General features: G+C 34.2%; 1 non-coding gene across 1 annotated transcript; it reads right to left on the bottom strand.

The window, feature by feature from the left end:
* Window positions 1–46,361: 46,361 nt before the first annotated feature.
* Window positions 46,362–46,468, bottom strand: LOC141670219 (small nucleolar RNA R71). The gene has a single exon (XR_012554460.1). It is a non-coding gene; the product is annotated as a small nucleolar RNA R71 (small nucleolar RNA).
* Window positions 46,469–71,426: the final 24,958 nt, after the last annotated feature.

Here is a 71,426-nt window from a genome sequence, read left to right as displayed (position 1 = left end):
GAAACATGGCTATTATCTTCAGAGAGGGAAAGAGCATATGTGTGATGCAAGGACATCCCAAATTCTCAATAGCCAAGAGGGAAGAAACCAAAAGGTTGAAAGAAGAAGCCAAACAGCTAAAGGCTGACAAAAGAGCACAAGCAAAGCTTGAAAAACAGCTAAAGTCAAGTCAGGCTGAAGAATAGAAAGAAATTAAAGAAAAGGTGAAGATGAAGCTATGAGGGACATGGTTGGTACTGAGATGGAGGAAAGAAGTAAGGAAGAATGGCAGAAAGGGAAAAGAAAGAAGGTCAATGCAAAGAGAAAGAAGGTAGATAAGACTGAAGAAACCCAATCAATATCCAAACCACTACCCTCTATTCCTGAACCTATTGTACCTGACCCCTTCATGAACATTCATGGTGAAACAATCATTCCCAAGGAGGAACCAATTGATTGGGACACCATCAAATTTCCCACCTTCCTAACCTCTTCTCCACCATCAAAGAAGCAGAAAAGAAGAATCAAATCAACACCCTCTAAAGCCTCAATCAAATTCACACAGAAGCCTAAGCCTAAACCTCAAACCTCTAAAGATGATTATGTTCACATCTGTGACATAAAGGAATTTTCAGACATTGAACTCTATCTGGATGAGCTGGAGGATGTAAGGGGAATAGCTGCCTACAGACAGCTACCAGAAAGACTAGTGTTCAAATACAAAGGAGCTAGGGAAAGAACATGGCCTCTTCATAGAATTCTGAATGAAGGCTACTCTACCTTGATCAGAGTCTACTCAGCCATACAAAGGGATTCTGGCTTTACCAGGACTGCCAAGACTGAGATTCTCAACAAGATTGCCAACATAAGGAAAACTTGGAGGGAGCCCAATGCTTTGCCTAGAACTTTACTCATTCAAGAAAGAGGAATTACAATTCACAAATCACCTCATTGGTTGATGGAGTTCAGAGACAACAAAGGAGTCAGAAGATTTTTCAGAATTGAAGATCAGCTAAAGATTGCCAGTAATGAAACTCTCAAGGATATGCAATCTAAGTTAGATATCAATGAAGAAGATGAAGCTGAATTCTACAGACAACTTCAACTTCAAATAGAGGAGAATGACAGGAGGCTAGGAAAGAAAATCAGGGATCAAAGGAAAAGAAAGTAATTTGCTCAGGCTAAAGGAGCACCCTTGGAAACAATGTAATTCTTCAATTCCATCTCAGCACATACATTTTTGTAGCACTTTTGAATTTCCGCTTTATTACAGTTTATATATTTGTTAAGTGTTTTGTTATCATCAAGCTAAACCTAAATTTATGCCTACAGTTCTAGTAGACATAAATAGGGGGAGATTGTTAGGAATATGTGTATTAGTTTGATGATAAGTTAAGCAAAACACTTAAGTAGAAATCTAGTATTTGTAGCCTCAACGGATAAGACCATCTTGGCTATCCGTTGAAGGAGTAGCTTTACTTAGCAATAAGTTTAGTATTGTAGCACATTTCACTCTCTGGTTTCAAGCTGTAATTCTTAGATGTTGTTAGGAAATAATCAGTCATGTTGACTACTAATGGATGTACAAATAGGAGGGCTAATTGTAAATATTTCATGCCTTGTAATTTTGTATAAGTGAAGAAGTGTCAACGGATATTGAAGACCTTCAACGGATAAGAAACAAAGCTTCAACGGATGTCTCTAATGCTTCAACGGATAATATCCATCAACAGATAAGTGCTTCAACGGATAAAGACTTCAACTGATAATGCATCAACGGATAAAGCTTCAACGGATAAAGCCTCAACGGATAAGGCATCAACGGATGAAAGCTTCAACGGATGCTTAGTTCATTAGCAGTTGATAGTGACAATTCACAAGCTGACAGAGGCACATGGTTTGATAGAGACATACTGGAATGTGGAAGCCTCTAGGAGGAATCAAGAAAATGCAGCATTTCCATTCTGATACAAACAAGGAAGTATTCAAAGATTTACAGATTATCCTATAGATTGCATTGGATAGAGAAATGAAGAAGAAACATGTGAAGAATCTTTTCAATTGTATTTTACAGTTTGTCTTCACTTATAAACTTGGTGATATATAAACCAAGTAGCAGCTAGTAATTAGATATGAATTTTCCTGAGCTGTTTAGAAATATCAAAAGAGAAAATCATCTAGTTTGTACTAGGAAGCAGCTGTGATTTAATTCTTTGAATCACAGATTTTCTGAAATAACACATCTCTGGTGGAACAACAAATCCACCAGAAAAGTTTTTAAGTTCTTTGTGCTCATTACATTTGTGTTTGAATATATATTTGTCTGTATCAGCTTCAAGCAATTCACACACATTTGATCACTCAAACACTTAGCCTTAGAAACTGCTCAAAACTTGAAAAAGTTTTGAGATTTACATTCAACCCCCCTTCTGTAAATCTCATTGTTAGTCCACTGGGAATAACAGATCTTAAGAAGAAATATTTTACTCTCCAGATACAATTAATACTTAGCTTATGGGTCATATATCTAAGAACAACAAACACATTTGACACTTTAGACTCAGCGTAAACATTCACAAACCTAAAAACTATAGATATCATGCACTTAACACTATATATTTTAACTAAGCATCGATCCCATATTTATTTATTTTAATAAAAAAAAAGTGATCAACAACATGGGTAAGACTAACTGATCTCAAAAGTAAACATATATTCTCATATGACGCAAAAATAATTATCCAGATTTAAATAAATTTGCATTCAGAATAATATATGCATGCTAACATACAAATCTATAAAACGGAAATTAACTATATTTTAAATTAAAAGGAACTTGATACTAATATACTTGCACAAGAAGTTCAGTAGTAGCTTCGTACCTTATATTTATATAGATGAAGAGCACTTGTTTTGATTTAAACACCCTAGTATTCTTTTACTTATAGCACTTGTAATTCTTAAACCACTTGCTGCTAACTTCAATTATTGCTTCTGTATGTGACTGTAAAATCTATTATGCTTTGTCACTGAAGGGTTTTTAGCACATAAACGCAGCAAAAACGTAAATTTAAATTTTAAAAAAAAACTGAAACTCTCCGCAGGATCCATGCGAAAATTAATATTTAATTCGTAGTTCAGTATGTTTACCTTAAGAAACTTTACGTTAATGGAAAGATGGAGGTCTTTAATGGCGATCTAAAAACGATGAATGGAGATCCTTAGCAGCTGCTCCTCAAGGGTGAAGCACTCCACCGGTATCCACCAAGAAAACGATGTAATGAAGGAGGAGGAGATGGAGAGAATTAGGGTTTTGTAAATCTTTTTGGTTGAGGCAAAAATAGGGTCTATAATAGTATATTTATAGGCAAAATTTTCAGCTGAAATTTTTCCCATAAAATATTATTACTATTAACCCTTTATTATTCTCACTAATAATTAAAACACCTTTTAATTATTAATCCTTTTTCTAAACTCTTTAGAAATAATTCTCTCACTTGATTTAATTTCCAAAAATTAAATTCTTAATTAATAATATTAAGAACCTTTTCTTAATTAATTTATAATCAATTAAATCTCATTTAATCAATTATTAAATTTGCCAATTAATTATTTATTTCATAAATAAATAATTATCAGCCATTATTAATTAATTCATCCACCATTAAATCATTCTCTTTTATGGTGTGACCCTATAGGTTCAATATTAAGCCGGTAGTAGAAATAAATAATTATAAAACTATTTTATCATTATTTATATAAATTCTCTAATTCATTAAATATGATTAATTAATTAATCATGTTTATTCTACATCGTGAGGGATACTTCTCAGTATATCGCGACTATCCGGATAATATGAATTCACTGCTTAGAATACCAAGAACCTATTCAGTGAGTAGTTACCATACAATCAATTCCTTCTACCCTGCAATGTCATGATTAAATACAAGGCATGGAACTTGTGTCAAGCCTATCTTATTTAATCACTTGCTTTCCCATTCACTATGCTTAGTTCTATTTAATGTAAATTAGAAACTCCTTTTTAATTCCATTCACTCTGGCCAGAGATTCCTGAACTAGCATAAGTGGATCAGCATTGAACATTCTCTTCCTTCACTGGAAGGGGTAGATCCTTTATTGGTCATACACTATCTTCGTGTACAAATTCCTATACCCAGTAGAGCCCTTATAATTGTCCCTTGAGACTAAGAACTAAACCAAAGCATAGTTCAGTGTACACAAGATGACTATGATGACCTCAAGTCTAAGGATACTTGTACAACTATCACTATGTGAACAACTGCTGACACGTGAGTGAACTCCATCAGTTGTTCAGCTGTGTGAGTCATGTTCAGTGAATTTATTCTATAATAAGCACCTACATACTAGCTATAGTGTCACCACACAAATATTTATGAGAACAGACATCCTTCATAATGAAGCAAGCATAGTACGTACCGATCTTTGCGGATTATTAATTACCAATTAGTAATCCTACGACCAGGAACTATTTAAGTTTAGAGTTATCATCTTTTAGGTCTCATTATTATGATCTCATCACAATCCATAAAAAGCTTTACTCTAAACTGTGGTATATCTTATTTAAACATTTAAATAGATAGATCCCACAATAAAAACAAAACAAGTCTTTTATTAATATCAATGAAATCAAAACAGATTACATAAAAGTTATTCCTAAATCCTCATACATGATTGGACTTAGGACATATCTCTTTCAATCTCCCACTTGTACTAAAGCCAATCACTCTGGTATCTAATACCCATCTTGTCTTTATAATGATCAAAGTGACTCTGAGAAAGTGGCTTTGTGAGTGGGTCTGCTACGTTGTTATGTGTGTCAACTCTCTCGACGTTGACATCTCCTCTTTCAACAATCTCCCTAATCAGATGAAAGCACCGCAGGACATGTTTGGAATTTTTATGAGACCTAGGTTCCTTGGCTTGTGCTATTGCTGCGTTGTTATCATAATACAACACAATAGGCTCTTCAACGCTAGGAACAACTCCCAACTCAGAAACAAATTTCCTCATCCAAACGGCTTCTTTTGCAGCCTCACTTGCAGCTATATATTTTGCTTCCGCTGTGGAGTCAGTCGTTGTAGATTGTTTGGAACTCTTCCAACTAATCGCACCACCATTCAGAGTAAACACGTACCCTGACATGGATTTGCTATCACTTTCTGATTGAAAACTAGAGTCAGTATAACCCTCTATTTTCAACTCAGATTCACCACCAAAAACAAGAAAAATGTCCTGAGTCCTTCGCAAGTACTTAAGGATGTTTTTCACTGCTTTCCAGTGGTCTTCACCTGGATTGGACTGATATCTGCTCGTCACACTAATTGAATAAGCAACATCAGGCCTTGTACACAATATCGCGTACATGATAGATCCTATTGCTGAAGCATAAGGAATCTTACTCATACGCTCTCTTTCCTCAGGTGTCTTAGGAGACATTTTTTTGGAAAGGGACACTCCATGGCTCATCGGTATGAGACATCTTTTGGAGTTTTCCATGCTAAACCTTTTAAGCACTTTCTGGATGTATGTACCCTGGGTAAGACCTATCATTCTTCTAGATCTATCTCTATAGATCTTCATACCGAGAATGTAGGATGTTTCTCCCAAGTCCTTCATGGTGAAGTTCTTTGATAGCCATACTTTGACTGATTGTAGCATCGGTATATCTTTTCCTATAAGAAGTATGTCATCCACATACAATACAAGAAATGTTACCGCGCTCCCACTAACCTTTTTGTAGACACATAGTTCATCTATGTTTTTGATAAAACCAAACTCTTTGATTATCTCATCAAAACGGATGTTCCATCTACGAGAAGCTTGCCTTAAACCATATATGGTTCGCAGCAGCTTACACACTAGGTGTTCATTTCCCTTGGAAAGAAAACCCTCTGGCTGTCTCATATACACTTCCTCCTCAAGTTCCCCATTGAGGAAGGCCGTTTTCACGTCCATTTTCCAGATCTCATAGTCGTAGTAAGCAGCAATCGCAAGCAAAATCCGAATTGATTTTAACAGGGCTACAGGCGAAAAAGTTTCATCAAAGTCAATCCCTTGCCTTTGTTTGAATCCTTTTGCCACGAGCCTGGCCTTATAGGTCTCCACCTGGCCATCTACTCCAATCTTTATTTTGTATACCCACTTGCACCCAATAGGCTTAACACCTTCAGGCGCCTCAACCAGAGTCCATACTTGGTTGGGATATATAGATTCCATTTCGGATTTCATGGCGCTATGCCATTTCTCTGAGTCAACACTACTCATAGCCTCATTATAGGTCACAGGGTCGTCATCATCAATGATTGACAACTCATTGTCATTCTCAATAAAAATGCCATAATACCTCTCAGGTTGGTGAGACACTCTCCCTGTCCTACGAATGGGCTGTTCCATAGAAGGTTGTTCAGTCTGAACAGGTGTTTCCACTTGATTCGTAGTAGTTTGTGCTTCTTGAACTTCATCAAGTTCAATTTTGCTCCCACTGTTTCCTTCAAGGATAAACTCCTTTTCCAAGAAGGTAGCATGTCTGGAGACGAACACCCGATGATCGGTGTAAAAGTAATACCCCAAAGTCTCTTTAGGATATCCCACAAAATTACATTTTACGGATCTAGATTCCAGCTTATCTGGGTCAACTTTCTTGACATAAGCTGGACATCCCCAAATCTTAACGTGTTTAAGACTCGGTTTCCTTTCTTTCCATATCTCTTATGGTGTTTGAGGAACAGATTTGGAAGGCACCTTATTCAGTAAATATGCTGAAGTTTCCAATGCATAACCCCATAGGAATACTGAAAGATTCGCATAGCTCATCGTGGACCGAACCATATCTAACAAAGTTCGATTTCTCCTTTCAGATACCCCATTTAACTACGGAGTATATGGAGGATTCCACTGGGAGACTATACCATTTTCTTTGAGATAATCTAGAAACTCTCCATTCAAGTATTCACCACCTATCTGATCGAAGAGTTATAATACTGTGTTTGGTTTGTTTCTCCACTTCATGTTTATATTCTTTGAACTTTTCAAAGGCTTCAGACTTGTGTTTCATCAAATACACATATCTGAATCTAGATATATCATCTATAAAAGTAATGAAGTACAAAAATCCACCCATGGCTTGCGTAGACATTGGTCCACATACATCTGTGTGTACCAATCCTAGCAAATCTGCAGCCCACTCTCCATGTCCACTAAATGGATATTTGGTCATTTTACCCAATAGACAAGACTCGCATGTAGGATATGATTCAAAATCAAAGGGGTCAAGTAACCCTTCATTATGCAATGTCCGCAGTCTATTTTCACTAATACGACCTAGCCTACAGTGCCATAAATAGGTCAGATTTTCATCATCTCATTTTCTTTTATTAGTTTATTCAATCTGAAGTAAATCATGCTCTACGTCACATACATACATACCATTATTTAAAATGCCACGTCCAAAAAGAACATTATCATTAAGGATAGAACATTCATTATTCTTAATAATAAATGAAAAACCATCCACATCCAACATAGGAATAGAAACATTATTCCCCACAATAGAGGGAACGTAATAATAATTATTCAAAATAATAGTCTTGCCCGTAGGCATATGTAAACTAAATGATCCTACCGCAACCCTTGCTCCATTGCCCATACGTAGAATCACCTCATCTTTTTCAAGAGTCCTACTTCCCTTTAGTCCTTGTAATGAATTGCAAATATGAGAATCACAGGCGGTATCTAATACCCAAGTAGAAATTTGACCTAGTGACATATTAACTTCGATCATGAACATGCCTGAATCAGAAGCGGTAGTCTCACTACCCTTCTTCTTCAATTCTGCAAGGTAAACCTTGCAGTTCCTCTTCTAGTGCCCCATCTGGAGTGATAGTGCAGAAGACATGACGAATATAGTAAATCTGTAAATGATAAACACATAACAACACTTAGAAAATATTCAATTTCATTTCAAAACACTATATGAATCGGGTCTTTATTCAGAAGTGTCTCCCACTAGTTTATCTAATTTTTTCAACCCCCTAAGTGAAAATTAAGCATTCATAATGCTAGTGGGAATAGGGATCCTACATTCCATCACACAACCTCGGCTGTGGCATGAAACGTCATGTGATGTTCAATAGGCAGACAACTCTTGTCAATTACATCTTATGTTATTCCCTAATATAAGTTTAGCCTCTTGAATAATTGAGTCACGGCTGTGGCACGACAAACTCAATATTCTAAGTTAAGTCTAACCCAACATTTCATACAATTGAATCAGTCTCCAATGGCCCACGGCTGTAGCACGTACCGACCTTTAGATTCTAATTCAATGTACACATCTCTATGTAATAGACAGGTATTTCTTATTTCGAAATCAAAGCCCTCGGCTGTAGCACGAAACGACAATGATTTAAAAATAAGAACCACTTTCTACCATGTTGGAAGGCTATGACCGACATAAGCCCGTTGTGTCATTGGCCAATTACTACTTGATATTATTTATTTTAGAGGGATTATATTATGTTACAATCATAATCATATTATAAAGAGATTCTTCCTTATAAATTAAATATTTCAAATCAATAATCGATAATCAGATGATTCCCAGATCGGGTGGAGCATTGTCAAGAGGCGTCACTTAATAACCCTTTCTTACAGATAGAAATCTGTTGTTGACAGAATCATCCTTTCTCTCAATATTGAAAATTCATATTCAATTATGTGTTTCATAAACACAAGAATCTCATGATCGTATTCATAATATTTATTGTTAAGGCAAGAAACGATTCCTATTCTAGATTTTCTAGAGCACACCTTATATTGATTTAAGTTCACCTAAATCTATCATCGCATGGTAAACATAGGCATATATCTCATATATAAAATTAAATAAACAAGTAAATGTAAAGTGAAATAAAGTAAATGTGTTTGGTTATGGCCTCATCCTATGTGATCTTTATCAAGCTCATGATAAAGATCAAGGTCAATCTAATATGGTGATGGAAATAAATACAACTACTTATTACATAAGTCTTCTTCTTTGTTTAGACTTCTTGTATGCCTCGTCTTCTTCTTTGTGTCACCTCCATTGGATAGCCTTCTTGAGTCTTCAATTACATTACATGATTGAAAGTAAAACTAATCTAATGAACTTACAAGAATAACTCGAGTTACATTCTAGATTTATGATTACAAAGATTGACGACATGCAAGTCGTATTTAGAACCAAAACCATTACACTAAGGTCGAAAGGCTATAACCATCCACCATGTTCATACAACACATAAAAGCATGTTAAAACACATAATCTGATCTTAACATATCATATTATCCATGATCTAATCATAAAAAAGAAAATATGACAAAAATTAGAAAAATCAGAATCAAATCAGAAAAACAAGAATCACTGTTTACGGGCAGTAAACGACGTCAAACGCCTTACAGACGAGTCGTTGATAGCAAATCATTCTCTTTTATGGTGTGACCCTGTAGGTTCAATATTAAGCCGGTAGTAGAAATAAATAATAATAAAACTATTTTATCATTATTTATATAAATTCTCTAATTCATTAAATATGATTAATAAATTAATCATATTTATTCTACATCATGAGGTATACTTCTCTGCATATCGCGACTATCCGGATAATACGAATTCACTGCTTAGAATACCAAGAACCTATTAAATGAGTAGTTACTGTACAATCAATTCCTTCTACCCTGCATTGTCACGATTAAATACAAGGCATGGAACTTGTGTCAAGCCTATCTTATTTAATCACTTGCTTTCCCATTCACTATGCTTAGTTCTATTTAATGTAAATTAGAAACTCCTTTCTAATTTCATTCACTCTGGCCAGAGATTCCTGAACTAGCATAAGTGGATCAGCATTGAACATTCTCTTCCTTCACTAGAAGGGGTAGATCCTTTATTGATCATACACTATCTTCGTGTACAAATTCTTATACCCAGTAGAGCCCTTATAATTGTCCCTTGAGACTAAGAACTAAACCAAAACATAGTTCAGTGTACACAAGATGACTATGATGACCTCAAGTTTAAGGATACTTGTACAACTATCACTATGTGAACAACTGCTGACACGTGAGTGAACTCCATCAATTGTTCAGCTGTGTGAGTCATGTTCAGTAAATCTATTCTATAATAAGCACCTACATACTAGCTATAGTGTCACCACACAAATGTCTCTGAGAACAGACATCCTTCATAATGAAGCAAGCATAGTATGTACCGATCTTTGTGGATTATTAATTACCAGTTAGTAATCCTACGACCAGGAACTATTTAAGTTTAGAGTTATCATCTTTTAGGTCTCATTATTATGATCTCATCACAATCCATAAAAAGCTTTACTCTAAACTGTGGTATATCTTATTTAAACATTTAAATAGATAGAGCCCACAATAAAAAAAACAAGTCTTTTATTAATATCAATGAAATCAAAACAGATTACATAAAAGTTATTCCTAAATCCTCATACATGATTGGACTTAGGACATATCTCTTTCAGTCACCACCTTGTCGACTGTCGCCCTAATTTTCCTATTTATATTCTATCGTGCTGATATATAAGAGACTTTGAGATAGAGCTAAATTATAAAAAAAGAAGAACATCTTCTTGTTAGGTAATGAATCACACGGAGGGGGGGTGGATGTGTTTTTATATTTTTTTATTTTTTATGAAATGTTTATGGTTGTGAACAAAGTAAATCAAATCTTGTAATAAAATGTGTTAAGACTGAAATTAAACATGCAACAACGAATAACACAGATCTTTCAAAACTCACTTAATTTTATATTAAAATTAAGAATTTTTTGCTATAAAATTTCTAGGCTCTTTGTTGATAAAGAGCTTAGCTTCAATCTTGAGAGAATACAAGAATTTCCTGATCTAATTGTTACAACTTACAAAGGGCCAGTGTTAACTTTATATGATAGTTAATTACTGGTGTACATAGTGTATAATAAGTAATGCCATTCAGTTTAGTAAACTGTCACTAATCATTCCATTTTAGGAAAAGTATATCTTTCATTTCTGGCTTAGCATATCTTTACATACTGTGTTAACTTTGATCCTCCTTTGTCAGTTAATCTTCACCCTTGATCTTGCATACTCTTCGTGCAGCTTTTTGTAGACTTATCAATCCAACTGGTTGGTTTGTTTGTTGATTATTAATCTTGGATATTGAACTGGTCTGCAATTTATACTTTGAGATTTTACCTCGAGATCTCCAGTTAGGCATAGAGAGATCTTGACATCTCGATAAGTATATCGGCTTATTGAGATCTCTAGTACTCCATTGTTGATTTGACTTGTAGAGGTCTTTGAGTTCTCTATAAGAGAATTTAGCTTGTCGAGATCTCTCATCTTCATATCTTCACTTTGGCATATCGATATCTCTGAGTTCTCTAGTGACTTATTAACTTGTCGATAACTCAGAGTTCTCTAGTGAAATTTGACTTGTCAATAACTTAGAGTTCTCTGGTAAATTTTGACTTGTCGATATCTCTGAGTTCTCTAGTGAAATTTGACATGTCGATAACTCAGAGTTCTCTAGTGAATTTTGACTTGTCGATAACTCTGAGTTCTCTAGTGAAGAGATGACTTGTCGATATCTCCAATCTTCATGTCTTCAATTTGGCTTATCGATATCTCTGAGTTCTCTAGTAGCTTTCCTGAGTTCTCTATAAGTCATTCTGGAGTTCTCAAATGACTTCTCTATAACACTAAATCTGTGACTTGTAGAGATCTTGACTTGGAACATTTTTCTCAAAACAGATTTATTCAACTCCAAGCTTCTTCATAATTCTTCTGAGGCATGATCTTCTTAATCTTCTTCCAGATAGAATTCTTAGGCTTGATATTGTTTAAAGAAAAAAACTTCAGTCTCCTCATTGACATTTTTACAAACTTTAAATGTTACAATACAAAATGCAAACTGAGATTACAATTCAACTTACTTAGGGTTGTCAATTTGACTTAGTCTTAAGGTACAAGCATGTCTTGCACAACAATCTCCCCTAATTTGTGAGAAGATTGCTTAACAAAAATTCATGCCTGTTAACAAGACTAACCCCAATCTAAAATGGAAAATAAAATTAATACATGAAAATTAACACAATTACAACTTTTATACATTAGGAGATTTACAGAGTTCAAATAGTTACAAACATCAGGTAAAGACCATTTTTGTTTCAGCTTCTTTTCTAATGAGATCCTTTAAGTAATCAAGAATTTCAAGTTCTTCTATAATAGGTGTCCCACTTGGAGCTTCTGCAAGTTTGATTCTGTCTTCCTTTGGATAACCACTGTCTAGTAAATCAATCCTAAATCTTGAGAATTTGCCGGCTTTAATGTTTAAAAACTTTCCATCCTTAGAGATTCTGCCCATTCCCTTTGCCTTCAGTTCTTCTGATCTTTTTATGAACATTTCAATCTCTTCATCATATTTCCTTACCCTTTCTTCATATTCAGCCTCATTCATTTTTCTTCTTTCTTCCCTTTCAATCAACCACTCATCCAAAATTGATCTCCATGCTCTTGTAGCAGTATCCTTATCTTTTAGCAAGCTTATCACTCTCTTGATTTCTGTGGGAGAGAGAGAGAGTCCATTAAAGTACAGCCAAGAAATGTGAAGGACCCATCTTCATAGTAAATTCTGACTTCCCTTAGAGATACAACCAAGACTCTAACTATTTCCTCATCTAGTTGTTGAAAATAATCTTCATCTGAGATGCACCAATTTAAAGGTAGAAAGTCACTTTGCTTGAAACAGTTCCAGATGGCCCTTTCAGTAACTTGTACTTTTTCAGCATCCTTAGCCTTCTTAGGTTTCCTCTTAACAGTTTTGTAGTGAATTTTGAGTGAAGGCTTGTCTAAAGGTAAGTTTGTGATTTTCTTGAGGGATGTTTGGTTTGAGGTGATTGGGGTTTTTAGGAAAGTGTTTGTAGTTTGTTTGTATAGAAACTCTGGCTTAGAGATTAGAGGTGGTTTGATGATTGAGGTTGTTGGCTTTGAAGGTTGAGCTAGAGTAGTTTGAATTTTTAGGGTTTGTTGTGGTTCTATATGTGTATATATATAATAATTACAAAATTTATAAGAAATTTATCATTAAAAATATTATTCAATATACTTCCAAACGTATCTTTTAGTTTTCTAAAATTGTGAAAAATTGCTTTTTATTTTTTTATCAAATTGACCACTTAAAGAGTCAAATGGGGACTAAAAATGTATTTAATTAAAATCATTGTTTTTAACATTTGAATATGTATGTATAAAAATAGGCTAAATTTTATATTAACCATTCAAATTTACTTTAATGGATTTATCGACTATCATACAAGTCATTGGTTTTTTATTTTTAAGCACCCGGACATTTTTCTCAGTTTAAGCAACCGAAAAATTGAAAGATGAACAATACTCAATCATTTTAACCTTTAATCATTTTATCAATTTCATATTAATTTTGAACCATTGTTATTTCTCATTTTTCCTTTAAATTTATCAAACTTTATCAAATCAATTAAAGTACATGTTCCCATCTTACTCGATTACCAACAATATAATATTTATAAACATGAGTTAATTACTGATGTTAGATATATTTGAGATGTCATGTCTAATATGTTTCATGTTTAGTTTTCAGATCTTAACAAACAGGAAATATCAGGACTTACTGGAATCAGTACTTACTGGAAGTCGGAACATAATATCAGGACTTAAGGTCATGTCAGAACTTAAGTACGGGAGGACTTATAGTTGAGGAAGGAAGTTGATTAACAGTAGAAGATCGAGACTCTAAAACAAAAGAAGATATGCATGGAAAGAATTAGAAGACTGGAAGACTTGTATAAGATATCTGATTGATATATTTTAGGAGACAGAATTATATTCCATATCAATTAGAAGTTATCTTGTAACTGTGTAGTATATAAACACAAACATAGGTTTACATTATATGTGTTATCATTATCGAGATACATTGTTCATTATAACCTAGCAGCTCTTAGTGATATTTGTTCATCACTGAGAGAGAACAGTCCCATTGTAACAGAATTTATTATATTGAATATATTTATTTACTGTTACTAGGGCTGAGCATTCGGTCGGTTCGGTTAGAAACCGAACCGAACCGAACCGAATTAACCGAAAACCGAATAGCTGATTTTTATATAACCGAACCGAACTTACTTATAAACCGAACCGAAAACCGAACCAAATTATTTTGGTTTATTCGGTTCGGTTATAAAAAACCAAAATATTTAAAAATATTTTATTTCTACACACACAGATAAGGTTGTGTCTTATAGCCAAATTAAAAAAATAAAATAAAATAAATTAAAAACCATTAACACAATTTAATAAAAAGGAGAAAAATAATTTGAGAAGTTAAATATGTAAATTATAATTAAAGTTAAACACTGTCACTAGAAAACTACAAATTAAAATATAAAAATTTCACAACCACTCAATTTAATTTAAGTTTATATATAATTATAACATGCCTTCGAGACTCTTGTCGTCATTTTACACAAATATACTACAAAAGTTAAGTTTATAACCAATGTACTCTCCGATTACTACCAAGTTCATGTTATATTATATATAAAATGTAATTAAAAATATATATGTGTATAATTCGGTTAATTCGGTTAAACCGAATTAATTTGAAAAACCGAACCGATTTTATTTCGGTTTAAACCGAAAAACCGAAATAACCGAAATTTTTGAAAAAAGTCAAACCAAATCGAACCGAAATTTTACGGTTCGGTTCAGTTTTTCGGTTTCGGTACGGTTTTGCTCACCCCTAACTGTTACTTGTGTTCAAGATCGATTTGATTGTAATAACATTGTATTCAACCCCCTTCTACAGTGTTGTGTGACCTAACAATTGGTATCAGAGCTTATTTGTTAACACACATACAGTAAAGATCCAAACAATCATGTCTGAAGAAGCACAAACTCCAACCAAACCTACCAAAAGTGAAGTAACTAAAAACACTCAAATCCACAGTCGATATGAGACTATTAGGGTTCCCATACTGAGACCTTCTGAGTATCCCATATGGAAAGTGAAGATGGCTATGTTTCTGGAAGCTACAGATCCAGAATACCTTGATAGGATTAATGAAGGACCATATAAGCCTACCAAGCTCTCTGTTGTAGTTGTAGATCAACCAGCAAAGTCCATACCAAAGGAGAAAGGTGATTACACAGCTGAAGACATCTCATCTATTGCCAAGGATGCAAGGGTAAGGCATTTGCTGCATAGTGTCATTGATAATGTCATGTCAAACAGGGTAATTAATTGCAAGACTGCAAAGGAGATATGGGATGCTTTGGAGATAAGATGCCAGGGAACTGATGCAATCAAAAAGAACAGGAGGACTATACTCACTCAAGAGTATGAGCACTTTGACTCAAAAGCTGGTGAGTCATTAACTGAATTATATGACAGGTTTGTCAACTCTTGAATGATCTGTCACTGGTGGACAAGGAATATGATCTTGAAGATTCAAATCTGAAATTTTTTTTAGCTCTTCCTGAAAATTGGGATTTGAAGTCTACTACCATAAGAGACAACTATGCTCTTGATGAAACTACTCTTGATGAAATTTATGGTATGCTCAAGAATTATGAGCTTGAGATGGATCAAAGGAGCAAGAGACATGGGAGAAAGTCAAGGATAGTTGCTCTTAAGGCTGAAGAGGAATCTCCTAAAGTTGTTGTCTCAAAGAAGGGCAAAGAAAAGGCTCTCATCATAAAGTCTGATTCAGAGTCATCATATTCTGATGATTCAGAAACTGAAAGCTTACCTGAAATGGATGATGATGCAGAGATGATGAAATTGTGTGCTCTTATGGTGAAGGGTATCACAAAGATAGCCTACAGGAAATTCAGAAAGGGAAAGATGTTTTCCAGGAAATGTGTAAGTGCTGATAAGAAAGAGATCAGAAAGTCTGAAGGCAAAAGTGCAAAGTCTGACAGAGGAGATAACTCAAATGTCAAATGCTACAATTGTAGTGAAAGAGGCCATATATCTCCCGACTGCAAGAAAGGAAAGAGTGACAAAGGCAAGGCACTTGTCACAAAGAAGAAAAGCTGGACAAACTCTTCAGATTCTGAAGATGAGGTGAATTTTGCCTTGATGGCAAATGCTGATGGCAGCCCTGAAACTGCTAAATTGAAGGTACCTCAAACAACTTATGATTTTCATACTGATGATATTACTGAGTTGAGATTATTATCTTAAAACCATGTTTATCAGTTACAGAGATCAAACTTTAACATGTGAAAGATTAACTTCTGAAAATCTTGCGTATAAGAAAAGGAATGACTATTTAGAAAAAGAGTTAGTTATGTTCCATCAAACTCAGAAAGATAGAGATGATGCTTTTTATATTAGAGATGAAGTGCTAAAATTGAATTAATCTCTAAAAACTGAGTTAGAAAAAGAAAGAGAGATTATCAGGACTTGGACTAACTCTGGTAGAACAACTCATAATTTATTAAGTAGTGGAAACTGGAAAGAGGGCTTAGGTTATGGAGATGATAAAAGTGAAAAAGGAACTGAACAAATTGAGCCAATTGTTGTTAAATAGACTGCTAAGCCAAAGGTGAATCCTGTTAAGTTTGTAGCTAAAACTGTAAAGTCTGATTCTGAAAAGATGAAAGAACCTATAGCAGAAGTTAAGGAAAAGTCAACTTTTGACAAATTAGAACAGGATAAACCAGCTGAAACTAACATAGGCTTAATGACAAAGAAGCAACTTAAGCATAAGCTGAAAGAAATTAGGAATGTCAACAAGGTAAAGGCAGCTAGGAAAAATAGGAATGGTAAGGAAGATGTGAATAAAAGCAATAATTATATGCCTGTTCCTAATGCTCCTAGAAAGAAATGTTATAATTGTGGAAACTCTAACCATCTTGCTTCTTTTTACAGGAAGAATAAGAATATAAACTCTTTACCTCCTAAGTCAGGAATTAAGAGTCAGTCTGTTAGGTTTAAGCCACAAAATCCTTGTTTTTATTATGGTAGTTTATGTCATTCCATTTATACTTGTAAGGAATATCATAGTTTGAACTATGATTATTATCAAATAAAATCTTCTTTGAAGAAAGTTACTTTAATTCCTTCTAGTGTAAAGTCTGATATAAGTTCTGATAAACATCATGTTAGCAGAAAACTTCGATATTAAATTCGCTGCAAATGCTAACAAACTTAAAAAGGCCAAAGGATCCAAGCAAGTCTGGGTCCTTAAAACTAACCATTAGTGGTCTTTGTGATTGCAGGGCAACAGGAAAGATATCCTAGTGCTGGACAGTGGATGTTCAGGACATATGACTGGAAATAAAGCCCTTCTATCAGACTTTATGGAGAAAACTGGCCCAGGAGTTTCTTATGGAGATGACAACATGGGAAAAACTCTGGGATATGGCAATATAAATCTTGGGAATGTCATCATTGAAACAGTAGCTCTTGTCTCAGGACTTAAACAAAATCTGCTAAGTGTGAGTCAAATCTGTGACAGAGGCTATCATGTGGATTTCTTTGAAGAACACTGTGAAGTTGTAAGCAATTCTACAAGCAAAGTGGTTCTAAAAGGTTACAGGCATGGTAACATTTATGAAGCCAGACTTTCAACAAGTTTTGATGGTTCTGCATTATGTCTGTTGAGTAGAGCATCAATTGAAGAAAGATGGAATTGGCATAAAAGACTCTCTCATTTCAACAACATAAATGAGCTTGTAAAGAAAGATCTTGTGAGAGGATTGCCAAAATCAGTATTTTCTCCTGATGGCCTTTGTGATTCATGTCAAAAGGCAAAACAAAGAAAATCTTCTTTCAAGAGCAAAACTGAATCCTCAATTCTTGACCCTTATCACCTACTTCATGTTGATCTATTTGGTCCAGTCAATGTCATGTCTATTGCAAGGAAGAAATATGCCATGGTTATAGTGGATGAGTTCACAAGATACACTTGGGTGTATTTCTTGCACAAGAAGAATGAAATTGCATCTACTCTAACTGATCATGTCAGACAGCTGGATAAGTTGGTCAAAAATTCTGTTAAAATTATAAGAAGTGATAATGGCACTGAGTTCAAAAATTCAATCATGGAAGAGTTATGCAAAGAGCATAGAATCAAACATGAATTTTATGCACCTGGAACTCCACAGCAAAATGGAGTTGTGGAAAGAAAGAACAGGACTCTCATTGAAGCTGCACGAACTATGCTTGATGAAGCAAAGCTACCAACCTACTTTTGGGCTGAAGTTGTGCAAACTGCTTATTTTACACAGAATGTTACACTCATAAACAAGCATGGAAAAACACCATATGAGATGGTGAAGAAAAAGAAGCCAAATCTAAAATACTTTCATATATTTGGATGTAAGTGTTTTGTTCTTAAGACTCATCCTGAACAACTGTCAAAATTTGATCTAAAAGCTGATGAAGGGATTTTTGTTGGATATCCATTTTCCATAAAAGCCTTCAGAGTCTATAATTTAAGAACAAGGGTTGTCATGGAATCTATCAATGTATCTTTTGATGATAAGAAGATGACTGGACTTGAAGATTTCAATGATCACGATCAGCTGAGATTTGAAAATGAAGACTTAAATTCTGATTCTGTAAATTTCTGATGACTTAAACTCTGATCCTGTAAGTTCTGACGGGTTAAGTTTGGATGTCATTGAAATTGTGGTAAAAACTTCAAAGGAAAATGCACCTGTCCATGGGGATCAAGCTGAAGATCCTACCACAACTCAAGACTCTCAAGAAGCATCAAAACCTGTCTCTGGCTCTTCAAGTTCTAATTCATCAAGTTCTGATGAGCCAAATTCTGATAATTCTAGAAACTCTGATACTTCAAGACCTGAAGGATCCAATTCAAATTCTGAATTCTCAGAGAGCATAACTACAGGGGGAGCATCAGAAAATGCTGATGGAGATAACATGGATCATGGGGGAGGATCCAGTTCTAGAAATCAACTTTCATTTATAAGGAAGTGGACCAAATCACATACACCTGACTTAACAATTGGAGATCCTGAAGCAGGTGTCAGAACTAGAACTGCAACATCAAATTATGTCTCTATCATTCTTTTCTATCTCAGACTGAACCAAAGAAAGTGGAAGAAGCTCTTCAAGATGCTGATTGGGTGCAAGCAATGCAGGAAGAGTTAAATGAATTTGAAAGAAACAAAGTCTGGATCCTAGTGCCAAGACCAAAGAACAGATCAGTTGTTGGCACAAAATGGGTGTTCAGAAATAAAACTGACAGTGATGGCATAATTACAAGGAATAAAGCAAGGCTGGTTGCTAAGGGTTACTCTCAACATGAGGGTATTAATTTTGATGAAACACTTGCACCAGTTGCTAGATTGGAAGCTATAAGAATCTTTTTGGCTTATGCTGCTCACAAAAAGTTTAAAGTCTTTCAAATGGATGTAAAAAGTGCTTTTCTTAATGGAGAATTGGAAGAAGAGGTGTATGTTGAACAACCTCCAGGCTTTGTAGATTCAAAATTTCCAAATCATGTCTACAGACTTGACAAAGCACTTTATGGCCTTAAGCAAGCTCCAATAGCATGGTAAGAGACTTTAGCTCAATTCCTTCTGGAAAGTGGATTTCACAGAGGTACAATTGATAAAACACTGTTCTACCTCAACCATGGAAAGTACTTAGTTTTGGTATAGATATATGTTGATGATATCATATTTGGTTCTACAAATGCCAAACTCTGTGAAAGGTTTACAAAGCTAATGCAGTCAAGATATCAAATGAGTATGATGGGAGAACTTAGTTATTTTCTTGGCCTTCAAGTCAAGTAAAATGAAGAAGGTACTTTTATCTGTCAATCCAAGTACACCAGAAATTTATTCAAGAAATTCGGAATGCAAGACAGTTCAACATCCACTCCCATGGCCACTGCAATCAAGTTACATAAAGATACTGGTTCATCAATAGATATTACTAACTACAGAGGTATGATTGGCTCTTTAAGGGAACATGTGATGGAAGGTACAGTAGAATTGCATTTTGTTCTAATAGATCAACAACTAGCAAATATCTTCACAAAACCACTATGGGAAGCTACTTTTACAAGACTGGTAAATAAACTTGGAATGGTTTCAGGTTCTTTCTCTAAATCTGCTTAGTTTTTGTTCTCATGCATCAGACTTTATGATCAGTGTTTACAGATTGTCTTATCTTCATGTAATCTGTTCTTAAATTGAAATTCATTAAATGTTGATTGTTATCTAATGTGGATCTATATACTCTGATAGTGATTTGAATGTTCTGTGACTATTCAATCCAATGAGGATTACTGTACTAGATGCTGACCTAGTATTCTTTAACATACTAGAAATCCCATGTTTGAATTATTTATTTATGTGGAAACTCATTAACACAAGCAAATTCTAATTTTGAGATTAGTCAAATTTACTTTGTGTATCTTATTACTAAGTCACAAACTAGATTCCTGCTTCTTATCTGTCAAATTCTGATGTAAGTAAACCTTAAGGATGAACCACATGCTTGATAAGCCTCACTTATCAAAAGAAACGAAAAATTAAAGTCAGGTACTCCTTTGAGATCTAGAGAAAATAATGTGGAAGGGAAGACCCAAGTGCATTGCTGGTATTAGGTAATATGCATTAGAAAAGCAAATAATTTTTTGTTGGTGACTTTTCATATTCTCTGATTACTGGAGAAATACTCTGATAATAGCATAAATTCTGATAAGCAGTTGTGACTCACTTACACTGAGAAGCCACTGTGAAAAAGAATTCTAAAAGATGCATAAAATGAGCACAAACAGTTGAGGTGGACTCATGCATAAATTTGTTCTATAGTAGACTTCATGATTGATGACAGATTTTAAGCACTTTTCTTAGTTATGCCTTATTTCTAAGATGTACTGAAGTTTATCAGACTTTACTCTTTATCTGATATTCTGCTAAATGCACACACTCTCACTCCATATGAATGATGAAAATTACTGTGGTGATTAAGTTGTTTTTGACAAACAGTTAAGTGTCATTTGTATAAATTCTGAGGACAAGTTCTGATGGAAGTTCTGATATTTAAACTCTGATGAAACAAGTCAGTATTTGTATGAAGAATCACAAACAAACATTCACTTTTTAAGTACAGAAGCCATGTTCTGATGACTGTTAAAATTTGATAATAGTCAAGTTTTGATATTAAATCCTGATGGAAACTCTGATGCTTGCGTGGCATTATTTTCTACTTAACTTATTTGTGGTAAATACTGAAACAGTCATATTTAATCAGAATATATTTAGGTGAGATAAAACAGTCATAATAATTTGGGTTAGTGGTAAATGTGTTTGTCTTGAAAAACTGCATGTTCACAGTAATTGTTACTTATTTCTCGTGCCCATTAACTCATGCTTTAACTTTTTACTATTTCTGAAAAAGTAGAGGCAATTGAGAAAACTCAAGAGAAGCAACAGGCCCAAATCTCTGAGGTCCTGGCTAATCAAGCTTCTCAACAGGCTTAATTGAATGAAATTCAAACTTCAGTAGAACTTCTTCTCCCAATCCTACTATCTGATGATGCCAAAAAGGGGGGAGAAGATAGTTAAGTCCAAATGCTCAGATGATCAAATACTGAAGAAGACAGATGATGAAACTGATGACCAGGGGAGTCAGGGTAGAGGTCAAGCTTAGAGTAGACAAAGTAGCAAAGTGAAACTAAACTCTGATGCAAGCAAATCTTCTACTCAAAAGAAGACAAGTTCTGAAGCTGTTCAAACAGAAAATTTGATAGCAAGTATTGAAATTCAAAGTCTGAGATCAAGTTCTGATGAGCAAAGTCTGACAAAGCCTGATGTTCTGATACAAGGTGGAAGTCAAGATTCTCAAAAGTTCATGCAAACTCTAAAGCTCGAGGGAAAGCAAACTACTGTCTACTACAAGGATCCCAAGATTCAGACACTTGATGAAGAAATTGCTAGAAGATTGTTTTTGAAACATAATCCAGGAATGGATTCAGATAATCTCAAGGAGGAAGAAGCTAGATTTAAAGCTGAAAAGACAAATCTAAAGCCAAAAGCTTCTGTTATAAAGAAACCTCCAAGGTCTAAGGAGAAAGGCATTGTGATCAAAGAGAAGACAATTTCTAAGGCATCAAAGCCCAAAACAAGATCACAATCTGAGATTGATCTTAAATGGAAAGGAAAGGAAAATGTTGATGAACCTACAAAGTTTCAAAAGAGGAAAATACCTTCAGTTGTGATAGATCCTATCTATCAAACTACAATTCATGATGATGATACTCTGACTGGAGAAGATGTTCAAACTCTGAAAAGAAAGAAGATTTCTGAAGAATCAAAGACAACCTCTGACAAAGCTCAAGTTGTTCAGAGTGAAGAACAGCAAGCAAAAGCAAAAACAACAAGTTCTGATAAAGTCAAGAAGTTAACCTCTGACAGTGCTCAAGTTGATTTAGACAAAATGGAAGTAGCTGATAAAAAGAAACTTCTGTGGAAAAATGTCAAACCATCAGATCCAAAAAAAGCCAAATACTGTTTACTTTCATGACTATTGGGTTAAATACTAGAGAACCAAGAGACATGGCTAGACTAGGTTCTGATGAAGTTAAAATCAAAACAGGACTTGAAGTTTCTACAAGAGATCCATTTTTACTAACTGATAAACCTCTTGAAGATGTTACTCAGAAACACCTTAACAAGGTTATCTCTATTCAAGTGGTACTAGATGCTCATGATAAGCACAACATCAAAGAAAATCTGATTCTATTACTTGAAGATGGAAGGACATATCAGATGTCAGAATCAGATGTATTAAACAAAACTCTGAAAGAACTTCAATTCTTTCATTACCTTTTAGAAGTAAAGTCTAATATTACCAGGAGATGGTCAAACTTCATATTGAAGACCATCAAAGATAAAGCAAGAATTTATGGTTCAAGATTAACAGAATTCATTCCATGTATTGTTGAAGATGATGGAAGTGAAATTCCTATGAAGAAGGATTCTGCTAAGCTTGAGGTAATACTAAAAGAGAAATGTCTATGCTACAATGAAGACTCTTCTCATCCTAGGGTAATAAGACTAAGAAACAGTTCGAGAAGGTTCAATTGTCAGAAATGAATTTCTAGACTCGCGGATTTATCGACATTGAGCTCATAACGTAAAAAGAACAAAAATTTTTTTGACGACTCTTTATGATAAAAAATGGACATTATGAAAAGCCTTTTGCTTTTTTATACTCATTTTATTTTATATTTTATACGAGATGTCGGGAATTCCTTGTACTGCATTCCTAGTCATAGTATGTAGATTGTGAAGAAGACTTTTTACTTTTTTTGATTATAAAATTGGACAATGGTTTAGAAAGAAACCATATCTCTGCGATAAGGACTGTAATCTATCAGATTGGAAGTCAGAATGAAGAAATAAAGCAAGTCAAGACTACACTCTCTCAGGTCCCGAGGATTAAAGAAGAAAAGCTGATATCACACTTTGTTAAGAATCATTATGGATTCAGATTGACTCAGTGAGATTGGTAAAAGCTACAAGGACTGTAAGTTGTAGTTAGTTATTCAGTTAAATTCTTTATGCATTTGAACTTAAATGTTTTTGACATCATCAAATCTATTAACTTGTATATTTTGCATAATTTACAAGTTGGGGGAGATTGTTAGATATATTTGAGATGTCATGTCTAATATGTTTCATGTTTAGTTTTCAGATCTTAACAAACAGGAAATATCAGGACTTACTGGAATCAGTACTTACTGGAAGTCGGAACATAATATCAGGACTTAAGGTCATGTCAGAAATTAAGTACGGGAGGACTTACAGTTAAGGAAGGAAGCTGATTAACAGTAGAAGATCGAGACTAAAACAAAAGAAGATATGCATGGAAAGAATTAGAAGACTGGAAGACTTGTATAAGATATCTGATTGATATATTTTAGGAGACAGAATTATATTCCATATCAATTAGAAGTTATCTTGTAACTGTGTAGTATATAAACACAGACATAGGTTTACACTATATGTGTTATCATTATTGAGATACATTATTCATTGTAACCTAGCAGCTCTTAGTGATATTTGTTCATCATTGAGAGAGAACAGTTCCATTGTAACAGAATTTATTATATTGAATATATCTGTTTACTGTTACTTGTGTTCAAGATCGATTTGATTGTAATAACACTGTTTTCAACCCCCTTCTACAGTGTTGTGTGACCTAACAACTGATACAACGTAAAATATGTTGGTCTTCTTAGTTAAATTCTTATAAATGTTGTTTAACAGAATTCATGCACTTTTGAAATATGTATTAAATTTCACTTTATTCTCTCGCAACCTAGCACAACCCCATCCATCGAAATTATTTATAACGCTCATTTGCTATATACGAGGAGAGATCTATACATAGGGTACATAAATAATATTTGATTACTAATTAAATCTGAAAATAGTTTGTTAGGTCACACACACTGCAGAGGGGGTGAATACATTGTATAGTACAATCAAATCGAACTTTAATAACTCAAGTAACAGAAAACAAACTTTATTGAAATAATAAACTCTGTTACAGTATGGAACTGTTACCTCTCAGTGATGAACAAATATCACGAGAGCTGCTAGGGTTACAATGAATAATCTTCTCGAATATGATAACACTTATAGTGTAAACCCTATGTCTGTGTTTATATATTACACAGTTACAAGATAATCGCTAATTGATATGGAATATAATTCTGCTTCCTAAAATATATCAATAAGATATCTTTTCTTCCAAGTATTCTATTCTACATAGAATTCCTCCTTCATGCATATCTCTACTTATGTTTATCTCGATCTTCTTTCCTTTAATCAGCTGTTGTCCTTATCTGAACGTCCTTCAGTACTTAAGTTCTGATATCCATCTTCTGATGATTATCTCCTGATAATATAAGTACTGATATCCTTAAGTACTGACTTCCAGTAAGTACTGATTTATCCTGTTTAAGTAAGATCTGAAAACTAAACATAAATCACATTAGCCATGACATTATCAAAGTCCAAGTCCTTATAATCTCTTTTTCCTTTTCTAACTCAGTTTTTAGAGATTCATTCATTTTTAGCACTTCATCCCTAACATAAAAAGCAGCATCTCTATCCTTCTGAGTTTGATGGAACATAACTAACTCTTTTTCTAAGAAATCATTTATTTTCTTAAAAGCAAGATTTTCAGAAGTTAATCTTTCACATGTTAAAGTTTGATCTCTATAACTAACAAACATGGTTTTAAGATATCTTCTCAACTCATCAATATCATCAGTATGAAAAGCATAAGTAGTCTGAGGTACCTTTATTTCAGCAGCTTCAGAACTGCTCTCAGCACTTTCTTTATCAGCATTTGCCATCAATGCATAGTTCTCCTCACTTTCAGAGTCTGAGGTGTCTTTCCATCTTTTCTTCTTTGTGACAAGAGTCTTGCCTTTGTCACCCTTTACTTTTTTGCAATCAGGAGATATGTGGCCTTTTTCACCACAGTTATAACATTTGACATTGGTATAATCTCCTCTATCAGACTTTCCTCCTTTGCCCTCAAATCTTCTGAAATTCTTCTTATCAGAACTTGTGCCTTTCCTGGAAAACTTCTTTCCCTTCCTGAACTTCCTGTATGCAATCTTTGTGATCCCTTTCACCATAAGAGCACACAGCTTCATCATCTCCTCATCAGCATCAGTCTCATGCAAGCTTTCAGAATCCGAGTCATCATCACTTTCAGAACTTGATGACTCAGTATCAGACTTTGTGAAAAGAGCTTTACCCTTATCTTTCCTTGAGGTCGCTGCCTTGGGGAATTCTTCTTCAGCCTTAAGAGAAACTGTCCTTGACTTTCCTCCTTTCCTCTTGCTTCTTTGTTCCATCTCAAGTTCATGAGTCTTGAGCATTCCATAAATTTCATCAAGAGTTGTTTCATCAAGATTGTAGTTGTCTCTTATTGTTGTTGCCTTCAAATCCCAGCATTCAGGAAGAGCTAACAGGAATTTAAGGTTTGAATCTTCAAGATCATACTCCTTATCAACCAGTGACAGATCATTCAAGAGTTTGACAAATCTATCATATAAATCAGTCAATGACTCATTAGCCTTTGAGTCAAAGTGTTCATACTCTTGAGTGAGTATTGTCTTCCTCTTCTTTTTAATCGTATCAGTTCCCTGACACCTTGTTTCCAGGGCATCCCATATCTCCTTTGCAGTCTTGCAGTTTATTACCCTGTTTGACATTACATTATCAATGGCACTATGCAGTAAGTGTCGTACCTTAGCATCCTTAGCAATTGATGTGATATCTTCAGCAGTGTAATCACTCTTCTCCTTTTGTACAGTCTTTCCTGCTTCACCTGCAACTGCAACCGCGAGCTTGGTTGGTTTGTGAGGTCCTTCCTTGATTCTATCAAGATATTATGGATCTGTTGCTTCCAGAAACATGGTCATCCTCACCTTCCATATGGGATATTCAGATGGTCTCAATATGGGAACTCTGATGGTCTCATATCGGCTTTGAATTTGTGTCTTAGGAGGTTCTTCAGTTTTGGTGGGCTTAGTTAGAGTTTTTGTTTCAGACATGATTGTGTTTGGATCTTAAACTGTTTGTGCGTTAACAGATAGGCTCTGATACCACTTGTTAGGTCACACACACACTGTAGAGGGGGTGAATACAGTGTATAGTACAATCAAATCGAACTTTAATAACTCAAGTAACAGAAAACAAACTTTATTGAAACAATAAACTCTGTTACAGTATGGAACTGTTACCTCTCAGTGATGAACAAATATCACGAGAGCTGCTAGGGTTACAATGAATAATCTTCTCGAATATGATAACACTTATAGTGTAAACCCTATATCTGTGTTTATATATTACACAGTTACAAGATAATCGCTAATTGATATGGAATATAATTCTGCTTCCTAAAATATATCAATAAGATATATTTTCTTCCAAGTATTCTATTCTACATAGAATTCCTCATTCATGCATATCTCTACTTATGTTTATCTCGATCTTCTTTCCTTTAATCAGTTGTTGTCCTTATCTGAACGTCCTTTAGTACTTAAGTTCTGATATCCGTCTTCTGATGATTATCTCCTGATAATATAAGTACTGATATCCTTAAGTCCTGACTTCCAGTAAGTACTGATTTATCCTGTTTAAGTAAGATCTGAAAACTAAACATAAATCACATTAGCCATGACATTATCAAATATATCTAACATAGTTCAAATCAGTAATTAAGAAGAACCAAATATTTAAATAATTATTAAAATATTAAATAATGCTTCAAATCCAGAAGTTCCATCAAATCAAAATTAAGAGTATCTCTCTCAGTTCTAGATTCCCCTAATTACCTACTAGAAGACAATATGACATGAGTTAAATACTCACTACTGATTGGAGTGTCGTTTAATAAAAACGTGAAGTATAAATATTATTTTGACATTTTAAAATAAAAAAAATCAATTAAACAGGGTTGAACAAACAACTGATTAGAATATTTGAGAACATGTACATATATAGATAAATATATATTATACAGTACCATAATGTATGTAACAATTCGGAGAATACGTACAACATATACTTATATATATCGTCCTTGCTAAGGCAAATCATAAATTAAATCAAATTTTGTGTGCACTTGCGTATCTTGAAACATATAATAATATATGTCATAGGTATAATTTATTATATTTAAATATTTATAAGTGTATGTAACTATGAAATATAAATATTTATACAACAATATCAAAAAAATTAAAAATTAAATTGTTATATATATACATAAAAATTTAATATTAAAAAAATATATAATAAAGTATATGTAATATGAGCATAATACTTGTTATTATTAAGTTTTATCCTTTTTTAAAATAATCAGCCTTGACTAATCTCAAATTTATCGATAATTGAATCTCTTATGATTTTGAATAAATTTTTATCATCGTTATTGTTTTTCAAAAAGAAAAAAAAGGAAAAAGAAAGGGCAAGTTTGGTTATTTGTGTAAACTTGCCCTAAAAAATTATCAAAAAATATATTAAAAGTATATGCCTATGAGCGGACAATTCCGAAAAAATGGTAAGGTATGGGCAAGAGTTCTCGCGGATCTCCCTATTATCCGCAAACCTACAGAAGCCAGAATGGGAAGAGGAAAAGGAAATCCTACGGGTTGGATTGCTCATGTGTCCACAGGACAAATCCTATTTGAAATGGATTGTGGGAGTTTGTCAAATGCTCGACAAGCCGCTAATAGTTGAGAATAGTTAAATGTTATATAAAAAAATATTCTTTATTCTAATATCTTAATTATTGTTATAGATTTAAGGTTCGAATCTCGCAAATTATATTAAACATTTTTATTATCTAATACTTGACCTATTCTGAGAAATTAAAGGTCAATTTTTATTAATAACATATTTTATTTAGACTTTATGCTATTATTTTTAAGATACACGAACTACGACACAAGATACCATAAATCCTATATTTTTATAATGTATAATCGACTATAATTTGTTCTTCTACTAATGAAAAATATATATACATAAATAATATTAAAATAAATACTTGTTCAAAATTATTCATGGGTAGCACGATTATACGTTAATAATGATATATAATTTACTCATGTTTTTTTATGTGAGTGCTTTCGGTTACAAAATTTATATTTCTCGAATATTATTAGTTACAGGTTTTCATGTACGAATATTTCTGCTATCGTCTTTATCCTGGTATGATTTCAACGTATTCGCATGTCTATAGTGTTAAGTAGTATAAGTTGTTAGGTCACACACACTGTAGAGGGGGTGAATACAGTGTAAAGTACAATCAAATCGAACTTTAATATCACAAGTAACAGAAAACAAACTTTATTGAAACAATAAACTCTGTTACAGTATGGAACTGTTACCTCTCAGTGATGAACAAATATCACGAGAGCTACTAGGGTTAATACGAATAATCTTCTCGAATATGATAACAATTATAGTATAAACCCTATGTCTGTGTTTATATACTACACAGTTACAAGATAATCGCTAATTGATATGGAATATAATTCTGCTTCCTAAAATATATCAATCAAATATCTTTTCTTCCAAGTATTCTATTCTTTATAGAATTCCTTCTTCATGCATATCTCTTCTTATGTTTATCTCGATCTTCTTTCCTTTAATCAGCTACTGTCCTTATATGAACGTCCTTCAGCACTTAAGTTGTGATATCCATCTTCTGATGATTATCTCTTGATAATATAAGTACTGATATCCTTAAGTCCTGACTTCCAGTAAGTACTGATTTATCCTGTTTAAGTAAGATCTGAAAACTAAACATAAATCATATTAGCCATGACATTATCAAATATATCTAACAATCTCCCCCAACTTGTAAATTAGCATAATATACAAGTTTAACATATATTTGATGATGTCAAAAACATTAAGTACAAATATATGAGAATTAGACTAGATAACTACAACTTACAGTCCTTAAAGCTTTACCAACATTTAACTTCTGATAACAGCTTCAGTCTATACAAATATCAAAATTTAATCAGTTGTAGATCTTGACTTGGCTTCATCTTCTGATCTCTCTGATGTCAGGAGCTGTTCTGAGATAGTTCTTCAACAAACATTTCTCAGCATATCTAAGTTCATCAATCATCCTCCTTTTAGCATCTTTAAGCTCTGCAGTATCTTCACCAATTTAAAAGATTGCAGCCCTGAGATCATTAATCTTAGCTTTTCTTATATCCTGATCCAGTCTGATCAAATATGCTTTATCAGACTCAAGATTGAATTCCACAGCCATGTAACCTAGAAAGGTAGTTATAATCTTAGCAGTGTTGGGCTTCATTTCAACTATATCACCCTTGTGATCTCTGTACTTTGGAAGATATGTGCTGTCAGACTTAACAGAATAAAGCCTTTTCTGTCTCTCAATCTGATCCTTCAAATAGTTTGCAGCACTTTCTGTTAATCTGTCATTCACTTGAAGTAAGAATAGTACATGCTCCAGTTCTTCAAAATACTTCAATGGAATGGCATTTTGCCTTATATGATAAACCCTACCATCTGTCATGAAGTACAACAAGATGTGTTCTTTCAAGTAGGTATGGTAAACCATTTGTACAGATTCCAGTTGATTCAATCTCTCAGGAGTTGCTCCAATACCTTGTTCACTCAAGGAAGTTGGATCATTGGTAGTGTTATGTATTCTTCTTTCATCAGCACTTCCCAATCCAGTTTTATCTCTTGCTTCCTTTCCAGTAACTACTCTTGCTTCAAAACCACTTGCAGCAGTCTTCAAAGGTTGAGTCTGTTTTGCTTTAGTGAATCCTGGTAGGAGTGTCTTTGATCTATCTTCTAATATCAAGTTAACTTGAGCTATGTCAGAGGTTACTTGCTTCTTTGGAATATCAGAACTTACTGTCTCTTGACTCTGAACAACTTGAGCCATGTCAGAGGTTGTTTTAAGAACTTTTCTTGAAGTCAGAGCAAGATCATCCTTTTTATCAGTGATTTCTTCATTCTCAGGAGGCACATAAACCTTGATAGGTTCACCAACCTTTTCTTTACCCTTGGATCTTGGATCTATCTGCGGTTGTGATTTAGTCAATGTTGCTTCAGTATTTATCCTTTCTTTTATCACAATACCTTTGAGTTTTGGAAGTGTCTTTTTACCAGAAGCTTCAGATTTAGATGTGACTTTCTCTGATTTAAGTCTGGCTTCTTCTTCCATTAAACTCTCCAAGTCCATTCCTGGATTTTTCCGAAGAAATAACTGTCTTGACATTTCTTCATCAAGATCTAAAAGTTCATCAGAACTTATCCTTTTACCAGTAGCAGAACTAATTCTTTTCCCAGTATCAGAACTTGTCCTGTAACTTGTGATTTCAGCTTTTCTTGATGAGAAACCTCTACCTTGACTACGACCTCTACCCATTCCAGAGTTTCCTTGATCATCCTTTTCATCATCCTTCCCTTTCAGTGTCTTGGCAGTCTTGCATTTGGACTTAATTACTCTCTCCCCCTTTTTGGCATCAGCAGGTAGTAGAAGAGAGATAAGCAATTCCACTGAGTCCTGGATTTCAGTAAGTTGAGATTGCTGAGAAGCTTGATTTTTCAGAATATCATCAATCTGAGCTTGTTGTTTCTCTTGAGTCTTCTCAATATAATCCTGTCAAAGGTAGGTTGGAAGAACTTTTTCTTGTCAATTTTCTGAAATTGGTCCTGTTTGATGAATTCTTCCTGAATCTTGTGTAGCTCTGCATGAGTAGTTGAATGGAGACCTTGTAGATGTTTAGTACTCAATGCAGTGACTCTAAGCTGGGTTTTAAAATCATCAGAAATTAACATTTCATCAGCTTTTGTCAAGTGCTCAGCAAGATGCTTTGCAGTTGGAACACAGGAAACTGAGTTCCATTCCTTAGTCCACTCCTGTCCTGCAGGAATTTCACTCCAAGGAACTGGTGCTTCTCTGGTAACAAACTTCTTAACAAGTTCAGATTTAAAAATAGTTTGTTGAGGAGCATGTCCTGAAGGACCTGCTTCATCAGCATCTACATTTGGAGCAGCATCACCTGTATCTCCAGTATTTGCAGCATCAGAACTTACAGAATCAGTATCTTCTGATAAAACAACAGTGTGAGTAGCAATGGAGGCTTCAGCATCCTCTAAGTGCTGATCTGGTTCTAAGTTCTGATCAACAGCCATATCCTGATGCTCACCTAAATTCTGATCATCGGCATCTAGATGCAGAGAAGGTGTAGTAGATAACTCTAGAGTTTGAACAACATCAGTAACAGGTGTGGTTGATGGATTAGTTATTGTTGGAGATTCTAAGAGAATTACTTCAGGCACAACCAAGTTCTGGATATCAATATCAGCACTTGTGCCTATATTAACAGGAGATACAAACTTTTGAGCAGGAGACACAAATGGTGTGTTGGTCTGTTCAGGAATATCCTCCTGAGATGGAGTTGATGAAGAAGAAGTGACTTTAGCAAATTCATTTTCTTGTGAGATCAGAGATTCCTGATCTCCTTCCTTAGCTGCTGCTTCTTCATCTGAAACTGGCATTTTTGCCCTCTGTTTCTTGTATCTCTTTGTAGATATGGATTCCTTGGGAGTTTCAGGAACAATTATTCTTCTAAGCCTCTTGAGAAGCCTAGATCCCCCAATTTCAGAATCCTTCTGAGAAGTCACTTTCTCAGCTTCTTTGACAATATGTTCTGATGTTGAAACCTGTTCCTCACTGTCAGACTCATCTCTCAAAGCAATCCTCCTTCTCTTTTGAGGTGTTTGAGGAACAGTCTTTGTCCTCTTAGGTTTGGAAGATGAAGGCTTCACAGTAGGTGCTGAGGATGAGGGTTGAACTGTCTGTGAAAGTGGAGAGATAGGATTTGATATATTGCCTAAGGGTTAGTTGAGTAGTATGGGTGGTATGTTCTGATGGTTGTTGTGGTGTTTGGGAGGTGTTTGTTGGTTGGACATCAGGATAAACAGATCTATAGGAATCAGGATCAGCATTTACTAAGATCTGCTTCACAGACTGAGGAATCTGTAAAGGTCTAACCACTGGTTTCTTAGTGTTAGCATTTACCAGGTCATTAAAGTATCGTTTTGCAACCTTAAAAGGTGGAGTTAAGGAACTGATTAAGTGAGGTGCATCAGTACAAAAAGTATATATAAGTTGACAGAATCTAGCAAAGTAGACAACATTCCTATCCTCTGTCATCCTATCCCCAATAAAACCTATTATAGACGTTGCAAAATCAAAATGAGTTTGGTTTATAATGGCATACCCGATGTGCTGACTCAATATAGGGATGGCATCAAAATTCGAACACTTGTTCCCAAAAGCTTTAGTGATGCAGTCGAAGAAGAAGCTCCATTCCCTTCTGATATGAGCCCATTTCAACTGTCCAAGCTTTGCCAAACTCTGTTCATACCCCAAACTGGCCATTAAATCCTGAAGAGCTGATTCCTCTGGAATTGAAAAAGTACATCCTTCTGGGAGATGTAGAGCCTTACGTATTGTACCAGGAGTGACTGCATATGAAGAATCACCCACTTCGAAAACAATACTAGGAGTACCATTTGGACCACCATTATCAAAGTTTCCAGTCCTCCAAAGTGTCAGAACTTGTTGGCTTGAGAATACTGAAGGTTGGGTCAATGCATACCCGATTTCACTGTGTGCAAGAAGGTCTTGCACAAAATGCAATTCAGACGGAGCTTCAGCATTATCAAGAATAGCAGCATAATTGTTTGGAACAAATTTAGCTCCATTAATGATTAAATCCTTAGGTGCCATGAAAGTAATCGAGAGGTTTAAGTGCCTGTTAGGTGTTTGATATAATGTCTATATGAAAAACCAACGTTAGAAGAAGAAAGAGAGTAAAAGCAAGTAGAAAGAAAAAGTATGAAAGGAAATAAAAGATTAAAAAATCTTCTCTCTGTCTTACTTATACTTTTGAAAGAAAAAAAATAACTGTTGGACACCTGTCAGACATGCAGTAAAAACGAATAGTTAATGGGCACGAGAAAACAGTAATCATTACTTACCCACTTGCAGTTTTTCAAGGAAAAGCCGTTCCACTTACCCAGTTATTCCATTAATCAAGGTGAAACCGTTTTAATTTAAAATGGAAACTGTTCCCACTTATTGAATTATTTTTCACTGCAACATCAATATTCTGGAAAAAAATTGAGTGAAAATGACCATAATAAATCGGACGAGCAAGTACTGATAAAAGAAAATCAGAACTTAAGTTAAAATAGAATTTATGTGGTCATCAGAATATGAATATGTATCAGGATTTATCAATACATTACAAAATATCTCAGAGACAAGATCTTAAAAAAACAAATTTCATTAATATATCAAGAGAATACATTCATGAAATTGAGATTACATCAGAACTTGTACAAGATTTCCCTAAGCTGCTAAACCTAACGTCAACAGCCTTTATCCTAGCTCAAGAAGCAGGGCAAGGCTGATGATGAAGAAAAATAGGAAGAAGAAAATAAATTATTTCTTCTTCCTACTCTCGACAAACAAAATAGCGAGTCAAATGATTCGCTCTTGTTGGCGGAGAGCTTCCAGCCTTTCCTCCTCCAATCGCTCCAGATGGCGATTGTAGTCCATGTAGAAGAACAGGAGGTGGGTAAGTACCTCCTGGGGAACAGAGTCCCATATCTCAACAGGAATGGCAGTGACGTGCCATTCCTGCTGCCAATCGGTACATCTCACCTCCATGTTGAATGTTTCGTAGTTCAAAAACATATTGTAATTGACCATGGTGTTTTTGATAGAAAAAGTATGAAGGTGATTTTGTGATAAAAGAGGTGATGGGAAGGCTGATGTGAAGTGGTTGTTTACATAGGCAAGAGAATGCCAGGAGACGCAAAGAAATTTAATGCTGACGGGTGGAATTAATTCCACCTCGTCTCCCCAGACTTGGAAAAAGAAAAACATTCATTGGAAAGGGAAAATATGGTTTAATGCGCACAAGAAGCAAGTAAAAGTTGACTGTTCATGTACGAGTACCACTATCCTTAACTATAGTGACTATTAATCTTCCACTTCAACAGTATTCAGGTTTAAACTAAGACTGTTGTCAAATTTTATCAACAAATAAGTCAAGTAAAGAATCGGACTGTAATATCAGAACTTAGACTTATATCAGAACTTAACAGTCATCATAACATAATTTCTTAACTCGAAAAAGGAATGCCTATTTTAGTAAGTCCTCACACAAATTCTGATTTATATTCTTCAGAACTTAATCATCAGAACATGCAATCAGAACTTGTCCTCAGAATTTGTGCAATGTGACACAATGACTGTTCATCTAAAATAACATAGATCCCCACAGTGATTTTCATCATTCATATGGAGTGGTTAGTGTGTGCATTAAGCTAAATATCAGACAAAGAGAAAAGTCTGATTCACTTCAGTACATCTTAGAAATAAGGCATAACTAAAACTTTACTAAAAACCTGTCAATATTCTGAAACCTACTATTGAATGAATTCATGCTTGAGTCCACCTCAACTATTTTGTGCTAATTTTGTGCATCTTTTTAAATTCTATTTTACAGTGGCTTCTCAGTGTAAGTGAGTCACGACTGCTTATCAGAATTAATGCTATTATCAGAGTATTTCTCCAGTAATCATAGAGTGTGAAAAGTCACCAAGAAAATATTTTATTTGCTTTTCTGATGCATATTACTTAATACCAGCAATGCACTTGGGTCTTCCCTTCCACTTTTTTACTCTAGATCTCAAAGGAGTACCTGATTTTTAATCCTTGTTTCTCTTTCTTTTTCTTTTGATAAGTGAGGTTTATCAGCACTTAGTACATTCAACAGATTTACTAGCATCGGAATTTAACAGATGAGTAGCATTATTCTAGTTTGTGACTTAGTAATAAGATAGACAAAGTAAACTCAACTAAGCTCAATTATCAGAATTTGCTTGTGTCAATAGATTTCCACAGAAATAATTACTTCTTACATGGGATCCCTTGTTTATTGAAGACTACTAGGTCAGCATCTAGCACAGTTATCCTCATAGGATTGAATAGTTACCTAAACAGACATATCTCTATCAGAGTTTAGAAACATTGATCAGACAACAGTCAGTACTTATACATATTTTTCAATTAAGCACAAAATACATAAAGAGATTGAATTCTGTAAATACTGATCATAAAGTCTGATGCAACAGAACAAAACTAAGCAGATTTAGAGAAAGAACCTGAAACCATTCCAAGTTTATTTACCAATCTTGTAAAAGTAGCTTCACACAATGGTTTTATGAAGATATCTGCTAGTTGTTGATCTGTTGGAACAAAGTGCAATTCCACTGTACCTTCATCCACATGTTCCCTTATGAAGTGGTACCTGATGCTGATGTGCTTTGTCATAGAGTGTTGAACTGGATTACCTGTCATAGCAATAGCACTTTGATTATCACAGTAAATAGGGATTTTGAAATATGTTAACCCATAATCCAGTAACTGATTCTTCATCCAAAGAATCTGTGCACAACAGCTTCCTGCAGCAATATATTCTGTATCTGCAGTTGATGTGGAAATTGACTTTTGTTTCTTGCTAAACCAAGAAAGCAATCTGCCTCCAAGAAATTGGCAGCTTCCACTTGTGCTTTTCCTGTCAATTTTGCAACCTGCAAAATCTGCATCTGAGTAACCTATTAGTTTAAAATCTGATTCTCTGGGATACTATAATCCCAGATCAGTTGTTCCCTTAAGATACTTGAAAATTCTTTTCACAGCTGTTAAGTGAGGTTCTCTTAGATCTGCTTGAAATCTTGCACAAAGACAGGTAGCATACATGATATCAGGTCTACTAGCAGTTAGATAGAGTAGAGAGCCAATTATACCTCTATAATCAGTAATATCTACTGATTTACCAGTATCCTTATCCAGTTTTGTGGCAGTGGCCATGGGAGTGGATGCACTTGAACAATCTTGCATTCCAAATTTCTTCAGCAAGTTTCTGGTGTACTTAGTTTGACAAATAAAGGTGCCTTCTTCATTTTGCTTGACTTGAAGGCCCAAAAAATAGCTAAGTTCTCCCATCATACTCATCTGATACCTTGACTGCATCAGTTTGGCAAACTTCTTGCAAAGTCTGTCATTTGTAGACCCAAAAATGATATCATCAACATAAATCTGGACCAAAAGTAAGTCCTTTCCATGGTTGAGGTGGAACAGTGTTTTGTCTATAGTTCCTCTGTTGAATCCACTTTCCAGAAGAAACTGAGCTAAAGTCTCATACCATGCTCTGGGAGCTTGCTTAAGTCCATAAAGTGCTTTATCAAGCTTGTAGACATAATCTGGATGTTTGGAATCTACAAAGCCTGGAGGTTGTTCAACATATACTTCCTCCTCCAATTCTCCATTGAGAAAAGCACTTTTCACATCCATTTGAAAGACAGTAGACTTTTTGTGAGCAACATAAGCCAAAAATATCCTTATGGCTTCTAACCTAGCAACTGGTGCAAATGTTTCATCATAATCAATTCCCTCCTGTTGAGAATATCCTTTTGCAAGCAGCCTTGCCTTATTTCTTGTAATTATGCCATCATTGTCAGTTTTGTTTCTGAATACCCACTTTGTACCAACAACAGATCTATTCTTTGGTCTTGGCACTAGGGTCCAGACTTCGTTTCTTTCAAATTCATTTAATTCTTCCTACATTGCTTGCACCCAATCAGCATCTTGAAGAGCTTCTTCCACTTTCTTTGGCTCAGTCTGAGAGAGAAAAGAATTGTAAAGACATTTATTTGAAGTACTTGTTCTAGTTCTGACACCTGCATCAGGATTTCCAATTATCAAATCAGGTGTATGTGATTTAGTCCACTTCCTTGCAGATGGAAGGTTTTCTCTAGAACTGGATGCTCCCCCATGATCCATGCTGTCTTCATTTTCATTTTCCGATGCTCCCCCTGAAACTATGCTCTCTGAGTTGGATTCTTCAAAATTTAGATTTTCAGAACTATCAGAACTTGGCTTATCAGAACTTGACGAATCAGAACTTGAAGAGCCAGATGTATGTTCTGATGCTTCTTGAGATGTGGTATGTTCTTGTGTATGCTCCCCCTGCATAGGTGCATCTTCCTTTGACGTAGTCACCACAGTTTTAATAACATCAGAGTTTACAGTATCAGGACTTAGACTGTCAGGATTTTCAGTATCAGAATTTGAGTCTTCATTTTCAAATCCCAGCTGATCATGATCAATAAAATCTTCAAGACCAGTAATATTCTTGTCATCAAAAGAGACATTGATAGATTCCATGACCACTCTTGTTCTCAAATTATAGACTCTGAAGGCTTTTGTGGAAAGTGGATATCCAACAAAGATTCCTTCATCAGCTTTTAGATCAAATTTAGATAGTTGTTCAGGATGAGTCTTGAGAACAAAACACTTGCATCCAAATACATGAAAGTACTTCAGATTTGGCTTCTTTTTCTTCACCATCTCATATGGTGTTTTTCCTTGCTTGTTAATGAGTGTTGCATTTTGAGTAAAACAAGCAGTCTACACAGCTTCAGCCCAGAAATAGGTTGGAAGCTTTGCTTCTTCAAGCATTGTACGTGCAGCTTCAATGAGAGTTCTATTCTTCCTTTCAACAACTCCATTTTGCTGTGGAGTTCCAGGAGCAGAAAATTCCTGCTTAATTCCATGGTTTTTGTAGAACTCTTCCATTATCAAATTCTTGAACTCAGTGCCATTATCACTCCTTATGGTTTTCACAGAATCTTTGACCAATTTATCTAGATGTTTGACATGATCAATCAAGATAGATGCAGTTTCACTTTTTGTGTGCAAGAAATACACCCATGTGTATCTGGTGAACTCATCCACTATGACCAACGCATATTTCTTCTTTGCAATAGACATGACATTCACTGGACCAAATAGATCAACATGTAGTAGATGATAAGGCTCAAGAATTGATGATTCAGTCTTGCTCTTGAATGAAGATTTTCTTTGTTTGGCCTTCTGACAAGAATCACAAAGGCCATCAGGAGCAAATACTGACTTTGGCCGTCCTCTCACAAGATCTTTCTTGACTAGTTCATTTATATTGTTGAAATTTAAATGAGAGAGTTTCTTGTGCCAATTCCAGCTTTCTTCAATTGATGCTCTACTCATCAGACAGATTGCAGAACCATCAGTACTTGTTGAAAGCTTAGCTTCATAAATGTTACCATGCCTGTATCCTTTTAGAACAACTTTGCCTTTGGATTTACTCACAACTTCACAGTGTTCTTCAAAGAAATCAACATGATAACCTCTGTCACAGATTTGACTTATACTCAGCAGATTATGTTTAAGTCATGAGACCAGAGCTACTTCTCTAATGATGATATTCCCAAGATTAATATTTCCATATCCCAATGTTTTTCCAATGTTGCCATCTCCATAAGAAACACTTGGGCCAACTTTCTCCACAAAGTCTGATAGTAGGGCTTTATTTCCAGTCATATGTCCTGAACATCCACTGTCCAGAACTAGAATATTTTTCCTGTTGCCCTGCAATCACAAAGACCACTGATGATTAGTTTTAAGGACCTAGACTTGCTTGGATCCTTTGGCCTTATCAAGTTTGTTAACATTTGCAGCAGATTTAGCATCAGAGTTTATGTCAACATTTTTCTTATCAGAACTTACACTATCAGACTTTGAATCAGAATTTACACTAGAAGGAACAATGGAAACTTTCTTCAAAGAAGGTTTTATTTGATAATAATCATAGTACAAACTATGATATTCCTTACAAGTATAAATGGAATGCCATAAACTACCACAATGAAAACAAGGATTTTGTGGTTTATATCTAACAGACTGACTCTTAACTCCTGATTTTGAAGGTAAGGAGTTTATGTTCTTATTCTTCCTGCAAAAAGAAGCCAGATGGTTAGAACTTCCACAGTTATGACACGTTTTCCTAGGAGCATCAGGAACAGGCCTATAATCATTGCTTTTATTCACACCTTCCTTTACATTCCTATTTTTCCTAGGTGATTTTAACTTGTTTGCATTCTTAACATCTTTCAGCTTATGCTTAAGCTGCTTCTTAGTCATTAAGCCTATGTTTACTTCAACTGTCTTTTCCTGTTTTAGTTTGTCAGAAGTTAATTCCTCTTTAACTTCTGATTTCTCATTATCAGACTTTACAGTTACAAACTTAACAGGTTTTAATTTTGGCTTTTTCTTAGCAACTGGCTTAATTTCTACAGTTCCTTTATCATTCTTATCCTCTCCATAACCTAAGCCCTCTTTCCAATTTTCACTACTTAGCAAATTTTGAGTTGTTCTGCCAGAGTTAGTCCAAGTCCTTATAATCTCTTTTTCCTTTTCTAACTCAGTTTTTAGAGATTCATTCATTTTTAGCACTTCATCCCTAACATAAAAAGCAGCATCTCTATCCTTCTGAGTTTGATGGAACATAACTAACTCTTTTTTTAAGAAATCATTTATTTTCTTAAAAGCAAGATTTTCAGAAGTTAATCTTTCACATGTTAAAGTTTGATCTCTATAACTAACAAACATGGTTTTAAGATATCTTCTCAACTCATCAATATCATCAGTATGAAAAGCATAAGTAGTCTAAGGTACCTTTATTTCAGCAGCTTCAGAACTGCTCTCAGCACTTTCTTTATCAGCATTTGCCATCAATGCATAGTTCTCCTCACTTTCAGAGTCTGAGGTGTCTTTCCATCTTTTCTTCTTTGTGACAAGAGCCTTGCCTTTGTCACCCTTTACTTTTTTGCAATCAGGAGATATGTGGCCTTTCTCACCACAGTTATAACATTTGACATTGGTATAATCTCCTCTATCAGACTTTCCTCCTTTGCCCTCAGATCTTCTGAAATTCTTCTTATCAGAACTTGTGCCTTTCCTGGAAAACTTCTTTCCCTTCCTGAACTTCCTGTATGCAATCTTTGTCATCCCTTTCACCATAATAGCACACAGCTTCATCATCTCCTCATCAGCATCAGTCTCATGCAAGCTTTCAGAATCCGAGTCATCATCACTTTCAGAACTTGATGACTTAGTATCAGACTTTATGAAAAGAGCTTTACCCTTATCTTTCCTTGAGGTCGTTGCCTTGGGGAATTCTTCTTCAGCCTTAAGAGCAACTGTCCTTGACTTTCCTCCTTTCCTCTTGCTTCTTTGTTCCATCTCAAGTTCATGAGTCTTGAGCATTCCATAAATTTCATCAAGAGTTGTTTCATCAAGATTGTAGTTGTCTCTTATTGTTGTTGCCTTCAAATCCCAGCATTCAGGAAGAGCTAACAGGAATTTAAGGTTTGAATCTTCAAGATCATACTCCTTATCAACCAGTGACAGATCATTCAAGAGTTTGACAAATCTATCATATAAATCAGTCAATGACTCATTAGCCTTTGAGTCAAAGTGTTCATACTCTTGAGTGAGTATTGTCTTCCCATTCTTTTTAATCGTATCAGTTCCCTGACACCTTGTTTCCAGGGCATCCCATATCTCCTTTGCAGTCTTGCAGTTTATTACCCTGTTTGACATTACATTATCAATGGCTCTATGCAGTAAGTGTCGTACCTTAGCATCCTTAGCAATTGATGTGATATCTTCAGCAGTGTAATCACTCTTCTCCTTTTGTACAGTCTTTCCTGCTTCACCTGCAACTGCAACCGCGAGCTTGGTTGGTTTGTAAGGTCCTTCCTTGATTCTATCAAGATATTATGGATCTGTTGCTTCCAGAAACATGGTCGTCCTCACCTTCCATATGGGATATTCAGATGGTCTCAATATGGGAACTCTGATGGTCTCATATCGGCTTTGAATTTGTGTCTTAGGAGGTTCTTCAGTTTTGGTGGGCTTAGTTGGAGTTTCTGTTTCAGACATGATTGTGTTTGGATCTTAAACTGTTTGTGCGTTAACAGATAGGCTCTGATACCACTTGTTAGGTCACACACACACTGTAGAGGGGGTGAATACAGTGTATAGTACAATCAAATCGAACTTTAATAACTCAAGTAACAGAAAACAAACTTTATTGAAACAATAAACTCTGTTACAGTATGGAACTGTTACCTCTCAGTGATGAACAAATATCACGAGAGCTGCTAGGGTTACAATGAATAATCTTCTCGAATATGATAACACTTATAGTGTAAACCCTATGTCTGTGTTTATATATTACACAGTTACAAGATAATCACTAATTGATATGGAATATAATTCTGCTTCCTAAAATATATCAATAAGATATCTTTTCTTCCAAGTATTCTATTCTACATAGAATTCCTCATTCATGCATATCTCTACTTATGTTTATCTCGATCTTCTTTCCTTTAATCAGCTGTTGTCCTTATCTGAACGTCCTTTAATACTTAAGTTCTGATATCCGTCTTCTGATGATTATCTCTTGATAATATAAGTGCTGATATCCTTAAGTCCTGACTTCTAGTAAGTACTGATTTATCCTGTTTAAGTAAGATCTGAAAACTAAACATAAATCATATTAGCCATGACATTATCAAATATATCTAACATAAGTTCTTGTTCGGACCTTTATCTGACACCTAAAAATTTTAGAACGACTAACTAGTTAACATGGTATCAGAGCTCGATTTAGGGAGAGATTTGGGTTCGAGTCTTCTCACCCCTCATTTATTTAAGTTAAATATTTATTTTTGGTATTTGTTATATTTGTTGTTCTCAATCGTAGTGAAAAATATCATACGATTGAGAATGAGTGTTAAAGAGTATACCGTACGATTGAGACGGAGTGTTGTAGACTATAAGATCTTGTCCAAACCTTTCTCTGACATCTTAAGATTTTATAAAGTGGTTGTTTACTTAACATATTATACAATAATACATAATATGTAATAAATAATTTTTTAAATACATCTTATGCCTTCCTCTGGCACCTTAAGATTTTAAAGCGAATAATTACTTAACATACAATGCATAGTTTGTAATAAATAATTGTTTAAATACATCTTCTAATAAATCTAGTGTATTAGAAACATGACCAATTAACTGGAGAATCTTTTATTTTTAAACACATTTATTCATGTGTTTAGTGTATTAGATCATTTGATGTAACTCTTGAATGTAATTAATTATGTTAGTTTATAAATACTTGGAAGAATATCAAAATAATCATGCCCGCAGTATATAAGAAGGATGTCAAATAATTGAGGAGTAATAGATATGTGAAAATTTACCAAGATATAATATCGAGAAGTCCATAAATTATTGTGTTGAGAAGTCTACAAAACTACAAAGCCACGCCGAGATGTCCAAAAATATATCGAGTAGTCCAAAAATGAGCATATCAAAAAAAATTCAAACTATATCGAGAAGTCACCATTTAATAAAACAACAAACTTGTCATGAAGTCTCGTATAATAAAATCTAATACAATTGCATCGTGAAGCCTATTCATGTTAACTATGTCGAAAAATCTAAAGTGTAATGGTCAAATCGTGAAGTCTCAAATACTGATGAGTCTATCACTAACATTGTGTTTCCGAATCCAAAATAGAAAAGAAAATTAAAGAAATTGACGTATAATGCTTTCTCTTTTATTATTTTCAAAATTGGGAAGAAAATTATGGAGATAAAAAATATAGGTCAAAATCTGCCATTTTATTTTCATTTCTTTCACAAAAAGTATTCGGGAAGAAGTTGAAGAAACTAATACCTTCAATTTCTTTTTATTTTCTCTTAGAATACTTTTTGGAATAGACCATAAGTTCTTATGCATCAAATCTAGAATACATATCAATTAGTTAAAACTATCTATCGAATCATTTAAATTGATTGTGAAGTTTAAATTTATGAAAAAATGTTCCATTTCTCATATTATAGTAGACAAACACTAGTTTACGACATATAGACTTAAACAAAATTTAAACTGCTACAACGAATAAATTTATAAAATTTGAAGAAACAAAGACCAACAACCTGTGTACTAGTAGTTTGTCCCATTTTAATTACAATTTGCACATAGAAAACCTAAAAATAAACTTAGAGAGATTTTAGAAAAAACATTAATCAAGTATTAAAACGACATTGCATAAAAGATTAAACGAACGTCATGAGGTGTTAATAACATAGACAAATATAAAAGTAAATTATATTCCTTATCTTTTTATGTACAACATCATGAACTCTTATAATATCTGTCGAGAAAATCAAAACTGAGAATTCAATATAAATTCATAATTTGTAGTACGATATTGAATCTAATAAAATATTAGATTTAAAGTGTTCAGTGTGTTATTTGTTTTCAACTCATATTTACACATTCAAATTATAATAACCAGTTTAATACAAGTGAGGAAATAATAAAATTAAAATATACTTAACCCTCATATGTGTTGTGAATCATACTTAACATACAATAATGCTAATTATTTTAAAATAGGTAAATATTCATTACGAACCAAATTATACCAAATTACTATAATTTTAGAAACTTAATAAAAAAGAAAATCGGTATTTTTGCTATTAAACTTTTTAAAATTTATGCGTGTAATTTTTAAATAATCTTATTTTGCATAATCCACAAATAATAACAACTAAATATTTTACTGAATTTATAAGCAATATTTTATTATCACTTATATGTCATTTGTCCATGAACTCTTGTTGAGTGGCATTTATGACACTTTATTATGCTCTAATAAGCTTTGAATTGGTGTATTTGTACTCAAGTTGTTATGTGTTTTAATATGTTTTCTAGTGTTTTTGCATTTCAGGCGCTATTCAGGTAAACAGGTGAATTAGCATTGTTTTGGTGCTAATTTGGTGTCCATGTGGTGTTGGAACAAAAGCTCGTGGAAAGCCGGCTCGAAGCAACAAGTTTTACGAAGAAATCTGAGTTTTTCCCAAAAGAACGACGCGCCCGCGCTGTGATAGCGCGCGCCCGCGACGAGGCCGAATTTCATAATCCTGTTTCTATTACAATTCTAAAAGAGAAGCTTCCAGATTGTTGAGGGCTGCTATTTATATTCATATTAGGTCGTTTTTAATATATAACAAGTCAGAGATGGACTAGAGCGCAAGGAGAAGACGACAAGGGACCTTTAGCACAATTCAACAAAGGCGAAGACGATCTAGTTTATTCTTGTGAATCTTTGTTTTGAGTTGTAATTTGGATGCATGTTTCTTGTTTTGCTGAACCTATACTCTTGTTTGTACTTGGTTTTATTTATTCGTATAAAGACTACATTTGTTATATCATGTTTTCATCGGAACCCACGTTGATGATGAGTCCAATTATGGGATAATCGTTATCGTGGAGTTCTAGCGGATTTATTTATGGATTTCTTTAGTTAAATTGTTTAATGCCTTAGTATGTGGTGATTGTATGATATCCTAGTATTGGTTGTGCGTATTCGTCATATGAGCGTCGCGAACTTATAAGATAACGTGTTAATTCTTAATGAAGCGAAAGTGAATATAAGGATTTAGAACTTGCCATGCTAGCATAGGTTCATGTATTTGTTATGCATGATTCGTAGGTAATTTTAACCATCTTACTTGCCCTATGTAATCAAAATAGATAACTTGTGCTTAAACCGTTATGTTGTCAAATTCTATAGACATATAGGGTCTCAATATAACCGGTGCCTATTCAGCTTCTATCTCTTTTGTGGATGTCTGGTAGAATGGTAATCGTGCAACGAAAGTTAGCGTTTATCAGTTTTGTGTTATTTGATTAGTGTCATCACCATTGCATGCTAAGGTTAAGAATAATAAGGCTATTGAATGAAGTATTTAATGAAGTTAGAATCCCATGTTTGTCATATATATCAATTCAGTCAATCTTATTCTCGTAGTTATAATTATTAGCATAATTCTTAGTTATAAACACTCTCAATTTGTTATCATCTTAGCATTGGATAATAACCATACATTGTTTCTTAGGTGCATAAATTACATAGTTAACCAATACAGTCTCTGTGAGAATGAACTAGAAAAGATTCTATACTACTTGAGAACTCGTATACTTGCATGTATTATTAGCGCGTGTTTAACGACTAACAAGTTTTTGGCGCCGCTGCCGGGGACTGCATTGTTAATTTATAGTTTATGTGCTTTCCATCGGTGGTCGTTAAAGTTCATTGACTCAGACATAGTTACTTATTTGTTCCTTGTCTGGTTTCAGGTACTCTAGCGAGGGTGTATGCATACACGTTCGCGTACTCATAAGAAAACACTGGATAAAGCCGAGAAAGAACTTGTGGTAGTTCGTAGGGAAGTTTTTGAGGAATAAAAGAAGGTAAAAGAAGAAGAGAAAGTTGAAGAGCCAATTGTAGTAGCTATGGGTGATCAAGCAGAAAATCTGAAGGCTTTGATGGTCTATTCTAAACCTAAGATTAATGACATTCAGTCTAGAATCATCAGACCAGCCATCAGGGCTAACACTTTTGAGATCAAGTCAAGCATGATCCAGATGATAGAGAACTCAGTTCAGTTTGGGGGTTCTCCTACTAAAGACCCCAAAATGCACATCAGGGATTTCATCGAGATCTGCGACACTTTCAAATTCAATGATGTGACTGAAGATACTATCAAGCTACGACTCTTCCCATTTTCTCTGAGGGACAAAGCTAAGTGCTGGTTACACTCTCTACCAGTAGGGTCTATCACAACTTGGGAAGATCTTGCTCAAAAGTTTCTCACTAAATTCTTCCCCATGGCGAAGACTGCAGCAATCAGGAATGCTCTTACCCAATTTGCACAACAAACTGGAGAATCTCTGTGTGAGGCTTGGGATCGATATAAGAAGATGCTAAGGAAGTGTCCACACCATGGCATGCATGATTGGATGATTATTAACTGCTTCTACAATGGATTGGGTCCTACTTCTAGGCTCATGTTTGATGCAGCATTAGGAGGAGCCTTGTGGGCTAAGAGCTACGATGAAGCCTATGAACTTATTGAACTGATGGCTGCTAATGAATACCAGAATCCTTCCCAGAGACTGACTCAGGGGAAAGTAGCAGGAATTCTGGAGTTGGACACAGCAACTTCTATCACTGCCCAACTTAAGGCTTTGACAATGAAGGTGGACACTTTGGCTAATTATGGAGTTAATCAAATCACTAGTATCTGTGAGCTTTATGCTGGTGCCCATGAGACTGATCAGTGCATAATTTCTAGTGAATCGGCTCAGTTTGTGAGCAACTTCCAGCGATCGCAGCAACCTGTGCCAGCCACCTATCATCCTAACAACCGCAATTATCCTAATTTCAGTTAGAGCAACGCTCAGAATGCGGTTCAACAGCCTTATCAGTAGTATCCAGCTAAGTAGTACAACCCCCCTGGTTTTCAACAACCGCAGTATGCACCAAGACAACAACTTCAACTACAATCAGCTAATGAAAAATCTGAATTAGAGGAGTTGAAGCTTATGTGCAAGAGTCGAGCTGTTTCTATCAAGACCTTGGAAAATCAAATTGGGCAAATTGCCAATGCCTTGCTAAATCGTCAACCTGGTATATTTCCTAGTGACACTGAAGTGCCAGGAAAGAAGGAAGCTAAGGAGCAGATAAAGGCAATCACTTTGAGGTCTGGGAAGGTTGCGAATCCCAAACACACTCAAGAGTTGACTGAAGAAGCTGGGGCTGACAAAGAAGCAAAGCAGCAGGATGAAGAACTGGAACCAAGGAAGACTATTATTGAGCACACTCCGCCTCAGGGTAATACAGGGGAGAAACAGATCTATCCTCCACCGCCTTTTCCTAAGCGCCTGCAGAAGAAAAAGCTGGACAAACAATTTGAGAAGTTTCTGGAGGTGTTCAAGAAACTTCATATCAACATACCTTTCCCTGAGGCTCTTGAGCAGATGCCTAGTTATGCAAAGTTTATGAAAGGTATTCTATCTCGGAAGGTGAAGCTAGATTATTTAGAGACTGTCGCTCTCACGGAGGAATGCAGTGTTGTGCTGCAGCAGAAGTTGCCTCCAAAGCTTAAAGATCCGGGAAGCTTCACTATTCCATGTACCATTGGAAAAGTGTCTTTTGACAGATGCCTATGTGACTTGGGAGCTAGCATCAATCTGATGCCTTTGTCAATCTTCAAGCAGTTGGACTTACCTGATCCCAAACCAACTTATATGACTTTACAGTTGGTCAACCGTTCTATTACATATCCGCGAAGTATTGTGGAAGATGTCTTGGTCAAGGTTGATAAACTCATCTTTCCTGCAGATTTTGTAATTCTTGATTTCAAGGAGGATAAAACGATTCCCATAATCTTGGGAAGACCTTTCTTTGCAACTGGCCGAACCTTGATCGATGTGCAGAAGGGTGAGCTTACAATGTGAATGCTGGATCAGGATGTTACTTTTAATATGTTCAATGCTATGAAATTTCCAACTGATAATGAGGAATGCTTAAAAGTGGAGTTGGTCGATTCGGTGGTCATATCGGAACTTGATTAATTGCTAAGGTCTGATGCCTTAGAAAAAGCCTTATTGGGGAATTCAGACAGTGAATATGACGAAGGTGAAGAGCAATTGCAGTATTTGAATGCTTCTCCCTGGAAAAGGAAGATTGATATGCCTTTCGAATCTCTTGGAATGGAGGAATTGAACAAAGCTCCTAAACGCCTCAAGCCTTTTATTGAGGAACCTCCATCTCTTGAGCTTAAGCCTTTACCTGAGCATTTGAGGTATGCATTTTTAGGTGATGCATCTACTCTGCCTGTTATTATTGCATCTGACCTTTCAAGTAGTGATGAGGAAAAGCTTTTGAGGATTCTGAGAGAGTTCAAGTCGGTAATTGGATGGACTATAGCAGACATCAAGGGGATTAGCCCTTCTTACTGTATGCATAAAATTCTGCTAGAGGAAGGTAGCAAGCCTACAATCGAGCAGCAAAGAAGACTTAATCCTATCATGAAGGAGGTAGTGAAGAAGGAAATTCTGAAGTGGCTAGATGCAGGGATCATCTATCCTATCTCTGACAGTTCATGGGTAAGCCCGGTTCAATGTGTGCCAAAGAAAGGTGGAATTACTGTGGTAGCAAATGAGAAGAATGAGTTTATTCCTACACGGACAGTCACGGGGTGGAGAGTCTGCATGGACTATCAGAAGCTGAACATAGCCACTAGAAAGGACCATTTTCCATTGCCCTTCATTGATCAGATGCTTGACAGGTTGGTTGGTCATGAGTATTACTATCTTCTGGATGGTTATTCGGGGTACAATCAGATTTGTATCGCTCCAGAAGATCAGGAGAAGACTACCTTCACTTGTCCATTTGGTACTTTCGCCTTTAGACAAGTTTCTTTTGGTCTGTGTGGTGCACCAGCCACATTTCAGAGATGTATGATGGCCATCTTTTCTGACATGATTGGCCATAATGTGGAGGTGTCCATGGACTACTTCTCAGTCTTTGGCAATTTTTTTGATGAATGCTTGCAGAATCTGGGACACGTTCTCAAGAGGTGTGTTGAGACCAATTTGGCTCTCAATTGGGAGAAATGTCATTTTATGGTGCGCCAAGGCATTATTCTCGGGCACAAAGTTTCTAATAAGGGTCTAGAGGTGGACAAGGCCAAGGTGGGGGTCATTGAGAATCTTCCTCCACCTATTTCTGTCAAGGGGATTCACAATTTTCTTGGTCATGCAGGTTTCTACAGGCGTTTCATCAAGGACTTCTCGAAAATTTCAAAGCCTTCGTGCAGTCTGTTAGAGAAAGATGTTCCTTTTAAATTCAATGACGAGTGCTTTGAAGATTTTGAGATATTGAAAAAGAGTTTAATCACAAAACCTTTCATAACTGTACCCGATTGGAATGAGCCTTTTGAGATGATGTGTGATGCAAGTGACTATGCAGTTGGAGCAATTCATGGGCAGAGAAAGAAAAATATATTTTATGTAGTCTACTACGCTAGTAAGACTCCAAATGGTGCTCAACTGAATTACACTACTACGGAGAAAGAACTTTTGGCTATTGTCTACGGTTTTGAGAAATTTCGATCTTATCTACTTGGGACTAAGGTGACAGTTTTCACTGATCACACTACCATTCGATATCTCATCTCAAAGAAGGACTCGAAGCCTAGATTGATTCGATGGATTCTTTTGCTCCAAGAATTTGAACTAGAGATCAAGGACATAAAAGGAACTGAAAATCAAGTTGATGATCATCCCTCGCGTTTAGAGAATTCTAATGCTACTTTATTGGATAAGACATTGATAAATGAGTCTTTTCCCGAAGAGCAGTTGTTTGGAGTGCAAGAAGAAAAATGTGGTTTGCAGACATTGTGAACTATCTTGTGAGTAATATTATGCCTCTCGACTTATCTTATGCTCAAAGGAAGAAGTTTCTTCATGAGGTGAAGTGGTATATGTGGGATGAGCCGTTTCTTTTTCGCCAAGGAGCTGACCAAATCATCAGGAGATGTATTCCTTACAGTGAAATGGGGGGGGATCTTGCGAGATTTCCACTCAACGGCTTATGAAGGATATTATGGTGGAGAAAAGACAGCAGCTCATGTTCTTCAAGCAGGTTTTTTTGGCCAACATTGTTTAAAGATGCTCAACACTTTATTTTGAAATGTGATCGATGTCAACGTGTGGGTAATATGTCTAAAAAGGATGAGATGCCTCTTAATGTGCTTCTCGAGATTGAGGTCTTCAATGTTTAGGGAATTGACTTTATGGGGCCATTTGTCTCATCTTGTAATAATCAGTATATCTTGTTGGCAGTTAATAATGTGTCAAAATGGGTTGAAGTTAAGGTGTTGCCAACAAACGATGCGAAAGTGGTGCTTAATTTTCTTCACAAGCAAATATTCACCAGGTTTGGAACTCCAAGAGTCATAATCAGTGATGAGGGGTCGCATTTTTGTAATCGCAAATTCACTGTTATGATGGTATAATGTGAATCATCGTATTGCTACGGCTTATCATCCTCAGATAAATGATCAAGCTGGGGTATCTAACAGATAGATCAAGCGTATTTTGGAGAAAGTGGTATGTCCATCAAAAAAAGGATTGGTCTTTAAAGATTGATGAAGTTATTTGGGCGTATAGAATAGCATATAAGACTCCATTGGTCGTTGTTTCAGTTGGTGTATGGTAAGGGGTGTCATTTGCCTGTGGAGCTCGAGCATAAAGCATATTGGGCTTTAAAGAAATTAAATCTGGACTTGGATGCAGCTGGAAAGAAGAGGATGCTTCAGTTAAATGAACTTGACGAGTTTCGACTTCAAGCTTATGAAAACAACAAGATGTATAAGGAGAAAGTCAAGAGGTGGCACGATCGGGGTCTAGTGCTCAAGAAATTTGTGTCAGGGCAACAAGTTCTTTTATTCAACTCTCGGCTACGTCTTTTTCCTGGAAAGTTGAAGTCAAGATGGTCAGGGCCCTTCATAATCAAAACTGTGTTTCCACATGGAGCGGTGGAAATTTTTGAGAATGATCCGGGACAAGCATTCAAGGTAAATGGTCAACGGTTGAAGCATTATTATGGTGACACGACAACTCGTGAGGTGGTTAGTGCCGTTTTATTGTCCACTTGATCTCAAGATTCTACGTCGAGCTAGCGACGTAAAAGAAGCACTTCTTGGGAGGCAACCCAAGTTTGTTGTACATTAGTAAGTAGAGGAAGCAAGAAGAAAAGAGAAAATCACAAAAAAATTAAAAAATTGGAAAAATACAGGTCTGACTACAGAAGCCTGGCACGCCCGCGCTGTCCCAGTGTGTGGCCGCGCCATCTACACAAAAACACTGCGCGCCCGCGCTGTTACATCATGCGGCCGCGCCAGTTTGGCAGAAGTAGTGCACGCCCGTGCCGTTCCAGCACGCGACCGTGCCGTGTCCGACTTTGGAAAAAAATAAAAGGCAATTTAAGGGGGGAAAACGGGAATTTATCCCAAAATCAATTCCTAACCGAATTTTACTCCCCCACATCCCATAATTCCCTCTCCAAATCAAACCCATTACTTCCATTATTCCCATAATCAAATCTCACTTCTATTCCATATCTAATTCTCTTTTCATCACCTATATATACATACACCCCATACACAAACTTCTTCACCAATTTACAAACTCTTAAACACAAATTCTCTCTCAAACACAACTCTTATTCTCTCTAATCAATTTCCATGGCACCCAAAAGACAAAGAACTCAAGTCGATAGCAGCGCCACCGATTCTTCAACTTCGAGTGGTGTGAGACCGGGTTTTCTACTCCCGAGGCTGAGGAGGAGTACGCGAGGCTTCTCGCGAAGCCTATTGCTAAGGAGAGAGGGTTCCTGCCATCTGGGAACGATGGTAAGCTTTTGGAGATGATCTTGGAGATGGGCTGGGTTCCTTTTTGCGAGGCACCAGCCACTGTGCCTATGAGTGTGGTTCGCGAGTTCTATGCAAATGCCAAGGCCAAGAAGAATGGCTTCACTGTGGTGCGAGGGAGGACGGTGGAGTATAGTGCAGAGGCTATCAGGACCATGATTGAGCAGCCCGCAAGGAATGTGGGGTAGGATACCTGAAATGATAAGACTCTAGAGGACTTTGATCTGGATCTTATTGTTGCTACTATGTGCCGGCCCGACACACATTGAAAGATCAAGAGGGGCACAGCCACCGAGTATTCTACGTTCCCGGCGTCCGGCATGAACATGTTTGCCCGTGCATGGAACGCTTTTATATGTGCTAATATCATGCCATCTTCGCATATGCATGAGGTTACTATGGAGCGAGCATGTCTGCTATGGGGCATTTTGCAGGGTGATTATGTAGATTTGGGGATGGTGATATACCAGAGGATTCTGAGGTTCTTGAGGGGGAGCACTACGGGGTCTATTCCGTATGCATCAGTGGTGACAAAGCTGTGTGTGGCAGTTGGTGTGCATTGGCCCACACATGAGCAGTTACAGATTCCGAGTGCTCGATCGATAGCACTACTTTAGCTACGATGCAGGAATGGGATGGAGGCAAGCCTGATCTGAAGGGGCTTGGGTATTCTTTTGGCCACTTACCTGGTGGGAGGCCAGCTGTTGGTCAGGCGAGCAGGACTGCATGTAGATCTCAGTTAGGAGATGAAGGAGGACCATCGCAGCAGCAGCAGGAGGCAACATTAGTGGACATGGGAGCTGGTTTGAGCTAGATGCAGTATAGGCATCTTGCAAGGAGGATGGATGCGATGCACGACATCCATAGTCGTTTTGCACAGGATCTCACTCAGGCACTTAGGACTGCATTTAGAGCCACCGGAGTTGACATTCAGTGGCCAGTATTTGGTGAGGACTCTGTGTATCCGCCTCCTGACACACCTGACACTCCACCCCTTGAGGGTGAGGATTTTGATTCAGAATAGGTATGCCTGATTCCTTACTATTACCTTCACCGAGGATAGTGAATATTTTAAGTTTGGGGGTAGTAGTTGAAGGAATATGTTTGTGTGAGTCTCATATAGTTTGCATGTTCATGATAGTTTAGTTCATATAGTTTGCATATTTTGCCATGTAGTTTTTTTGGGTAGTTTTTATGATATTTTGTTCATGTAGTTGCATGCATTTGCATTATAACATGATCTCTTAAATAATTTTTCTAATTGACTTGCGATATTGATGCTAATGTAGTGATCTCGTATTTAGTGATGTTGAGTCTTATTGGATTGATTTGCATGCTAGAGACACTTGTATTTCACTAAGTCTTATAGGTTGCTAGAGTGCTAGATCATGATCATGGTTTATTTGAATTGTCGAGGTTTAATCGCTTGTTTATATTTAGAATTTAGGGTATTCTCTAAATAATAAAAGACATGGATATTTAAAAATTGGAGAAATTGGATTTCATTGCTAGTTGTGTGGCTAAGTATTAAATGGCTAGTAGCCGGCTCATATTTTTATGAGTAGTCTAGGATTGAATGAGAAAGAATAAGTGTTATGTATAATTGATCACGAGTGGGCTCTTTAGTACTCGAGTTATTAAGTTCTTAGGGGACTTTGTGCCTAGTGACCTAAGGCTTTTATGGTCTGGGATCCGCTAACCTAACGCTCGCTACATGGGTACTATTGTATAAGTCTTTTGTGGACCTCACTCATTGCACGATAAAATAAGCATATTTGTTTTGTTTTATAGTGAATAAAAGCATGAATCCGTATAAAACTCCAATATAAGAATTGAAGTGTTATAAGTTATTTTGAGTCTAGCTTTTTATTTTATTTATAACCTTGCGATTGCCTTGATGAGTAGTGAGTCATGATTATTGATCTAGTTGCGATAGTATATCTGTAAGCATCTTCACACACGCACGTCTCTAGTTTGTAAGTTGATTTGTATGATTTGATTGATCTTCATGCGAATAACTGCATATGTTGATATGTTGCTTGTTGGTTGGTTGAGTTATTCTATTGGGATCGTTGCATTCATATAGTTGCATTCATGCATTTTTGTTTCTTGTTCTTTGAGTCTATTTATGCTTGAGGACAAACATCGATTCAAGTTTGGGGGTATGTTGAGTGGCATTTATGACACTTTATTATGCTCTAATAAGCTTTGAATTGGTGTATTTGTACTCAAAGTGTTATGTGTTTTAATGTGTTTTCTAGTGTTTTTGCATTTCAGGCGTTATTCAGGTAAACATGTGAATTAGCATTGTTTTGGTGCTAATTTGGTGTCCAGGTGGTGTTGGAATAAAAGTTCGTGGAAATCCGGATCGAAGCAACAAGTTTTAAGAAGAAATCAGGTTTTTCCCAGAAGGACGGCGCGCCCGTGTTGTGATAGCGTGCGGCCGCGCCGGGGTTCCGGAAATGCAGCGCACCCGCTCTGTGATAGCGCGCGCCCGCACCGAGGCTAAATTTCAGAATCCTGTTTCTATTACAATTCTAAAAGGGAAGCTTCCAGATTGTTGAGGGTTGCTATTTATATTCATATTATACTACAAGAAAAATGTTAATAGACATCACACATTAGACATCGGCCGCTGATGACACCGATATTTAAATAACAATAGACATCATCCCGCGTTAATTTGATGTCCTTTTATATTAAAGACATCATTTATTTTAAAACCGATGTCTTAAGTTCACTTTTTAAAAATTGAACACGCGACATCTCCAATTCTGTTCCCCCTTTACCAAATTTTCACTCCCTCAACCATTTTTTTCCTCTCTTTTACATTCAGAAAAATTAAAAAAAACTAACACTAACACTCTCTTGCGACTACCTCTCTCTCTCTCTCTCTCTCTCTCTCTCTCTCTCTCCCTCTCTCCCTCTCGCTCAACGCTGCCTACCACCTCCGTTATGCTCTTCTCACCATCTCCGTTATGCTCTCTCTCTCTCTCTCTCTGCTCTTTCCTGTAAGCTCTCTGTTTATACTCTCTCTACTCAGCTCTCTTTATTTCAATTGTTACTTTGTATTAGGGTTTTTCTTTTCTCTTTTTTATATTAAGATGTGGAATTTATTTTTTCTGCATTTAGCTTATAAATCGAAATCCTAATTTTTAAAATTAGGGGGTTTTCGAAATTGAAACCCTAATTTGGTTATTTGGTCTTTTATAGGACAATTGTTACTTGATTCCAGGTAGTGATTGTGGCTTTAGTTATTTAAGATATTTGTTATTTGTTACTTGTTACTTGTTCTGGGTGTGTATTAATTTAATGTCAATGTTTACTTTTGTTGAATAAAGGATTGAATTGTCAAAAAGTTTGGCCATCAATACAAACACAAGAGGACTTTTTCGCGCTAGGCTTTGCCAATGCAAGAACATGTGCCTCTTCCTCAATGTATCCTCTGGTATGTACAGTATTTAAGTATATCCTAGGCACTATTGTTTTGATTAGACTGAAGAAAAGGAGCCTATATTTTTAATGTAGCGTTACGGTACTCCTAACAAAATTAGTTTACGGAATCTGAAGCAATGCCTACATATGCATATAAAAAATCCAAATCTTAAATACTATATATTTTAAGCCTATGTCTTGGATAGATCTCAGTCTCATATATTGGAAGATAGTATATGGGGATATTACTTCTGCAGTAAAAGTGACTGAGTGACTGTAGTTTATATCATAGTCACAAACTTAAGGTAGACATTCACCAACTCACTTGAGCAGCAAAATAGCACTTACAAGGTACAACACTTAAAAAAACTATGTGTCTTGTTAACAGGTGAGTCGGCATAGACTTGACCAAGGTGTTAGCTGTTTGACATTCATCAGTTGCTCTCATAATTTTCATGCAAGGGACTTTGCGATCTAGTGGGTTAATTTGGTGGGGCTTAAATAGAGTGTCAACTACTTGGGTGTTTGTGGATATACTCATATGTATAAATGGACAACTTAATTTCTTTCCAGATTCTTTCAGCAATCTTTTCACATAAATACTTGAAGAATATGTTTATTTAATAGTACATTCACATATATATATGTAACAGTATCCTTCACCTTTTTATTTCACTTGATCATATCTCAGTCAATATGCCCTTTTTTATTTTATTCTATTTGCTTCAGGCAATAGCAGAGGAACCCGACGATGCTATACAATGGCACCAACTAAGTCTTCATAATCTCTGTACCCAATAATTTCAAGCTTCACAAAAATACCTTAAGGTTGCAGTTGCCCGTTTCAGAGAATGCAGTTATGCATGGTCAAATCTTGGTATTTGGAAACTTCTTTACAAACTAGTCATATTACCGGAAACTATATATTCAGAATCTTAATATGTTATGCACTATGCTTAATCATAATGGGACTGAAAATACTACTTTCTCTTGTTTCCGAGCTACAATTTTATGAGTTTGTTTCCTTTCTTTTTTTGTGAGTCAGGTATAGCTTTGCAACTGTCTGAGGAGACGACTTCACAATCTGAAGAAGTATACAAGAGAGCCTTATATTCTAGATTCTACTTATCAAGCCTTTTGCATGCTTCAGACTTCCTTATCAAGCCTTTTGCAGGCTTCTGCTTTATATTCTAGAATAGACAATCAAATATAAAGTTTGAGATTAATATTTAAGATTTGCTATATTTTGACAACTGAGACTAATCTGATATCAATATCCTATTGTGATTAAAAAGTACATAGAATTAAGTCCCTGTAATATTATATTTTTTTATTATCACTTTTTTCCGAATTTTTAATTTATTTCGCTCTTGAATATTTTTCTACTTGTTAGATTAAAGTACATACTCTCTTAGTTTCTTTCTATAACCTTATGACAAGTAAAGGCTTACGTAGATTCCAGAGAGACTGTATATTTGACATGTTGTTCACATATGGGATCATCTTATTTGATACGGTTATACCTAGTTTTTTCTACTAATTTTTTTCCATGACTTTGCATTTTTTCCCAGTTTATGTAATTTTTTGTTGTTACTCAACAACATCTACATCTGAGGCAGAGTCTACAGAAAAAAAAAGAGTCCAGCAAATTTCTTGTGCTTATTCACTTGTTTTTTGTTATCGTGACAGCTCTTGTATTTGCTGCTTTAAAAGATAAAGTTATTAACTTATACAATTTGTGCCACCTGAAAATTGCAGAACAAATGGTAATGTATCACCATCCACTATGTATATTTGCCCTGATCTTCTTAACCTTTATTTTATTTTATTATTTCTATCTTTGAATCCAGCATTGGGTCTTTTTTCCTCCGTCTGTTGTATTATCTTTAATTTGTATATTTTCTATATTTTTATTATAAAAACGTATCTTTAATTTCATATAACTGCGGCTTGTTGTTCACTGTATGATGTAGATGTTAAAGAAATTTGTGATCTCATATGTCATGCAGAATGCTTAAAAAGGCTTCACTCTTATCCAGGATCAGAGCAGGAACAATATATGGAACACTTGTACGATTTTCATACTCTGAACTAGAAATTGCAACAAACAAGTTCTTCACCTCTAATTTGATAGGAATAGGGGGAAGCAGCCATGTGTACCTGGGCCTTTTCAAAGATGGTAGTAAAGTTGCAATTAAACGGATGAAAACTGAGGGATAGATGGGTGTCGAGAATAATTTCAATGTATTATAAATTTGGTTTTAATAGAATAGGAATGTGCAAGTAATATTTGTTTTACTCACTAATGTGAGAATGCTAAAATTGGAATATTTTTTGTTAATATTGAATTCATTTTTTGTTATTATTTTGGTCCAAAAGTAATTTGATTTTTGTATTGTGTAAGTAGTGTAATAACTAAATATACATCATTTTTATTGTATAAAAATTGATGTCTACTAATAAAATACAAATTAATTTTTGTGTGTTCAAACTGATGTTTACAACCTATATAGACATCAGGTCAACGTGATGTTTAATTGGCCATATATACATCAGCTTTTCAGAATGAAATCGATGTCTAATGGGGTAAAAGACATCGATGTATGACCGATGTCTAGAATAGACATCATCGACATCAACATCGGTTGTAAAACAATATAGACGTCGACCAAAAACTGATGTATATGGATATTTTTCTTGTAGTGTTAGGTCGTTTTTAATATATAACAAGTCAGAGACGGACCAAAACACAAGGAGAAGACGGCAAGAGACCTTTAGCACAATTCAACAAAGGCGAAGACGATCTAGTTTAGTCTTGTGAATCTTTGTTTTGAGTTGTAATTTCAATGCTTGTTTCTTGATTTGCTGATTCTATACTCTTGTTTGTACTTGGTTTTATTTATCCGTATAAGGACTACGTTTGTTATATCATATTTTCATCGGAACTCACATTGATGATGAGTCTGATTATGGGCTAATCGTTATCGTGGGGTTCTAGCGAATTTATTTATGGATATCTTTAGTTAAATTGTTTGATACCTTAGTATGTGGTGATTGTATGATATCCTAGTATTGGTTGTGCGTATTCGTCTTATGAGCGTCGCGAACTTATAAGATAGTGTGTTAATTCTTAATGAAGCGAATGTGAATTTAAGGATTTAGAACTTGTGATGCTAGCATAGGTTCATGTATTTGTTATGCATGATTCGTAGGTAATTTTAACCATCTTACTTGCCCTATGTAATCAAAATAGATAACTTGTGCTTAAACCGTTATGTTGTCAAATTCTATAGACATATAGGGTCTCAATATAACTGGTGCATATTCAGCTTCTATCTCTTTTGTGGATGTCTGGTAGAATGGTACTCGTGCAACGAAAGTTGGCGTTTATCAGTTTTGTGTTATCTGATTAGTGTCATCACCATTGCATGCTAAGGTTAAGAATAATAAGGCTATTGAATGAAGTATTTAATGAAGTTAGAATCCCATGTTTGTCATATATATCATTTCAGTCAATCTTATTCTCGTAGTTATAATTGTTAGCGTAATTCTTAGTTATAAATACTCTCAATTTGTTATCGTCTTAGCATTGGATAATAACCATACGTTGTTGCTTAGGTGCATAAATTAGATAGTTAACCAATACAGTCTCTGTGGGAATGAACTAGAAAAGATTCTATACTATTTGCAAACTCGTATACTTGCGTGTATTATTAGCGCGTGTTTAGCGACTAACAACTCTCGACTTTTAGACTGGGTATTCATTTTCAGGTTTATGTAGGATCTATACACTTGAGCCATGTTTAATTATAGAATGTTCATATACAAATTTTAAATATCATTAACATAGTTAGGATAATTATGGTAACCTTATGAATGAAAGTTTGATCAAACTTTTATTTTGGTAAGTTTATTAAAATATCATCCTAAAATATGTCCAATAAACTATTAGTAAACTGATTTTTAAATATATTTATTATAACATATAAAATTTAAAAAAATAGTTGTATAAATATTATCTATTTCATACTTCTATTATTTGATCTTCATACCACTTGTCACATGGCTATTCTTTTTTTGTCGAATCGCCTGCATGACCTGCCCTTGCACCTCGATGCCCAACAACCCCGTTTGCATGCACATCGATCATCGCCTTCCCACACACGACCATGTCGGCACACACAATCCCATCCGTGAAAGCACCACAAGAACAAAACTACTCCAAATGCCTTGTAACTGCCCCTTGTGCGCCTGCCACTTGTCCCCTTCTTATTTTCCAGTTTCCCTTGTCCTCCAACTGCTATGACTCATTAAAAACGTCACCAAGTGATTTGTTACCTTCACTCTAGCTGTTGACAAGATTGTCTCCAGGAGCCCTAACACACCGAGTCACCCAGCTAACCACATTGCACGCACATCTATCACCGATTAAGTGACGTCATGCTCAACTATGTTGGATGCCGCACAGCGACGTCTCATCTAACTCAGCTCCGCGACTAAGGTACAACCAAGAGGTCTTATAAGCCCTCCTACATCACTTGAGTCAATGTCCTTATTGACTTGAAATAACCATGCCTTCACCATGTTAACAACCCTTTATTTACTTATTTAACTATTACAATATGATATAATTAAATTAATAATTATTTAAAACATGGTGCATGGACAATTATAGAAACTCCAAGAGATTAGATATTTGTCATGCTAAGATATATAATATAAAGAATGAGGATGAAAAATGTACTCTAATAAAGTTATATAATGAATCCTTATTTTACTGAGATTCTTCTTCCATTCCTTATAAATAGTTAACCCCCTATTCTTAACAGGAGCTAACTTTCATTTAATAATTTAATATCTTTCTTTTTCATTCTATTATATAGTGTATGAAAAATACTTTTAATAATATAATATAAAACAAGCCTAAAACCTGTGTGATGCACAGATTATTTTTAATATTATAGACATTTTTAAATTTAATTTGAAGTAAAATTTTTAAGATATGAAATTTATTTTAATTTGATAATAATTGTAATATACACACATATATAATATATATGATTGAGAGATGTAGTTTTTTATATTCTTATAGGCGTGTTTAGAAAAAAATAATTATATTTTAAATAACACTTAAATTTTAGCCCATATCAATAGTACTAAAATTATCTTTAGTTTAACTCAAATTAATGATATACATTATTTTATATTAGGCTAAGACTCATTATACCAATAATATTTAACTAATCATATTCAGATTTATTTAAGTTTAATTTGTTTAAGGTCGGATTAGTGATAAATTTTTTAAGTTAACCCGATGAAAGTAAATATTATTTTAATTTAGCAGTCCAATTATTTTCTGATTTTAATTTTGATTTATCTTGCATTAATTGTATAAGTTTTTTTCGCTTGAACAAATATATAATATTGATTTAGGTCAAGCTTACGCTTTTATGCTCACTAACAAATTATCTCTAGTTTCGATTTAATAAAAAATAGTCCGGATATTTTAAAAATTGAAAAATCTTGTAATTATATGAACTCAAACGAGAGATCGACTATCAAACTTTTAATATTTCAGCTATTTGGAGCGATTCCTGTTATCCCATCCATTTTTAAGTCTTAGTATCAACCAACGACTTAGGTAGAATTTAATTTATTTCATTTTAGCCCGGATTAATAATATAAGAATTATATTTATGTTTAATTTAATTTTAGTTTTAGTGCATATCAATACTATACATTATTTTGTTTTAGTCTCATCCTTGTTATGTCAACCAAATTCAGCTAATTATATTTAGTTTGTTTTAAATTTTAATTTAGCCGGATGAATATTATAATATTTTAGGCCTCATTACTTTTAATCTACTAACGAATTACCTTCCAAAATTTTATTTTGTTTTAGTCTAGTTCAATTGTATACATTTAATTTGCCGGATTAATGATATTTTTTATTATATTTTAGCCGGAGAAATCAAAACCCACTAACTATATTGAATTTATTTTGATTTTTTTATTTAAGATTGTATCAGTAGTATATTTTTATTTAGCTTGGATGAATTGTTTTTATAATTCTACATTAATTTTTTTATGAGAATATTTTATTTTAAATATTACTATAATTACATATGATTGAACCGACTACCAACTAAACTTTCATTATTTTGTTTTTAATATAACTAACTTAAAACCCGTGCGATGCACGGATCACATAGATTTTTTTTGATATTATATAATTTTTTTAAAAAATATTTTGAATTCAATTCTTAGTTTTGTTCATTTAGAACTTCAAATGATATGACTTCATGATAATTATAATAGTAGACGTATAATTTCAAAACTTTTTAGAACATCTAAACTTATTTAAAGTTATTTAAAGTGATAGCATTGGTAGGGGGAATATTATTATAACGAAATTATTATTTTATTGAGGATAAAAATATAATCCCTCCATTATGTTGGGACCTTAAAAAATATTATTTTAGCATGATGATTACTTAATCGATTAACTATAACTCTATAAAAAAAATTTGAAAAAAAACAATATTACTGATTGAACAATGTAGTTTTATTGATAGTTTTATGTGTATTTTTAAAAAAAATAATATTTATATTTTAATTAAAATTTGATTTTTTAGTCACATCAATAGTATACGAATTTTACTTAGTCTAATATAAATTTAATTTATCTCAGATCAGTGGTTTATATTATTTTATTTTAGCCCGATACCCAATACATCGATCAAATCAAACTAATTATTTTAGTTTAATTTTAATTTTTTTAAAGTCTGGATCAGTAAGATAATTTTGTTTTAGACTGAATAATTAGTATATATATGATTTTATTTTTTTTGGTCGAATCATATTTTCATTTTAGTTTTATATTAGTCTGAATCAATTGTACAATGTATTTTTTATACTGGATAAATAACATATATTATTTTGTTTATCTAAGTTCATTAGTATAATTTTTTTAGGAGGATTGATAATATTGTTATTTTATCTTAACCCGAGTCACATGATATATCAACTAAATCTTAATAATTATATTTAGTTTGTTTAAATTTAATTTAGTCGGATAAATAACATATATTATTTTGTTTATCCAAGTTCATTAATATAATTTTTTTAGGAGGATTGATAGTATTGTTATTTTATATTAGCCCGGGTCATATGATATATCAACTAAATCTTAATAATTATATTTAGTTTGCTTAAATTTAATTTAGCCCGAAGTAAAATAATATAGAACTCGATATGAATTAAAATATAAATTGGTAGAAGAAGTTTAATTTAATATATATTATAATGATATATAGTTCATTATAAAATAGAATTAAAATTGGTAAATCAATAGATGAAGTTGACTTCAATATCAATTAGAAGTAGAATTGATTGACCCAATAATTAGAATTAGAATAATTAAGGGTAATTAAGTAATTTCAACAAGTACCGACCGACTACCAAACTTTTAATATTTCGTCTATTATAATATAGTATAGATAGTACTAGCCTATAACCACTACCACGCACAATTGTTTTAAATAATTGTTATATATTATGTTTTTTAATTGTAGTTTTTTAAATTGTATTAAAAATTATTATAGATCATGTGTTTCAATTAAAATATTTTAATTTAAATTTATTATTATTATTATTATTATTTGTTTATATCAATATATAATTTTTTAATAGTTTATTCTATTTTCTTTTATCTGAAAATATTATAAATACCAGCGATTTATCATTTGATTTTAATTTTGTTTAGATCAGCTCAATAATTTATTTATTTTTTTCTTTGTGAATAGTATATATTATATTATTTGGCGCCAGATCATTAATTATATTGTGAATATTAATATATTATTGGGAGTGTTTTATGTTAAATATAGTTATAAATTTAAAGTATTACTAAAATATAGATGATCGCTATTCACTACCAACAAAATTTTCAACGGGTCATTTTTTATAATGTATAATATATATTTTTTATTTTGTATTTTAGTTAATACTAATAATAATTTTTTAAAATCCAGATTAATAGAGTGTTATATTGTAATTTTATTTTAGTTACCCGTTGAGGTTTAACAACCGGTCAAATTTATAAGTTCTTATAAAATAAGAAATTATATTAAAGAAATAACTTCAATTTGTGATTTAGAAAACATAGGGTACCGTACACTTCTTTTTTTAATGAAAGGGTACGATACATTTTTAAGTCTATGGTTAGTTATTTCATAGGCTGATTGTTATTTTTAATTATTAATTTTATTTGTATTTCGGTAAATTCAGTGAGTATCAAAAAACATGTATCGTACCAAAAATATTAATATTTCGTCTTTTATATAAAAGTACTAGTCTAAAACCCGTGTGATGGACGGATTATTTTTAATATTATATAATTTTTGAATTTAATTTTAAGTAGATTTTTTAAGCTCTGAAATATATTTATTAGAAAATTTTGATAATATGATTTGAGAATTATTTTAAATATGTATGTGTATAATTTAGTGAAATCTTAGTTTTTAAAAAATATCACTGATTGAAATATTTAGTTTTGTTGAAATTCATTGGTGTGTTTACAAAAGATAATTATATTTTAATTAAAAGATAAATTTTAGCTCACGTCAATATTAAACGAATTATCTTTACTTTGGTATATCCAACAAATCTAACTAATTATATTCATATTTATTTTGGTTTAAATTGTTTAAACCCATATCAATGATAAAAAGTTTATGTATCAATAATAAAATTATGTTAATCCGAATAAAAGTACATATTATTTTATTTTAGCTGGTATAGTTAGTTTCTTATTTTAATTTTGATTTATCATTAATCAGTTGTATACTGTTTTTAGTCTAGATGAATAATATATATTGATTTATTCTAGTCCGACGCAATTATACCAACTAATGAATCATCTCTATTTTAATTATATTAAAAATAGTTTTGGATATTATAGAAATTGAAAAAACCCCGTAATTAGAAAAACCCAAACATTTTACACACATATCTAAAATCAAAATTTTAATATGTCGGCTATTAGGGTCGGATCCAGTTATCCCAAAATCCTAAGCCTACATTATACCTAACAACGAATTAGATAGACTTTAGTTTTATTTTAACACAAATCAATAATATAAGAATTGCCTTTAATTTGAATTTAATTTTAGTTTTAGCGTAGATCAATAACATACATTATTTTGTTTTAGCCTTATGCTCGTTATATCAACCATCTAATTACATAGTTTGTTCTTAATTTTATTTTAGCTCTAGTTAAATATTATTTTCTTTTAAGCAGAATAGATAATATATTTTGTTTTACTCTGAGGACAACATATCGACCAACGCATTATGTTGTTACCCGGTTTGATAAAAAAATTAGCTAGATCGGTAGTAAAAATAGTTTTGAATATGATAGAAATTGAAAAAGCCCGTAATTATATAAACTCAAACATTCGACACATATCGACAATCAAACTTTTAATATTTCGGTTATTAGGGTCAGATGTTATCCACAATCGTAAGCCTACATTATACCTAACAATAAATTATGTTGACTTTAATTTTATCTTGACACTGATCAATAATATAAAAATTACCAATATAATTTTAGTTTTAGCGTAGGTCAATAATATATATTATTTTGTTTTAGCCTTAGACCCGTTATATCAACCATCTAACTTCATTTAGTTTGTTTTTAATTTTATTTTAACTCTAGTTAAATATTATTTTATTTTTAGCCGAATAGATAACATATTTTTTTTTCTGATGACATTATAGCGACCAACACGTTATGTTGTAGTCCGATTTGATAGAATATTTTTTAGCTAGATCGGTAGTATTTATTAGATATTATTTTACCGTGAGATAACAAATGTTGGTTTTAGTCTCAGACTCGTTATGTGAACCAAATGCAACTAGTTATATTTAATTTTTTGTATAATTTCATTTTAGCCCGTAATGAATATTATTATATTTTAGACCGAATTGATAATATGTATAATATTATTTTAATATGTTGACATTCTATCTGCCAGACGGATTTACTTACAATTTTTTCATTTTAGCTCGTTTATTTTTTTATTTTAGCATGATCACATTATATCGACCAAATGAATTTGCTTTCAAATTTTTATCAGTCTTTATTATTTTATTTTAATCTGAGGCTGCAAATCGAACTAATTGTACGTGATTTATTTTAATTTTTTATTTAAAATTGGATCAATAGTATAATTGTATTTAATATTATATATTATCTTGTTTGAATCAAAACCATTAAACGTATCACAATCCTATTTGTATTTATATAATGATATTGTGAATAGTAATCTCTTTATAAGAATGTTTATTTTAAATATTACTATAATATCATTATATATTTATTTTAAATATTACTATAAACTAGTAAGATAGCCCGTGCTTCGCACACGGGAATTTCTTGAAATATGCAAAACAAAAATTAAAATAATTTAGTGCAATATCGCAATTTTCAGCATATCTTTATATTGTGAAAAAATACAAAGTTAAAATAGTTATTTCTTTTATTTTTATATTATTTATAAATTATTCAATTGGTTGTTAGAATCTGCGTATCCGGAAAATCAGTTTAACTTTGGAAACAAACATATGTTTTAAAAGAAAACATGTAAATTACAAAAATTTGTAAGCCTAGATTTTTCTAAAAAAAATTACAAAAGATATCGATTGATTTATTACAAACCTTCATAAAGTTTTTTAGTGATTCTACAAAATCATGTAAAATCTTATGTAAGCTAAATACATGGAAAATGTATTGTTCACAAATATATTAGTTGTCTTACATGGAAAATATATTGCTCACAAATATCCATTATATTAAAAGAAACTATAAAATATATTTATCTCAATCTTGGTCAAATCTTCATAAAGATATTAATTTTATTAGATTGAAAATCATTGTCTCAATTAAGTAAGCTGCATATATTGGAGATATACAATATAAAAAATCCTACAAAAAACAAGATGAATTGTCAATCCATTGGCATTCGTGTTTCAGCTATAGTTGCAAGTCATAACTTATACTGTACAATCTCTCTCGGGCAAAAAATGATGCAGGTTAGTTTGTACTTTGTTTGAAAGTACAAAACATATATATATATATATATTTATAGTTTGAAAGTACTAAATTGTTTGAAACAATTTAGTAATTTTAGTTTTTCTTGAAAATTACGTAATGATTTCAATATTATCAGATTATGCAAGATCAATTATCAAGCACAGAAGAGGGCCTTAAAGCTAGGGGAAAAGCTTCTTAGTCGGAATTTCTGAACATAACTCTTTTGGTTCATTGGTATGTAATATAACACTCAATATATATTAGTTGGCAAATTAATAAAAATATAAAATTAATTGTTTGCATATATATTGATGACATAGAGTATCAAAACCATTCACATTGGAATTTGGTGCCAAACTATCTCGACAAATATTTCTATGATAGCCTGGTCTCGCTTTAAACATAATAGATCTAAGCAGACAGGTTTAGCAAGGGGCTCATACTTGAGAAGAAGCTGTGACTCTGTTAATATCTAATCCCATACCTGGTCACGACAATTTTAATTAATTGTACATTGCTACAATGAAAAAAAATGGCTAACTTTAGATGTGCTTTCTTTGTGCTCTGTATATATGGTCTGCATACAATCAGTGTTGCTGATAACTAAACCAGAAAGGTAAATAAGTGCTGGTCAATAACTAAGATGCAACTACTAATGAAAATATAACAGGTAATTACATGTAACTTGTAAATCAGACCTTATTCGAGAATTGAAAATCAACGGGCTATCTTATTGTGCAAATCAGACATTATGATGTATAAAATCAGACCTTGTAAGATGATTATTCAGAGACATTGGAGGGGATAGCTTAAGTAATAGAACATATACAAAAGTATATCATCTGTGTATTAAACTAATGACATGTCATGTGAATTCTCTAATTTAAAATGGAGGGGATAGCCTGGTTCATTCCGCCTAACATAAAGGCGGGTAATGTTTGATTATTGGCTGCAACTACTACCGCGCATGACCGCAATATTGATGCAGTTTGATAATTCTGAGAAAACTTTATACTTAAAACTAAGAGTGAGTCATTGCACTAAAATTAGACAGTGAATCTATGTGATATGGATAAGGTTTCTGTGTTAGAAATTAAAAAATAGTAGTACTTCTTCATACATATATATAACGGCATTTAACAAAAGGAAACTATAAATGAATTTCGAAATGAAAGATATAAGATAAAACATGATGTTAACTTACCTGCTAATGTTATGTTTTGAATATCAGATTCACTCAATTGAAGGTAGATATTTCCAGTAGATTTTCTGCAGGAATACAATACGTCATCAGAAAGGGCTTTCCAGTGTTCAGTCCAGAGCTTCAGAGGATCAGCGACTTGATTGTTCGAGAGAATGAAAACAAAAAGCTGTCTGAGCTGATATGGCATAGCATGGACTGCATTCTTGGACATAGCAATATGCCTTTGCCTATCATCATTCAAGAGACCAAGTGCATCACATGCCTCCTTATATGTATTGTATACAATTCCGTTTACGGTCCTTAGATCCCTGAAGGAAGTTGCTCCCTTTATGTGCATAAGAATCATCCGGAGGAAAAAAGTCTCACCAGATGAAGCATGAACATCGGACAATCGTCCAAAAACTGTGCCTCTTTCACGTATTTTCCAACGACATACATCACCTTTCCAAGTGAAATATTGAGGAAACTGATTGTATGTAAACTGCCTTGCCTCAGGGATATTTTTATTTGCCTCGAACCATCCTTCAAGTTTACTAAATCTCATCTTTGCTCTGTCAGCAACATCTTGGAGGTTGTCATGCTTCTTGAAGGACACATTTTTCTCACCCTCCAGATGCACCGGCAAACGATCAACACTTGGGAATCGATGATGTATGTCAAAACCTAATAGACGCCAAACAGCTTCAGAAGCACATATATAACGTCCATCCAAAAATTTTTTTATTTCGTCTCTTATCTTAGGCTTTGTACATGAGGTGCTTGTTTCACCCGAAGTGTGCTTCTTCCTTAGAAGCATTGTAGCTGTGTCTTATCTTAGGCTTTGTACATGAGGTGCTTGTTTCACCCGAAATGTGCTTCTTCCTTAGAAGCATTGTAGCTGTGTCATGACCTTTGAGACAGTATTTAAATAGATACTTCAAAGACCGTGAGCTATTGCAAACTTCTAAATTTATGTGACAGTGAAATCTGATTAACAAATCTCTGTTGTAAGGTACGACAAATTGGTTATCCAATTTGACACCTTTCTTCTCTACGTGAAGCTCTGTTCGGCGTCTACGATATACTGGGAAACCACAATCGTCAAAGAAAGTATTGGCATTATATCTGAAATATTTGCATAAGAATAGTTAAGTAAGGCAAAATAATATATTAAAAAATTCAAATTACATTTAAAATATATCATGTCAAAACCTAGTTAATTTTGAAATAAATGCCAACATATTTTATTAAAAAAAGGCATGAAATAAAGAATTTACTTTTTGGGAAAATGACGACCGCACTGCCCCTTCACCATACATGGTGAATATGAGTAGTCCTTTCCGCAAGGTCCATGAATTATAAAATTCTGAACAACATGATAACCAATCAGATCATTCTTAGGATCAGGTATTTCTGCAGATATCAACTTATCAATTTGTTCCGTGTTCTGTGGGCGGTCTCGTGGATGTAACCATATCAACATATGGCAATGAGGAAGACCACGCTTTTGAAATTCAATAACATGCATGACTGTAAAATGAATATTAAAGGATAAGATGAATAAGAGATGTAATTGTAGTGTACTCTAAATTTGAAATGGACAAAATAATTTTAAAAAAAGAGAGAATTACCTCCTATACATTTACCAAAATAATTTTTTTTCTTAATAAGGTCTAACAGTTGATCAAGCTTTAGCTTAAAAACTCTAGCTATTACATCCGGTTTGTCTGCAACATCTACTCCGGGAAAATGTTTCATCATACTCTTAATCTCTGGCCATTGTGTATTGCACGTCATTGTAAGAAATAGGGATGGATGTCCAATAGTCCGACAAATTGCCAAAGAATCTTTAAAATATTGATTCATGTATCTCTGAGAGCCGGTATGCGTTGCTGGAAGAATGACATTTTTTCCTTTATTACATGGGTCTGTGTCACCTTTTGCAACTGAATCACGAATGGATCTGTACAAATCCGACCTTATAACACTGTGATGATTTCTTATCCAGTCCAACCTATACTGCTCAACTGCAGCAAAAGCATCAACTACAAACTGCTGCCATAATCTTCCACCGAGGTGAAGATTCATTCATGTTCACGATGTAGAACGAATAATATAGTTACTTTGATTATTAAACATGATCATTACAGGTAAAAAATAGCAATTTAAACTATGATAATATCATCAATAATCATAGCACACTCTATTATGAAGTTTTCCGTCCAGAATAATTTTGAGTTTTTTAGCGAAATACCTTCATCAGGACGTATCATCAATTTGTAAGCATAGTATTCCCGCATTGTGACAGTTATTCTATAATGTGTCTCATCCGGATGCTGATCATTATCTGTCTCAACATCTTGACATTGGTGTTTCTTGTTGTGTAGAGGGATCTTTAAATGGAATCCGTCATCTCCATATGGGAAAAGCAAAGGCTACTGAAGCTGCATAAAGTGCTTGCAAGTCTCAAAAACCCTTTTCAGATACCTTTCTTTTGTTTGAACTACAATGTCTCTGAATAGACATGTATCATCACTGTCACCAACCAATAAAACAGCCACCTCGTTTGATGGTCCAACCTGATTAGGTCTACCTGAGGCAGATTTAGAAGAAACCAATAGCAAGTGAAAGTCATCTGTTTCGGGCAAATTCAAGTGGTCACGTGCATATCTAAATCCTTAAGCTAGTTGATTGTGTTCATCCAGCATGTCCAGCAATCCTTGAACAATCTCTGGATCTAAAGATTCTGATCTAGGAACATCGTTCATCCGGTTTGCAACTTCATTTTCAGTATCATAGACATAAAGTTGACAAAATTTAGGTGGCTGGCCATCCTTAGGTTTGAGACTACCAATTAGGTGATAATTTTGACCATTTAACTTGAAGCAGTATGGACCTCCTCCATTATTGATCTTCCGGTCTATTTTCCCTCCGATAGATGTGAATTGAAAAAGTGAATTGTACGGTCTCATATTTTTTTTTGAAATGAGACGATTTCTCACCACCACTAAGCAATGAAGCGAGGAATGGAGGAGGTTTTTTTCAGGTGGTAGCCTAACTTGACCATCTTTGCAGCATAGTGTAAATGTTGGAGTGCTGTTCATCGAAGATTTATTGTTCCTTTCTTCGTTCCACATTACAGCATTACATTTCCGGCATATTTTGGATGGTGGACCAAGGTCCATGTATCCACTCCATAAATCTGTCATATTCCACATATAAATGTTAATAAGTTTGATTGTACTTCCTACAATAATTAAACTTAAAATAATCATTGCTAGATTATGATTTAGAGATATAATAATGCTGTAAGAATAAGTGTTAGATTTGTTCACACCTGGAACTGGTACATCGCTTTCTTCATCTTCCAAATATTCTCCACGATGAACATATGCTGTGACACGCCAAAATTATGAGAATTGAGTTATAAGCAGCCAAATTAAATATGTAAAAAAAATGCGTAACATAAGCAGCTGAGTACATACAATGTTCATCTGCATCGTCATCATCATCTGTATAAAGTATGGACATTTAAAATTAATTACAGGGATAAACATATAAATAAAATATAGCATATTCAAGGTAGAGAAAATGCACCCGACACAAATTACTCGTATTCTGGCATTTCCTCAAGTGGTTCTTCACCTTCCTCATTGAATGCAGTTAACAAATTTTTAACACCAGAGGTATCTGGCTTATCCATGCCTGGGTTTACACTTGTATGATCTATTGATATATTTAACAGAGAAATA

Source organism: Apium graveolens, chromosome 6 (genome assembly GCF_009905375.1).
Source record: "Apium graveolens cultivar Ventura chromosome 6, ASM990537v1, whole genome shotgun sequence".
NCBI classification, from domain to species: domain Eukaryota; kingdom Viridiplantae; phylum Streptophyta; class Magnoliopsida; order Apiales; family Apiaceae; genus Apium; species Apium graveolens.
Note: the sequence above shows the minus strand (reverse complement) of the source record. Positions and strands in the feature narration are given on the sequence as shown.